The 72,089-nt window shown below is 40.1% G+C and overlaps 3 protein-coding genes across 3 annotated transcripts; all 3 read left to right on the top strand.

Annotated features, from left to right (window-relative positions):
• Window positions 1-48,549: 48,549 nt before the first annotated feature.
• Window positions 48,550-49,488, top strand: LOC131219045 (uncharacterized). The gene is made up of 2 exons (XM_058214007.1): window positions 48,550-48,867; window positions 48,952-49,488. The coding sequence occupies exons 1-2, from the start codon at window positions 48,550-48,552 to the stop codon at window positions 49,486-49,488; spliced, it is 855 nt and encodes a 284-aa protein (XP_058069990.1).
• A 598-nt stretch (window positions 49,489-50,086) lies between these two features.
• Window positions 50,087-52,702, top strand: LOC131219044 (uncharacterized). Its single transcript, XM_058214006.1, has 3 exons — window positions 50,087-50,599; window positions 50,682-51,064; window positions 52,643-52,702. The coding sequence occupies exons 1-3, from the start codon at window positions 50,470-50,472 to the stop codon at window positions 52,700-52,702; spliced, it is 573 nt and encodes a 190-aa protein (XP_058069989.1). The 5' UTR covers window positions 50,087-50,469.
• Window positions 52,687-54,782, top strand: LOC131218515 (polyol transporter 5-like). The gene is made up of 2 exons (XM_058213083.1): window positions 52,687-52,912; window positions 53,158-54,782. Exons 1-2 carry the CDS (start codon window positions 52,762-52,764, stop codon window positions 54,588-54,590), a joined length of 1,584 nt encoding a protein of 527 aa, XP_058069066.1. The 5' UTR covers window positions 52,687-52,761; the 3' UTR covers window positions 54,591-54,782.
• Window positions 54,783-72,089: the final 17,307 nt, after the last annotated feature.

The raw sequence follows: 72,089 nt of genomic DNA, 5'->3' as shown, positions 1-72,089 counted from the left end.
TTGGTTCATCTATACTCGGCTTATCGACGTATTCGACAGGGACGGACCTGGGTATTTCATCTTCATCGGCTGAGGCGAGCTTTGCTAACAAATCGGCTTTGCTATTTTCCGTACGAGGGATCCGAGTGACACGACAGAGTTGAAATCCGTTGATAAGTTCTTTCGCTTTCTGCATGTATGCCCTTAACTGGTCTTTCCGTGTCTGGTATACACCGGTAACTTGATTAACAACTAACTGAGAGTCGCTGAAAACACTGAGGTGCGTGACCTCCAAGCTAGCGGCGAGACGGAGGCCGAGTAACAACGCTTCATATTCCGCCGTATTGTTCGACGCTTGGAATCCAAGTCGTAAGGCGTACTGTATATAGGTATGATCGGGGGTTTCCAGCACAACCCCAGCCCCACTTGCCTTCGAGTTGGAAGAACCGTCGACAAATAGTTTCCAGGGAATAGGGCAGGTATGGGTCGGGGGAGCGGTTGTTGTTGGAACTGCAACATCCTTTGGCATATCGTTGACCGGGAGCTCGAATGGTGGAGTTCCTTCGGTGATAAAATCAGCTACTGCTTGCCCTTTGATTGCTGCCTTCGGTCTATATTGAATGTCAAATTCACTCAATTCGATGGCCCATTTCGTGAGTCGGCCGGAAGCTTCTGGTTTCTGCAATACCTGGCGAAGCGGAAGATCGGTCATTACGATGATGGTATGGGCATGGAAGTACGGCCTGAGTCGGCGAGAGGAAGTGATTAAAGCCAAGGCCATTTTTTCCAGGCTTGGGTATCTTGTTTCTGCCGGCAATAATGCTTTGCTGACGTAGTAAACCGGCAGTTGCTTTCCTTCGGATTCTCGTATCAAGGCCGAGCTAACCGCTGCCTCGGACACCGCTAGGTAAAGGAGCAAAGACTCCCCCGATTCGGGCTTTGATAAGAGAGGCGCAGAACCGAGACATGATTTTAATAGTTGGAATGCCGCTTCACATTCTTCCGTCCAGTCCATTGTTTGTCTTCCTTTCAACTGTCTGAAGAAAGGGAGACATTTATCCGTGGCTCTGGACAGGAACCGATTAAGTGCTGCGACTCGTCCAGTCAACCTTTGTATGTCCTTTATGGTTTTAGGGGATTCCATATCAATCAGAGCCTTTATCTTCTCAGGGTTTGCCTCTATTCCTCGCTGACTAACCAAGAAACCGAGGAACTTTCCAGAGCGCACCCCAAAAGTGCATTTATTCGGATTCAGCTTCATCCGAAACTTTCGTAGGGTGAGAAACATTTCTTCCAAATCATTCACATGATCTGCCGCGTGTATACTTTTGACGAGCATGTCATCAATATATACTTCCATGGTTCGGCCTATAAGCCGAGCAAAGATTTTATTAACTAATCTTTGATAGGTTGCGCCGGCATTCAGACAAAATGGCATCACTCGGTAACAATAAAGGCCTTTGTCGGTGACAAAGGTAGTTTTTGATTTATCTGTCTTATGCATTGCAATTTGATTATATCCTGAATAAGCGTCCATGAAGCTAAGGAGCTCATGTCCGGCGGTACTATCTACTAGTTAGTCTATCCTTGGAAGCGGAAAGCTATCCTTTGGGCAGGCTTTATTTAAGTCAGTATAGTCAATACAGACCCGCCACTTCCCGTTGGATTTCTTTACGAGCACGACATTCGCGACCCACTCTGGATAGTATACTTCTTCTATGAAATTAGCCTGGAGGAGTTTGTCGACTTCTTCCTCAATGATAGCGTATCGTTCAGGGCCGAGCGGTCGCCGCTTCTGTCGGATCGGTCGATACGACGGATCGATGTTGAGTCGGTGAGTTACCACAGAGGGGTCGATCCCGGGCATATCTTCATGACTCCAGGCAAAGACGTCGGCGTACCTACGGAGCAGGGCTGTCAGCTTTTCTTTCAAAGGGGACTGCAGAGACGAGCCAATTCGTACCGTCTTGGATCCATCTGTCTCGACCAAGCGGACCGAGACAAGATCCTCGACCGGCTGTCCTCGTTCATAATTCTCGCTCCGAGGGTCCAATGATTCGATCGATAATATGTTGGTCGGACTTTTGTTGGCGGCTCCTTTTACGGCTATCATGTAACATCGCCTCGCATCCTGCTGGTCTCCTTTGACAATTCCGACTCCCGACTCGGTCGGGAATTTCATTGAAAGATGGTATGTGGATACCACGGCCTGGAGGAGACTCAATGAAGGTCGGCCGAGTATTGCGTTGTATACTGAGGGTTGATCGACGACCAAGAAGTCAACCATCATCGTCGTCTGACATGGGGCACTACCAGCAGTGAGCGGCAACGAGACAATCCCTTCAGGCAGTACCTGTCCTCCGGAAAAACCGATCAACGGGGTCTGAACTGGGCGTAGTGTGGACCGTTCGATCCCCATTTTGTCGAACGCCTGGGTAAATAACACGTCTGCAGATGACCCCGTATCGACGAGTATCCGAAACACCTTTCGGTTAGCGATAGCCAGGGTGACAATCAATGCGTCATCGTAGGGGTGATAGATGCCTCGGGCATCTTCCTCTGTGAAAGAGATGCAATATCTTTCTCTTTTCTTCTCCTTTGGTGGCCGATCTATGATCATGAGCTCGGACTGAGGCTGAGTAAGTTTTCTTGCATGATTCCTTCGTGCATTGTTTGAGTCGCCCCCACCTAGTGGACCGCCGATAATCGTCCGAATTTCTTCCATAGGCTGGCTCTCGGTCGGCGTGCCTCAGCTTTAACCATATGTTCTCTGAGTCGGCCGTCTTTTATGAGTCGTTCGATCTCTTTTTTTAGGTGACGGCAATCACTTGTGTTATGTCCGTGATCACGGTGATAATGGCAGTATTTATCTTTGTCCCGCCGATTAGGATTACTCCTGAGCTTACTGGGCCAGTTAACAAAGCCTTCGTTTTTTATTTCCATCAATACTTTTTCCCGAGTCTTGTTTAGGGGAGTATATGTGGAAAATTTTCGATCCGGCCGTTTGCCTGACCTTCGCTCATCACGCGCCTGATCATCCTTGCGCTTCCTTCCTCCGGCCGAGTCGGCTTCCTTTTTGGCCGACTCTTTTGCCAAAGTCTTAGTTTCACGCAGGATTCGCGCTTCCTCGGCATTCGCATACTTATCCGACCGTGCCATAAATTCTGCCAGAGTGTCGGGCGGAGTTTTGTCTAGAGAGGCCAGGAATGGCTTATCTCTAACTCCTTGCATGAGTGCATTGAGAGCCGTTTCTTCTGAATGTTTTCGAACCTGAAGGGATTCGAAATTAAAACGCTTGATATAATCTTTCAGTAGCTCTCCCTGCTTTTGAACTACGTTGTTCAGATGTGCAGGGGGCTTCAATTTCTTCTTTCCGCCGATGAAGTTGGTGAGGAAGGCGTCGCTCAGCTCAGCGAATGAACTGACGGACTTTGGTTTCAACTGTTTGAACCACAGTCGAGCTACATCGGTCAATGTAAGAGAAAAGGCCCGGCACATTACCGTATCCGAGGCATCGTGGAGCTCCATATAGGTTCTGAAGCATTCAATATGCTCGGTCGGGTCGGTCTTGCCGGTGAAAGGAGTGATTTGAGGTAATCGAAACCTCTCGGGCAACCGGGCCTTCAGTACCGAGTCCACAAAGGGGGATGCCTTCGCTTCGGACCCGGTCGGATATACGTTCCGGCGGTGCTTTATGTCCGCCATCTCTTTCGCCATTTCTTCCCGCACTTCTCTTTTAAATTTTTGAATATCGGCTTTCCAAGGTTCACTGCTCTCTGCCGTGCCTTCCATGGATGGGCGATTGCGCCTTCTTCGCTCTATCTCGTGCCGAAGATCAGTCGGGGGGAGGGAAGCGTTGGCTGACTGCGCTGGAGATGGTTCTGATCCGCCTTGGGGTTGGCTCGGCCGGAAAGACTGCGGCGCGGAAGGTTGAGGATCAACCGCCGCTGTCGGCACGTACGCTGTCTCCCCTTGAGGATGCGGGAGTGGCTGCATTTGCTGCTGATACATTCGTTCCAGCATCTGCTTCATCATATTCATATCGGAGCGGATTTCTTGAACCTCCTTGTCCAACCGCCCATCGTCGCGACCCCGCTGATTGTTGCTTGTTCCGGTCGCCCCTCGTCGGCGGTTGTTAGGTGGGTTCTGGGCTGCGGGAACCGCGATTGGACCCGCTGGCCCTGTAATCGCATTCTCATTCAAATCTTCTTCTGGGACCGTTGGATCGTATAAAAAAAAAACCATCACGGTGGCCTTTAAAAAGGTTTCAACGGTGAGTGTTGATGCAAATGTCCGGTTCCTCCTCTTGGACCTTCGTGTACCTGCACAAAAAGGGGACAAAGGAGACCCTGGCTTGAGCAGGGGACCCTCCGATGCCAAAGTCAGGCCTGGATTCTGGGTCTAAGAGTATTGAGGAGTGTTTTAGAGAGAATTTCTTTCGTACCTTTCAGGGTGATCGGGGTCCCTCTTTTATAGCTGCTGGGGCATTTAATCGCACGAGGATTCTCTTCCTGATATTGTGCGCGGGATCTTCTCCTAGTATCACGGAGATTGGGTCGTGCCCATCTGGAGCCTTCATCCGATCCCGTGAGCTTCGGGGTTGGAGATCTTATCCCAAGATATCCGGGATGAGGCTTGATCTTGCGATGGCCGATCCGGTAAGGTGGTCCGCCCGACGCATGCCCGGAGTGCTGATGAGTCGTTCGAACCAACTCAATCTTTGTCGTCGGAACCGACTCAACCTTTGTCGTCCGAACCGACTCAACCTTTGTCTCGGTTTTGCGAATCATGCCTCGGGTTTGGCACATTCTTTGGTGACCCGAGGCATTAAGTCCGAATCTGCGGACTTATATTTTTTGTTCCCAACAATCTTAATGGCCTATTTATGTGTATTTATAAAGGAAATCGAAAATCAAACATCCCATAAATCTATAATTGGGCATTGCATTTGTCGGAAAAGTTGATTCCTCTCATTTTGCTTGATAATTGGAGTGATTGTATGCCTCTTGCACACGTGTCAATGTGTTACAAGTGTACTTGTGTTCAAAAATCAAAGTGCTCACTCCACTCGCTGTCATGGGAAAGTGCTGGTAGTGGGATTTCAAGCCTGTTTACCATAATCTTTACTTGAATATTAACCCAATGTTCATTTTCCACTGCATCTAATATATGAGTGAAGTCGAGTTAAAAGTTGTTTTGAGTGGTGACTTTTGACAGGATACGACACCACTAGCCACAAGTCCTCGGATTGCATCCTTATCTTGATATGACTTTTCATATTTTTTTTACAATCTGACGCAGGGAAGGACGTGAGGTCGAGCACCGTCTTCCTCAAGAGGATAACTATTCCGAATCCACAGATCTCTGAACTCCTCACAGAGACTTCTCGAATCCATGAGAAAAGAAAGCAGAAAATATAAATAAATTCTAATAAATTCAAAATTGATTAATGAATGAATAAAAACGACTTCACAACCCTTTAAATAGGGGTACCAAGCAATGGAAAAGAAATCAGAATCAAACTACAACTAAAACTTCTAGAATCCGTGACTTACTATAAATAGTAAACTTACTATTTATAGACGGTCGTGATGTCTACTAGTGCGCAAGGTTTTTGGCCAAAAATAGTAAGTGTCCTAATTGGTTTTACCAAGCTGTTCTCCTAATTTTTCTAAGCTCTTTTCACATTAGACGCAACTCCTAAAGCCCAACGGATGAAGAGTTATAATTAAACTAAAACTTACTATTTATAGTAAAAATGAAATTAAAATAGGGAATCGATCGTCGATCTGGCAGTATTTCGCAAATCCAGCTTGGGTAACCTGGCATAACGGGGTTGGCTGGCTAAAGTAGCTCGTTCTACCCGAAAATCATATATTTTACGTCAGATAACTCGTTCCGGATTGTGAGATACACCCGATTTAAGGTCTGATGGTTTGGATCACTTCTATCGTCGACCGGGCCTTTTTTGATCCATCTTAGCCATGTAATTGTCCGCGACCTGCTCTACATTAGTCTTCTCTACCTCAAAAGAACTCGTCCTCGAGTTCTCATCTTACTCTGGTTCATGATACTCGGTCAGGTCTGCGACATTAAAAGTCCGTGAGATCGTCATGTCATCTGAAAAATCAACAACATAAGCGTTGTCATTGATCTTTCGGATGATTGGTACCGGTCTAATCTTTTTATTTTTCAACTTGTTGTATGTTCTGGTCGAAAATCTTTCTTTGCGCAGATGGACCATTACTTGGTCGCCCACCTCGAACACTTTATATCGCCGATGTTTGTTCGTTTGTTCCTTGTACTTTTCGTTCGAGGCATGTAGCTTGGTCTGTACCTCCACATGAATACCCATGATCCCGCCTACCATATGTTCTGTTGCAATGCTCATGTCTGGGAGCTTGGGCAGAGGGACCAAGTCTAGTGTGTGGCGAGATACTTGTCTGTAAATAACCTGGAACGGGGATTTTTCTATTGAGTGGTTTACTATGTTGTTGAATGCAAACTCCGCTTGAGATAAGGCTAAATCCCACTGCTTCGGTTTTTCTTTTGAAATATATCAAATGAGGTTTTCCAACATGCGATTCACAACCTCGGTTTGCCCGTCAGTCTGTGGGTGGTAGGCGCTGCTGAACTGAAGTCGTGTATCGAATCGAATCCACAAAGTACCCCAAAAGTGGCTTATGAACTTCGTGTCACGGTCAGAAGTAATAGTCTTGGGAACCTCGTGTGGCCGCACAATTTCTCTGAAAAATATATTCACCACGTGTGTTGTATGGAGAGTCTTCTTGCATGAAATAAAGTGCGTCATCTTGGAGAAACGATCTACTACTATGAACACCGAATCCATGCCGCATTGTGTTCGTGGGAGATCAAGAATGAAGTCCATAGATAAATCCTCTCAAGGATTGTCAGGCACGGGTAACGAGGTATAGAGGCTCGTATTATAAGATTACCCTTTGGAGGTCTGACAAATATAATAATGTTGGACTGTCTTTTCCACATCACGTACTAATTGCGGCCAGTAATACCGTTCTTCCACAAGAGCCCGCGTCTTGTCTCGCCCAAGGTGTCTACTAAGGCCACCTCCATGTAGCTCTTGGATTATCTGTTCCCTTAGCGAACTGTTAGGGATGCACAGTCGATTTCTCTTAAAAAGGAACCCTTTTTGCATATGTAAGTCGCCCGGATGACCTTCTTAGCATCTAACCCATGCGTCCTTAAAATCATCATCGTCGGCATATATGTCTTTGAGGCACTCGAACCCGACAACCTTATTGCTCATAGTGACTAACAAAGTTGCACAGCAACTCAATGCATCGACTACTTTGTTCTATTGTCCTGACTTATGTTTTAGCACGAACGTGAATTCCTATAAAAATAAGATCTATCTAGTATGCACACGGTTAATGTTAGCCTGACTATTAATGAATTCGAGAGCTTGATGGTCTGTGTAAAGTATGAATTCCCTTTGAATCAAATAATCTCACCAGTGTCATAGTGCCTAGACCACCGCGTACAACTCGATCTCATATGTAGACCACTTCTTGCGTGCATCGCTAAGTTTTTCACTGTAGAAGGCTACTGGCCTACCTTCTTGAGACAAAACTCCCCCAACCCCGACATATAAGGCATCACATTCGACTTCAAACAGTTTGTCGAAGTTGGGAAGTACAAGAACCGAGGTCGTGGATAATTTGCACTTGATTTCGATAAAGCTCTTGTCGATTTCATCAATCCACTGAAACTGCCATTTTTTCTTGCAATCTTTAATTGGTGACACAATGGTATTGAAATTTTTCATGAACCAATGATAGAATTTCGCCAGTCCATGAAAACTTCACACTTTGTGAATATTTCTGGGAATCGGCCATTCTCTAATTGCCTTCACCTTTTCCTCATCCACCCAAATGCACATAGATGTTATGACAAAACCCAGAAACAATAGGCTATCAGTCAGGAAGATGCACTTTTTAAAATTGAGATACAGTTTATTTTCAGTGAGCACTTGAAGGACCTTCTTAAGGTGTTCTATATGGGTGGTTTCGTCTTAACTGTATATCAAAATATCATCAAAATAAACCACAATGAACCGCCTAATGAAAGGTTTCAGAACTTGGTTCATCAATCTCATGAATGTGCTAGGCGTATTTGAAAGACCGAAGGGCATGACCATCCATTTGTACAATCCTTCCTTGGTCTAAAAGGCCGTTTTCCACTCATCACCAGGCCGTATTCGAATCTGATGGTAGCCGCTCCTTAGGTCTAATTTAGAGAATATTTTTGCACCCTCTAACATGTCCAGTATATCGTCCAACCGTGGTATAGGAAACTTGTATTTTATGGTGATTTTGTTGATGACCCGGCTGTTGACACACATGCGCTAACTCCCATCTTTCTTTGGAGTTAATAGAGCTAGTATGGCACATGGGCTCATGCTTTCTCGAATAAGACCCTTAAGGATCAACTCATTCACTTGCCCCTGTAGAATCTCACACTCATTCGGATTCATTCGATAATGATGACGATTGGGTAAACTGGACCCGGGGACAAAGTCGATATGGTGTTGGATATCTCACATGGGAGGTAACCCATCGGGAAGGTCATCGGACCAGATTTCTTTAAATTCATGTAACAAGGGCCTTAGTCTTTCAGGGATGATGGTAGGCTAGAGTTCTTCCTGAAATTACGGTAATGACTGCTTAAGTTGAAGTGGGAATATGCCAATATGTCCTAGAGGGGGGTGAATGAATCAGGATTTTTTCAAAGTAACTCTAATGGCTCCCAAGCCAAATAGAGGATCTAGTCATAAAACTATTTGAAAGATAAACAAGATGCAAATCATAGTTAATGATGAATGAGACTGTGTGTGAGGTGTGATCTCAGAGAACCAAAATATGAAATCATTTAGAAGAGACACACAAACAATTGAAGACAATAGCAATCTCAAACACAGTTGTTTTTATAGTGGTTCGACTACTTATTTACTCTACTTCTGGCGGATGCACTCAACCCTTGAGTGTACCGGATCTCACTAATGGAGGTTTCACAACAGGTTCACCTCAAACCGGAGGTTTTAAATCAGGTTCACGTCTAAACAGTATAACCTACACTTAGGCTGACACAATGTGCCTACACGACACAAGTTTATGCTCCCATGAACAAGGGTCAACACACGGTACCCGACTTTTAGGCCACATAGGCCAAGGATCCACATAAGGAACCTCACCAGTTTATACTCCCATGAGCAAGGGTCACCTGACTTTTAGACCACATAAGTCAAGGACCTACAAAAGGACCTAAGAGTTTATGCTCTCCACAGAGCAACGGTCAACACGAAGCACCCACCACGTACACTCCCGTCGAAGGCCTCCTATGAGGACTTGAAAGGGGCGAGAAACACCTTAGACCCAATCCTACAGAAGGAATGATCACAAGGGTTCTCTGGACTCTAATGACTTACAGATAAGTAGATGAGCCCCATTCAGCATGTTGATGAAAATATCCTCCTTTTGATGATGAAGAATCTCCAGCTTCCTTGAACCGCAACTCAAATGATTTACCAATGTAAGGCAACGGGTTGGGTCAAGGTTATGATGGAAGCCTACTCTATTAAATGTTTTCCTATAAAGGGAAAAAGAGATTCCAATCATTTATGCATTCAAGGCATCCCAGCTTAATGATATGCCATTAAGATGGTAGTTGCAGGATCCTTAAATGCAAAAGTTCATTCCTCAATCCACTCTATTGAATATCAATGATGAGGGTGGAATGGAGGATGAACTCTATGAGAGAAAAGGCTTCGGGTATATGATCTAGAGTTAAACACAAAAAAGCACTCTCTATTTTCTCTACCCAACAACCAAGGACAAACTCTTATTAAATAGGCAAAAGGTTCCAACGGATATAAAACCGCCACATTTTTTACAGAGTTCCATATCATCGAGCAGGGTTGATATCATTGAGCATATACTCTCGATAGCATAGACTGGCAGCTCGATCCTACGAACTCAACTGTCAAATGCTTTTGAGACTTTTTGCCAACTGGTCGAGGAAATCGAACATACGTCGATGTCATCAGATTTCGAACTCCGATGTCATCGACACAAGGCTCGATTCCTCGACATTTGAAATTGTGAGAGCACTTGCCTTTGAAACATTTCAGGTATAAGATATAATTGAGCATTACTCGATATCATCGAAATTTGAATGTCGATGATATCGATGACAGTGTCGATTCATCGATAATTCCAAGGAATTTTCCTCTAAGCTTGTTGGACAGTCTATGTCCACATTCGATGACATTGACCTTGCCTCGATATCATCGATAATTGAATATCGATTTTATCAAGTGACCCTCGATCCAAGAAAAATGACCTGAAAACATGCTGGATAGATTTGTGTCTCTATCCAATATCATCGAAGGTCTACCGATATCATTGACATTTGAATTCCAAGGATATTGAGGAGCCCTTTGATATATCGAGGATTACATGATTTACCTTAACAGTACTTTGGACACAACAAACTATATGTCGATTTTATCGAGTCGTCTCAATAGACTCGAGATTTGAATTTCGATGATGTAAGACCCGTATCTTAGTCCATACTATTCCATCGACTCCCGCGATTCTTCCTGTCGAATTTCGGTAACCTGCAATGTATAATCGACGTTTGCGCGTGACCGTAAGTCGAATCTCGTAGATTTGAGTCAGCTTAATCCAAGACTTCTACCAGTGCGACCACACCGTTGTCGCGGTTCCAACACCGTAACTCATGCACCGATGCAATATCCTGGCCGAAAGATGCGGGTCGGCGTTTATTTCGAAGAAACACCGTGCTTTTGCAATCCCAAGGGAATCTTTATAACATGTCTCATCAATCAATCACTCCATTAATCAATCACATCACATCATGTTAAGTACAAGAGCAACCCATGCTTCCTTTCTCCACAAGTCAAGCAAACCCCAAAGTCAACCAATCTCTCACCTCACCCATCACTCACCTCACATCCATCACTCACATCTCTCTTACAACCACCAAACCTCTCTCTCTCTCTCTTTCTCAACAAAAATTCCAAGCAACAATTCTAAGAGAGAAGAGAGGTGGACGTCCATGCATTTCTAAGGAGAGAAGTGATTTTTATGGCCCACCTTTCTCATCCCAAAAATCTTCATCTTAGCCCTTCAACTCTCATCACCCTCCATCAAAGTGAAGCACAAGGTGATCGGCGTTCCAACGGACCGAGAAGATCGAACGGTGGGTGCTTCTATAGGCTAGTTTTCATGTTTTTATGATGGGCCAAGTGAGGCCTACCGATCGATGGTGTGGATCTCACGTTGGATCCTGAGATGTGGCCGGTGGCCCACCTTGATTATCATGATCATTCAATGATGGGGCCATTCTCCATGGACCCCATCATGGTGTTTAATTTCTAAGCTTGATAGAGGTCATCTAGACCTTTCATTTTGGTGGAGGAATCTCCACCGTTGATCTTGATTTGATGGGCCCACATGTATTGGGACCCACTTGATGTATGATTGAATGCAAGGGAGGGCTCATAGTGGTGGAGCCCTCCATCACACGTGTGCCTCTCTCTTTTTATCTCTCTTTCCCTCTCTTTTCATATTTTTTTATGAGTAATAATGTGGCCGTGTGGCCCACTTGGATGGACCCCACCATGAAGCATGTATGTGGTCCAAGCCATTTGTAGGTGGGGCCCATTTTATATTTATGTTGTATCCACATCATCCATGCATTTGGTAGCCCACCTGAGCAGGGCCCACCTTAAATGCATGTGCTGTGGCCAAGCCGTCCAGCGTCCAGAGACGCTGGACGTGAAATGGAAACCAAAATATTGGCTTGGTTCAAGCCTTAGAGTGGGTCGCTCATGTAGACCCCACCTTGTTGTATAAGTTTAATCCATGCTATCCATTCCATTCCTAAGCCTGTATTAGGCGTTGAGTCAAAAAATGAAACTGATCCGACTAACTGGTGGGTCGTACCTTAGCAAACAGTGATTTTCACCGTTTAAATTCACTCAAAATTTTCTATACGTCGAAAGATGTCCAATATTGGACTTGTTAGATTTGTTATGGTCTGTAGAGACCAATGGCGAGGTCGGATTTCCCTTGTCACGCCCCAAACTCGAAAACTGGGCTCACAAAATTCTCGATCGCCGAATCCGGTGCCGACAGCCTCCGTAGAACCCCATTCTCGGCTCCTAGCGCCCATTCGCCAGATTCCAATCCTGGGATGCTACGAGGAGGATTTTCAACACCAGTTTGATTCATAATAAGCATAACTAAAGGCATAACCCACAAACAACAACCAAAAACTCCATCACATTTCCACTATGATCAAAAACTTTACAAGTACAATGAGCATAAAGGAAAATACAATGATGATGAACAAAACTCCAAAATAATCTACCACGTGCTCAAGCCTCAGCGCTGCTACGATCCAATGTCACCTGTACGCAACGGTCGTGCATAAGCTTATAGAAAGCTTAGAGGGTGGTGAAAGTGTGTGCTCAAGGTAGTAATACAGTTATGCAGTATCAGAGTAATGCGGAACATGTTGATGAAAGTCAAGAATGTCATTAGCCGTACCAAGGTCATGCGGTGCAAAGCATGAATGATGTCGGCCATACTAAGACCATATAATACGAAATGCAACTCAAGCATACAAATCCTCATCTAAGTCCACATATCAATACAACTCAAATCTAGAATATCACCGGGGTCTAGTACACTCCAAGTCAGATTGCTGTCCCATCGCGTGCAATAAGGTGAGTGGAAAAGACCTCACTATCCGCCTGCCAATATCGAGCTCGGCTCGTCAATAGCGGACCCATTCCTCGAGCTAGTCTGACTCAGCCTAGCTTTGTCATTTCCTCTCGGGCAGGTAAGGCCGCACCTCCTTCCAACCGACCACTACATAATGGAAAGCGCAACCGTCTGGTAATCGGCACTCGACGCTCATGCACCCACTCGGTCTAGACGTTGGAGTAACCTCTTGGTACCATAAGGGTTTAGGGACTTTCACCCAGGGATATCTATAACACCCTATGTAGAACAATATTTCCAGTATCCAATCCTGCCAACCACGATACGTCTGTGGAGGCTACGGCCCTAATGTCGCTAGGGCGTACAATAACCATATCACACAATGCGAATGTATGAATCACACTATCCAGTCATACAACAATCCTGTGCGTATCGTGCGCTCATATAGGGCAACACCTCCTATTCGGGAGCTCCTAAACAATCTGTCCGAAGGCATATACTATGATCAGTCATTTCTCATATCAAGCATATGTATGATGCATATGATCATGAATCATGTAACTAAACATGTTATATGGGATGGATGATATTCATAACGAAGATAGGCCTAGACGGCCTACACATTACACGTACGAGCCTAACAATGGGCCCTAGGGAAAGTCATAATGCGGACATTTAACCAACACTATACTTGCAATGTGGACGTCAAACCACCATTGCTCCCAAGGCATAGCTCGTTGTAAACATCATTACATAAACCATGTTGGGATCGCACATTGCAATGGGCCTTAGGTACATCCCATTAGGCCTTCAATACATCAAATGGGCCGTATCACATGAGCCTTACATTCGCCAAATGGGCCTCACCAACGGGCCTTATGTACATTGCAATGGGTCATAGCCCATGGGCCTTAGAATGCATCAAATGGGCCTAATCTCATGGGTCTTACGTGTATCAAATGGGCCACACCAATTGGGCCCCATATGTACATCAAATGGGCCTCAACTCATAGGCTCCAATACATCTTAATGGGCCTTAACCCATGGGCCCCTAATACCTCAAATGGGCCTCAACCCATGGGCCTTACATATATATCAAAGTGGGCCTCAACCATGGGCCACAAATACATCTAATGGCCTCACAACATGCCAAGGTGGGGTCCACTTAGACTATGGATCTGGCTCATTCTTTAGCTCATACCATGAAATGAGCTTTCAAAATAGCTGAACGGTTTGGATGCAACACATGTACCATGGTGGGTCCCACTGTCATTGGACAGTGTGAATAAAACACTGCATCACCGTGGGCTCCACCGTCCGCTGGACGGTGTGAATAAAACGTATACATCATGGTGGGTTCCACTGTCCACAACCGTGGATGGTGGGGTAACACATACAACAATGGTGGGTTCCACGTGTGTGCCCCACCATAATGTTTTCCCACCATCCAACCTATTGATAAGGTCACACAGACTTGAGTGAAAGGAAAAACACAAATTTCATCTTGATCCAAAACTTCTGTGGCCCACAAAACAGTTTCAATGGCAGAAATTTAATATTACTGTTTCCTGCAGTGTGGGCCACCTTAGTTGTGGATGGAGCTGAAATTTGGAGGGGGCCCACTGCTGGGAGTGGCCCACCTCATGAATGGGTTGGATAACAAATAAACATCAAGGTGGTGCCCACATGAAGAGTCGTGGGCGGTGCCCGTCCGCCCATCAGCCTGGGCGTGTGCAGGCGTTGCCTGCTGCCTTCTGATAACAGCAGCAACTGCTGCTTATGAATTTTTATTTATTTATTTATTTATTGGAATTTCTGGGGTTTTTCCGTAGTGGGGCCCGTATCAGATGAATCCGACCCAACCGTCGGGTCTCATGGCTTAATACAAACTAAACGAGCCCAATATTGAATATACTGTGGTGAATAGAAACAATATGCGATTTTTCAATGGTAACCACCACGGTTTCCTATGCTATGGCCCACCAGATGCTCAGATCAACTTCATTTTTCGACTCAATGCCGAAAATGATCTAGGGAATGAGATGGACGACATGGATCGGATCAATGGATTAGTGGTGGGGCCTGTGTGAACGGTCCACTTCAAGTTCTAAATCAAAGTGATATATGTTTTTTTTATTACAGCGTCCAGCGTCAAGGACGCTGGACGGTCTAAGCACACACATATCTAAGGTGGGCCCTGCTCAGGTGGGCCACCCCATGCTTAAGTGGTGTGGGTACAATACATATAAGGTGGGCTCCACTTGAAGATGGTTTGGATAAAATACATATTTGAGGGTGGGGTCTATCCAAGTGGGCCATACAACCATGTTATGATCACATAGAAAAAAATGAAATAGAGAGGGAGAGAGAGATAGAGAGTGGGACACGCATGATGGAGGGACCCTGGCACTATGGACCCTCCCTTCAATGATCTACAACATAAATCAAGTGGTCCCATTACATGTGGGCCCATTAAATCGAAATCCAACGGTGGAGATCCCTTCTCCACTAAAATAGATGGTCTAGATGACCCTAAGTATGTAAGGAAAATAAACATCATGATGGAGTCCATGGAGAATGACCTCATCATGGAATGATCATGATGATCCAAGTGGGCCATCGGCCACATCTTAGGGTCCAAAGTGAGATCCAAACCATTGATCGGTTGGCCTCACTTGGCCCATCATAAACACATGAAAATCTAGCCTATGACACACCCACCACTTGATCTTCTTGCTCCCTTAGCTCCCTTAGCTCCTTAGCTTTGATTCCAACGGAGGAGATGAGGTTTGGATGGTTGAGATGGGAGATGAGAGGGTGGGAAATGAGCCACACTTGAAGCTTGGGAGGAATGGGAGAGGCTTGGACGGATGGTGCTCTTGGGTTGCTTGGGAGGTGAGTTTGAAAATGAAAGAGAGACTTGTAAAGGGAGAGAGAGTGATGGGTGATGGAGTGATGGATGTGGTGAGTAATGGGTGTGTAAGAGATTTTTTGACTTTTAGAGTTTTTGGTGTAAGAAAGGTATGGGCTTGTAAGAACTTTTTGACTTTTGGGACTTGCTTGGGAAAGGGTGAAAGGTGATGTGTACTTGACATGTACTTGATATGATGGGATTGATTGATGTAACAAGTCGTAGAGATTCTCTCAGGTTTTGTAGCGCGGGGCGTTTTTCTCGCGCTGAACGCTGGCCCACATCTCCCGACCAGGGTATCGCCTCGACGCGCGAGTTGCGGCATCGAAACCGCGGCGACAGCGCGGTCGCTATGGTAAAGGTCTTGGGTTAAGTTGACTTGGGTTGACGGCATGTGAATCAGGGTCGTGCGCAAATACCGGTTAAGAGTCAAAGGTTGCAAAAATTCGACCGGGAAGACCGCGGAAGTCTACGGAATGGTACAGTATAGGATACGGGGCTTACATCCCTGATGCGGGCCCCACCTGTGAAAAACCATCAAAAAATATATTTTTACAAAAAAAATAATAATAAAATAGGCAGCAGCCACCTGTCGTTGCTGACGTCCAGAGCAGCAGCAGGCGCTGCTGCGCTATGGACGGACTGGCGAGGGACGTGGTCCCAGTTGTGGGCCCCACGTGATGTGTGTTGAACATCAACACCATGCATTTGATAGCCCCTTAGGACAGTGGGCCCCACCCCAAAAAATCAGCCGTTTTAGGAACCCAGGTGGCCCACGTCGTAGGAAACAGTGAGATTGAATGGCTGCCATTGAAACCTTCTTTCTGTGGTTACAGAAGTCTTGGATCATATGAAATTTGTTTTTCCTATTCATCAGGGTCCGTGCGACCTTACCAACAGATTGGATGGCATATAAACGTTACAGTGGGCCCCACGTGGGACCCACCAATGATGTATGTGTTTTATTCACACCACCGTCCAGTGGTGTGGACGATGGGACCCTCGATGATGTATGAGTTTTATTTACACCACCATCCAGTGGTGTGGACGGTGGGTACCCACCATGTGATATGTGTTTTATCATATCCCAGCCACGAGATGTGGGACCACCATGATATATGGGTTTCAAGTCTGCGCCGTCTGTCCATTTTGATGGACGGTCTAGACGGTGGGACCCACATCTGATGTGTTGTTATACAAGCCGTCCATCTATTTTTACATACCATCTATGCCGTCCATAGCTGATGTGGGCCCTGATCACGAGGTATGTGCTATACCTAAACCATCCATATCTGTGGGACCCACCCCATGTATGTATTGTACATCCAATCCGTTCATCCCTGAATGGTACTGTTTGGGGCCCACTTTAATCACGTCTGCACCATCCATGGGACGCACAGTGTTGTACGTGTTTCATCCTTGCCATTCAGCCTACATGCATGGGTCCCACCATAATGTAAGTGTTGTATCTCCCTCGCCCACCTTGCACGTGAGCTACATCTAGTGCGTGGGGCCATGATTTGTGTTAGCCATGCATCTGCAACGGTGCAGATCAACGCCAACCATGAAGTATGTGTTATATACATATTGTTCATCCGTTTAGAGTCTTGGGTTGTCCATGAGGCCCACCATGATATCAATGTTTTATCCTTGCCATCCATCAGTTTTCGAGCCCATGCAATGTGGCCCAATGCGACGTATATGAGGCCTGTTGTTAAGGCCCACCTTGATATGCATGAGGGCCCGTTATTGAGGCCCACCTTGATGTGTATGAGGGCTCATTATTGAGGCCCACCTTGATGTGTATGAGGGCCCATTATTGAGGCCCACCTTGATGTGCATGAGGGCTCGTTATTGAGGCCCACCGTCATGTGTATGAGGCCCGTTGTTGAGACCACCTTGACATATATGAGGACCATGTGATTAGGCCCATTTTGATGTATTCTAGGGCCCATGAGTTGAGGCCCATTATGATGTATTAGGGCCCATGGGTTGAGACCCATTGTGATGTATAAAGGCCCGTGGGTTGAGACCCATTGTGATGTGTATAAGGCCCAATGGGTTGAGGCCCATTGTGATGTATTTGGAGCCATGGGTTGAGGCCCATTGTGATGTATTTGGAGCCATGGGTTGAGGCCCATTGTGATGTATTTGGAGCCCATGGGTTGGGGCCCATTGTAATGTGATTCCACGTGGGTTATGTAATGATATCTATGGCGGGCCATTCCTTGGGAGCAATGTTGGTTTGATGTCCACATTGTAAGAATAATGTTAATTAAATGTCCGCATTATAACTCTCCCTAGGGCCCATCGATAGGCCTATACTTGTTGTGTGTAGGCCATCAAGACCCATCTTCGTTGTGAGGATAGTTCATCACCATATAAAATGCTTAGTATAACTCCATGATTCATGCCCATATGCATCATATGTATGCCTGATATGAGGAATGTTTAATTATAGCATATGCCATTGGGCAGACTATTTACGGGACTCCTTATGAGACGGAGTGCCCACATTATCGCGCCGTATACCTAGAATTGCTACATGACTGGATAGTGGGACTCATGCATCTCGCATATATGTGACTTGATCATTGTATGCCCTAGCGACATCAGGGTCGTGGCCTCCACAGACACATCGTGGATGGCCAGATGGGACACCAAAAATGCTTGGTTCTAGCACCGTGGGCACGTAGGATGTCCTTGGGTGAAAATTCTAGAACCTCCTTGGTACCAGGAGATGCTTCAACGTCTAGACCGAGTGGAATATGAGCGTTGGTGCCTATACCATGGAGTCGTGTTTTCCACTATGTCGTTGTCGGTTGGAAGGGGGTGTGGCCTTATCCGCCCGAGTAAGGGGGCTATAAGCTAGGCTGAGTATGACCAGCTAGTAAATGGGTCCGCTATCGACGAGCCGGGCCCGATATTAGTAGGTGGATAGTGAGGTCTCTTCCACTCACTGGGCTATGCAGCTAGGGAAGAGGTAGTTGGTGTGGAGTGTATAGACCCCGGTGATTTTTCTAGAGAGAAATCGTACTGATATGTAGACTTATTGAGTATGAATTGCATATCCATTCATTCACTCATTTACTATCCACTCGGGTTGGTGGTGTGTAATTATTTGTCACGTATACCTTCGATGGCTAGGATTTCGGTTAGGCGCGCAACTAACTTGAGATCAGGAGTTTACCACATTGAGTCGGACTATCCAAATTTAGGTATGAGAATGGTTTGGATAGAAGTCCCTTGTGGTGGACCCCTTAGCCTGCAATACTACGTACTATCATCCCGACTTCACATTCCAGCATGGCCATTCATTCGCACCGCATATTACATTGCATCCGCAGTACTTAGCATTTTGGGTTACTATGTTTTTGCATGAGGTTGAAGGTGTTCGTGGCTCGTCAAGATTTGTATATTGCATTACATCCTCAGTATCTGTTATTGTCTTATTATGTTTGCATCGCATAGCCTTGGTACGACTGATAGCACTCATGGACTCACCAGTATATTTCCGCTTACTCTGATATCGTATGATTCATGTCTTATCAGTATTTTCGCTTATTCCGATGATGTATGATTTATGGACTTTATGGTATACTTGACACTTATCTTGTGCACACACTTTCACAACCCTCTAAGCTTTTGTAAGCTTATGCACGATAAATGCATGCAGGTGGCGTTAGGTTGCAGCAGCGTTGAACTTAGAGCGTGCAATTGTCCTCTGGAGCTTTGATTTTGATATATATAGATGTATTTTCCTTTCTGCATTGTATCTAAATGATTATATTAGTGGATATGTGATGATGATGTTACCTTTATGATTTGAGTATACTTGTGGTTATGCTTTTCATGAGACAAATGTACGTTGAAAAATCCTCCTTGTAGGATCCCAGGATCGGAACCTGGCGTATGTACGCTGGGGGCCGAGAATGGGGTACTACAGAGGCTGTCGGCACCGGGTTCAGCGATCGGGATTCCTGTGAATCCGATTTCCTGGTTTGGGGCGTGACAGATGATATTGATGAGTCCATCGATTCATCAATAATTCAGTTCAGATATCTTTGTGGTTGTTGGACATCATTGGTCCTCATTTCGATAAGATCGATTGAGCTTCGAGGACATCGACAACCGAGTTTGATTTTATCGAACCACTTGTCGATGAATCAACAAAGGTAGAAAACTTAAAGATTTTTCTGATTTTGAAAAAAAGTTTTCTAGCCAAAAACCATAAGGTGTTCTATTCAATTTTAAGGGTTTTATATACCTGGTGTTTTGGGACATGGGATGCGAGGCTAAGATTTACTTGTGACGAGTTCGGGCACACATCCAGTTGAGGCAGATGCTTGATCAATCTTCCTATGAGGCTTCTCTGTCTTGTTGACTCAATGCTCACACTAATCGACAAACCAGGGCACTTTCACTTCCCCTTTTACAATTAATGTATAAGTTTGTCCTATTTCTTTGGATTCTTCCATGAAGTCCGGTATGGTTAAGAGAAAACGACCCTCTACTTTAGAAGTTTTAGGTGGTCCATCTGGATCCATAGGGGCCAATATGGTCTTCCGGCCGTCCTTGACGAATATATATATGTTATCTCGCCCTTTATGAGTGACGTCACAGTCAGATTGTCAGGGTCAACTAAGTAGTATGTGACATGCTTCCATGTCAACCACATCGCATACTACTTCATCCTTATAATTTTTACCAATTGAAAAGGATATTTGCACCGTTCAGTTACCTTTGTTTCACTGACCTTCTTGATCTAACCGATTGTATATGGGGAGGGATGACACTCTGTTTCAATTACAAATTTTCCACCATGACCTTAGAGACGATATTCTCGTTTCTTCCATTATCAATGATTACGTCACAAACCTTTCGATTTACAGTACACCTCGTGCGGAAGATGTTATGTCGCTGTAGATGCACTTCTTTTCTTGACGCATATAATAGCCGCCTCACGACGAGTGACTCGCCGCAATCTTGCTGAACCCTACTTGAATCATCTGCCTTGTCCTCGGTGGTATGCTCCTGTTCTTTAATATTTGGATCTTCATAGGCGTTATCAACACTACCATCATTAATGGCGAGGTTCACCACTTTTCGCTGGGGACAAGTATTTGACAAGTGGCCCGGTTGGCCACAACGATAGCAGTTATCGAGCCTTGGTCGATCATAGGGGTTCGGGATTTTACTTGAACAAACAGCAGTTGATACGCCCCTTTAAGGTTTAGCTTATCTGCTTCCCTAATTTCAGCTCTCAGACATAGGAGGTTAAGTGCGTGTTCCTACGGGCTCCTTCCCCTTGGGCTGTGGAGCTCCCTGGGACAGACCTGCCGCAGCGATCCTTGCGGTAGGATAGGTCCGTGTGTTAGGACGTTCAAGTTGCACTTTTGCCCAAGTAGCCAACTTGATCGTATCATTCATCCTTCAGATGGATTGCAATTGAATCCGATCCTGGATCGCTATATGCAATCCATCGTTGAATCAGACGACTTACTGCGATTCAGTCTCGACCAAATCATTACGCCTTGCCAGGTGGTAAAATTCCTTTGCGTATTCTCTCACTAACCGACTACCCTGTCGACAATTTTGGTATTGTTAGAATAATACCTGATCGTAATTGCTGAGGAATCGGGCACGTATAGCTACTTCATCTGCTGTCATGTGCGGATTGGTGCTTTCATCTGCCTGGTTCGTACGAGTTGCAGTTGTTTCTACCAAGCTGAAGCTCCTCCTTTTAACTTGTAGGTCACAAGCTTGACCTTCTTTACTTCAGAGATATCTATATAGTCGAAAAATCGCTCAACTTTAGAAAGTCAATCGAGGAAATCCTTAATGTGTAGTTGGTCATTGAAGTTAGGAATCTCAACCCGCATCTTGAATTCTCGATCTGTTCGATCCACTCGATTGTCGCCTTGTTTGAGGTGTTGGAAGATTATGTCATCGATTTCCTCTTCACTGGACCCCTTTCCTCAGGAATGACCCTTGGATGCACTGCCGTTACGATCCTGCGATCAGGGTGATTACAAGTTTTAACAATTGGCGGTGGAGGATGACTACCAGGAACATAAAGTTGCCCTAGGGTTTTCGCCAAGAGATCTGATATACGGTCGATGGAAGCCTGTAACCCTTGCATGGCTTGCCGATTCTCTTGTTGCGCTGCTTCGAAAGCTGCCGCCATTAAAGGTAAATTTCCTGTAGCACCGCCCATGAGATTGTTACCCAACCTGTCATTAGAAGCCATCTATTTAAGGAAAAATCTCGCTTTGATACTAAATTGATGCAAGGAAGGACGTGAGGTCGAGCACCATCTTCCTCAAGAGGATAACTATTCCAAATCCACGGAACTTCTCTGGACTCCTCATAGAGACTTCTCGAATCTATGAGGAAAGAAAGCAGAAAATATAAATAAATTCTAATAAATTCGAAATTGATTAATGAATGAATAAAAATGAGTTCATAACTGTTCACTCCCCAAGTATAGGGTTGTGATGTAGTAATAAACTCGGTAAGACCGAGGTCGAATCCACAGGGACTGAAACTTGTACGTTGTCTGAAACCAAGTAGAATTAGAACTAGACTAAGATGTGATCTAAACCAAATAGAATTTAAGGAATAATTTGTGGAATAATTATCTAATAACTTAAGGGATTCAAAGGAAGGAAACTAGGGATTCAGAGGATCCACTTGTAGGGATCAGGGAGATCTTATGCCTGCATCAAGATTTATTGAATTTAAACTGAACTGACTTGATCTGGTTTTCAAGAGATGAAAGGTATAAGAATTAGAATGGATTCCATCATCTAACCATGCCCAGGAGACAAAGCAAACAACAGAATTTAACTAATTATCAACCAATCAACAATGCATGAAAGTTAGGAAGGATACCATCATCCAACCATGCCCAGGAGATGATGGTGAACAACAGGGCTTCCTGACGTCATAAACATCAAAAAAGGGAAAAAGAAATATTCAAAGCCATTGCAAACCCATTGTAATTTCAGTCACAACAGACCATTAAAGACTAAGAAAAAACATTCCTTTAATAATAATACAAATCAAATTCAGTTCATGAATTTAAATGGAAAGCATGAAAGAGTATCTCCCATCTCGCTACAGGCTTCACCTCTTAGCCCTAGCTAAGAGGTTTAGCCAACCATGATTAGGCTAATGACCTTAAGATTCATAAAAGAAAGAAAGAAAGAAAACAGCAAAGAAGATCCGAAAACAAACTCCAGCTCTGCTCCTCACGTCCCGTCCCTGCCTCCTTCAATGCTTTTCTTTTCTTTTCTTCTGTTTTTCTCCTTTCTCCCACGGCTTTCAGTAGCCAACCTCGGTTCCAGCCAAGCCAAGCTCTACATCTCCTCCCCCTTTTCCAATGCTTCATGTCTGCCTTATATCCTCTTCTCTTGTCCCACTGTCCTGAAGACTTCATGCCGAAGTCTAAGTTTCTGCGTAAGGGGAGGAAGGACAGCCGTTTACGCAACAGCGTTTGCGTGCGTAGCAAAAGCGTAAACCATCTTGTGTTTGGCTTGAGATTTTCGACGACTGATCGTCCAAAATCAGAATTAGACTTCTTGGTGGTGGTCACGGCTCCCTGTTGATGAGAATGAACGGTTTGGATTGCTGATCCGATCACCATCTTGATCAAGGAACGGCCTGGAAGTCCCAGTTGCGTGTAACAGAGCTTGCGCAGGCCGAACGCTGTACTAATGGTGGGGCCCACTTCACTGCTTGTTCGATGAATCCACGTTGTCCATTAGAATCACAAGAAAAAATCAATCAGAGATGGATGATTTTGGATCGAGTTAGGCGTGGTCCATTGAATTTTAACTCAGCCGTCCATCCTGTATTTAAACCGAGACCTACGTATATATGCGTGCATGGGTTTGGAGAAACTCCTTTTGTACGGTTGGTTCGATCTTCTGGAATGACTGGACGGTCCGGATTGACCGTGTGATCGAAGGTAGTGGCCCACTAGATGTCAGCCGCAACTCTCTGTTCACGTTCGTAGCGGCAGAAAAACTGGAATTTGGATTCCTATGAGAAGAGGTCGGTCAAGAGTCGGTTTGACCGACTCTCTGTTGTTATGTGCGGCTGGTACAATTGTGTACTATGTACACTCTGTTTAAGTGGGGTCCACTATGATGATTATGAGAAATCCACACCATCCATCTTGTTCCCTACTTCATTTGAACCGTGGGGACCGAAGTTGAAAAGTATCCGGACAGCAGGTGGGTCCCAAATCAGGGTTTTATGGACTGATCTAGCAGTTTAGCCACTTCCATGAGGATCCAGTGGCTAAAATTTGACGTGTACGGTTAGTTTTTGGTCCTCTGGCCATGTATAGAGTTTTGAGCCGAACAGATGATGGAAACCCGGTGATCTTGCATGCTGGCTGACTTTCAGGCCGCTTGAGCTTTAGTTTCTCGATTTTCGTGGATCATTGGCGTGTAATTCCGTCGATCTTGGTCCCCTGGAGTCCATCCCTTGCCTTTAGTGTCATCAGAGCATTAAATCCATGCTTTAAGCTCTCTTTTCAGTCCAGGTTCGTAAACACGCCCTGCAACACAAATACGATTTAAATCGGGCCATTAAGCAATATCATGTTTGAAAATCCAGGCAATAATAGGGTCTGATATGCAATATTTGACCCTCAACAGTAACCCTTTAAATAGGGGTACCAAGCAATGGGAAAGAAATCAGAATCAAACTACAACTAAAACTCCTAAAATCCGCGACTTACTATAAATAGTAAACTTACTATTTATAGACGGTTGTGATGTCTACTAGTGCACAAGGTTTTTGGCCAAAATTAGTAAGTGTCCTAATTGGTTTTATCAAGCTGTTCTCCTAATTTTTCTAAGCTCTTTTCACGTTGGACGCAACTCCTAAAGCCCAATGGATGAAGAGTTATAATCAAACTAAAACTTATTATTTATAGTAAAAACAAAATTAAAATGGGGAAACGACTAAGCTGTTCTCCTAATTTTTCTAAGCTCTTTTCACGTTGGATGGAACTCCTAAAGCCCAACGGATGAAGAGTTATAATCAAACTAAAACTTACTATTTATAGTAAAAACCAAATTAAAATAGGGAAACGATTGTCGTTCTGGAGGTATTTCGCAAATCTGGCTTGGGTAACTCGGCATAGTGGGGTTGGTTGGCTAAAGTAGCTCGTTCTACCCTAAAATCATATATTTTACGTCAGATAACTCGTTCTGAATTGCGAGATACGCTCGATTTAAGGTTCGATGGTCTGGATCACTTCTGTCATCGACCGGGCCTTTTCTGATCCATCTTGGCCATGTTACTGTCCGCGACCTGCTCTACATCACAATCATATAGAGGTTATCGTCTTATAATCATGTTTGATTAATAATACTGAAGTATCACTCAGTTTCACATGAGCTGGTAGCGAGATTTCAAGTGTGTTCAAAGCCAATGCTGACTATAACCCTTACTTGAATATTAACCCAATGTTCACTTTCCATTGCAACTTACATGAAAGTCAGGTTAAAAGTTGTTTTAGGTGGCGGGTTTTGATAAGATATGATGACACTGGCCGTCGGATTACATCCTTATCTTGATATAAGCTTTCCATGTTCTTTTTACAATCATATAGAAGTTATCATCTTATAATCATGTTTGATTAATAATTTTGAAGTATGACTTAGTTTCACACGAGCTAGTAGTGATATTTCAAGTGTGTTCGAAGCCAATGTTGACTACAACCTTCACTTGAATATTAACCCAATGTTCACTTTCCATTGCAGCTGACATGAACAAAGGTTAAAAGTTGTTTTAGGTGGTGGGTTTTGATAGGATATGGTGCCACTAGCTACAATCCCTCGGATGCCACAATTCTTCAGATTAAATCCTTATTTTTATATGAACTTCGTGTTCTTTTTACAATCATATAGAAGTTATGGTCTTATAATCATGCTTGATTACTAATTCTGAAGTATGACTCAGTTTCACACGAGCTAGTACTGAGATTTCAAGTGTGTTTGAAGCCAATGTTGACTATAATCTTCACTTGAATTAATATTAACCCAATGATCACTTTCCATTGCAATTGACATGAACGAAGTCAGGTTAACAGTTATTTTAGGTGGCAGGTTTTGATAGGATATGATGCCACCGTCCACAATTCCTCGGATTACATCCTTATCTTGATATAAACTTTTCTTGTTCTTTTTACAATCATATAGAAGTTATCATCTTATAATCATGTTTGATTAATAATTCTGAAGTATGACTCAGTTTCACACAAGCTGGTAGTGAGATTTCAAGTGTGTTTGAAGCCAATGTTGACTACAACCTTCACCTGAATATTAACCTAATGTTCACTTTCCATTGCAACTGACATGAACAAAGTTAGGTTAAAAGTTGTTTTAGGTGGTGGGTTTTGATAGGGTGTGGTCCCACCCGCCACAATTCCTTGGATTACATCCTTATCTTGTATAAGCTTTTCATGTTCCTTTTACTATCATATGGAAGCGATGTGATGTAGAGTGGGTCGCAAACAATTTCATGGCCAAGATGGATCAGAAAAGGCCCGATCGACGACAAAAGTGATCTGGACCATCAGACCTTAAATCGGGCGTATCTCGCAATCCGGAATGAGTGATTGAACATAAAATATATGATTTTGGGGTAGAACGGGCTACTTTAGCCACCCAACCTTGCTATGCCAAGTTGCGCAAGCCAGATTTACGATATACCACCAGATCGATGGTCGTTTCCCTATTTTAATTATGTTTTTACCATAAATAGTAAATTTTAGTTTGATTATAACTCTTCATCTGTTGGGCTTTAGGAGTTGCGCCCAACACGAAAAGTGTTTAGAATAATTAAGAGAACAGCGTGGTGAAGCCAAATAGGAAACTTACTATTTTTAGCCAAAAACCTTGCACACTAGTAGACATCACGACCGTCTATAAATAGTAAGTTTACTATTTATAGTAAGTTGCGAATTCTAGGAGTTTTAGTTGTAGTTTGATTCTGAAATCTCTCACATTGTTTAGTATCCCTATTTAAAGGGTTGTGAACTCATTAACTTCAATCATCAATCAAATTACAAATTTTAGAGAATTTATTTTCTATTTTTCTTGTTATTTTTTTCTCGTGGATTCGAGAAGGATCCGTGAGGAGTCCAGAGAAGTTCCGTGAATTCAGAGTAGTTATCCTTGAGGAAGACGGTACCGTGATCGACCTCATCACGTTCATCCTTGTGTCATGATGATCTTACAATAATACTTGATTGATGATTCTGAAGCATGAATTGCCTTCACATGAGCTGGTAGTGAGATTTCAAGCATATTTGATGCCTATGCTGACTACAATCTTTACTTGAATATTAACCCATTATTCACTTTCCACTGCGGCTGACATGAGCGAAATGGGATTAAAAGTTCTTTTGGGTGGTGGGTTTTGATGGGATATAGTGCCACCGGCCACAATACCTCATATTACGTCCTTAGCTTGATATAAGCTTTCAATGTTCTCTTTGCTATCATATGGAAGCTATGGTCTTATAATCATATGTGCTTGTGAATTAGTTTCATACACAAGCACTCGTCTTTTAAATGTTTGTTACTATGGCCCAGTAGCATCGAATCCAAATATACATCGTCCAGATTATCATTTAAGATTCTTTTGGGGTGGAAATCAGCCCCATATATAAAGACCCTTTGGGCGGCTAGCACTGGAATGTGCAACACATTCTCGATATTTGTACATTTTCTTCTATGTTGGTGCAATGGCTCCATCTTGCTTGTAGAAGTATGTGTACATACATACAATCTCACATTAGTTAAAAGAAAAAGACAAAAAGAGGTTCGGAGACTGATCAGTTACCAATTGTGGATGATCAGTAATTCAATGAATCTGGTTATGACGCTTAATAAAGTTAGATTTGGTTGGTCCATGTGTCGTTGCTGCTGAAGACATTCAACCGTTACCTTGGGGCTCGCTGGTCCGGGCCTCACCTCCCAAGATAGTGCAACCCTTACCTTGGGGCTTGCCTTGATGTATGTATTATATATCCACGCTGTCCATCTGTTTTGATGGATGATTTTAGGGCATGAACCCAAAAATAACCAAATACAAGTCTCATCTAGGCCATTCCATTGGAAATGTGGTGATTGACCATTAAAAGCTTATTGTGGGCCATAAAAGTTTTGGATTGAGCTGATATTTGTTTGTGTCCCTTCATCCATGTTTATGTGACCTTATCAACAGGCCAGATGGCATATAAATGTTCTGAAAACATTATGGTGGGCCTTAGGAAGTTGTTAATGGTGGGGCATTCAATCACCATTGTTTCCTATGGCATGGTCCACTTGAGATTTGGATCTCCTTCATTTTTCATCTCATGCCCTAAAATGATCCAGAAAAGTAGATGGATGGCATGGATATAGAATAGATACATCTAGGTAAGCCCCATGGTAAGGGCCGCACCGTCTTGGGTGAGCCTGGGGCGCACCTAATCCACTCTTCATACGTGGTTGAGACTAATCAAATTCACCGAATCCAGTTCCATAATTAAAGTCAAAAAGTGCAAGAGATAAGCCATCTTCATTAGAAAAAGCTTGCAATTTAAAAAAGAGATGTGGACTACTGTCTCCATATCATGATAAGTATGGAGAATATATGAGTACAAATCACTGCATCTTTGATCCCCAACAAAGGTTGTAAAGAAGATCGAGAGTCACCTGGATGGGTCCTTACTCTTGCTCGGGTGGTAGACTGTCAGGAGTTTCAACTCCCGGTGAAGGGTTCAAGTACCCATAGGTGGTGAAATTCGACTAGCGTGTGCGTGCGTGTGTTAAAAAAAATAAAAATAAATAAATAAATAAAAAGAAAAAAAAAAAAAAGAAAGAAAAAAAAGGACTCACCCGGATATTGGAAACCTTTTTTTTTTTTTTTAGCTCCAATAGATGAACGAATTATAATATATGCGGCCACCATTTTTGCACAATATACACTGATTTTTTTCCCAAGTGGGAGACATGGTTAATTTGGTAATCCAAAATCATTGTCCTTTGTGTTGCAACCATAGATGTATGCCTCATAGGTGAGAAAGAATCTCATTCATAGGATAATGTATTTGTGCCCAATAAATACACGGATAAAAAGAAATTGAAGTTCATATTGATGGCTAAGATCTTTCAATTTACAAGAAGGCTTTTGGATATCCTTCATAGGAGTGTAAATGGGTTAAGCTGATTCGACTCGTTATTTTTCCTTACTAAACAATTAGTGGGTTTGGGTCCAAAATTTTAATTCATGGGTGGATTTAGGTCCACAAGTTAAACTCAAGTTACTAAAGGAGTAAAGTTTGACTCCTCTCAAAATTAACCCGACTCATGGAAAGGGTGTTAATTAAGTACGTGGATGGCTTCTCTTGGGCTTGAGTACAAGGGTCCGCCACCTTTCTCATAAAATGGAGTTACTTCACTACTTGTGACAATCTAGACTATACAAATCATGGATCCATTTTTTTTTATAACAAATATGCAAAACAATCATGTGAAGTGGACGAACCGTACTATTTGTTTTTTCTATTCAGTTTAGATTGATGGCTACTTCATCCTTTACTATCAAAGTTGGTAGCTACCTCCAAATTGAATGGTTTAGAATATTATGTAAAAACTCAATTATAATTTTGCTATCCTTTGCGAAAAATAAGATTGCTTGAGAATCTAGTTATGCGAAACTCAATTATAACTTTTGCACTTAAATAAGACAAGACGCAAGCCTGACTTATGTAAAAATTTATTTATTTATTTTTGTCATTTGCCAATAGATAGCTAAAAAGTAGTTACTCTTGATTGATTATATTGAAAAATGTTTAAGCGTTGATTTAAGATTATTGATCTTGACTATCTATCTGCATTTCATCTTTGATCGTATTTTAAACCTTTCGGTCAATTGCTAAGAACACAAATGGTTCATACTGATTATATTATAGAAGCTGAAATCATTTATCTAGACTATGTATAATGTGGGGCCACCTTGGATTGTACATTTTGCTTGAAAGTGACTTTGATTAAATGATCATAAGCAACCAATAGTGGCGATGAAAATAAACCATTCATATTGGTTATGCTACAAGTTTGATCATTGATCTACACCAACAATCATGTGTGGGAACCTTAGATTGTTCATCCCTCCCATGAAATTACTTTGATTGCATCAATCTAACAACCCGGTGCTCTAATTGTATACTATAAAAGACCCAATCATTGCATATCATGTGGTTCCTATCTTTGATTGCTCATCCTCCAAATATCAGTTTCAAATGATGATGCCAAAGGTTTGATCATAAAAATGGAAAGTCTATGCTTGTTGTATTAGAAAAGGTTTAATTATCAATCTTGGCCATCCATCATCTGGAGCCATCTTTGATTGCCCATGCCTCCTCAAAAGTCACTTTAGTAACATCATCTTAACTATCAAATTAACTATTTAAAAATGAAATCTTCGTAATACTCTACTAAAAAATGACCGAATCACCGTACATCTCAAGGAACCCACCTTTGATTGCCCTTCTCTAGCTAATTTAATTACTTCGATCTAGTGATCTGATGTTATCAAATCGATAGATGCGAAAAGAACAATATGCAATTTTTAATCATTTATTTACCTCGCCTATCATGTGGAACTCACCTTTGAGTTTTTTCCGAGAAATTTTCACTCACCTTATAGTCGTGGAAATAATTCCCAAGGAAAGAAGCTGGGAAAACATAGCTATTGGTAAATTAAAAAGTAGCTTCCTTTAATTGCCCTTCTCTAATTTACTTTGATCTAGTGATATGATGTAATCAAATCAATAGATGCGATAAGAACAATCCACAATTTTTAATCATTCATTTAACTCACCTTTAAGCTGTTTCCGAGAAATTTTCACTCACCTTTTAGTCATGGAAATAATTCCCAAGGAAAGAAGTTGGGAAAACATAGCTATTGGCAAATTAAAAAGGAGCTTTTACTGTAAAATTCTTCAAAATTTTGCATTTTGATAAAGAACTTTTTATCAAAACGAAATTTCATGGAGATGCCTTTTGCCACCCTGTACGGTTATTCCTTTGGCCATGTATCTTACAAAGAGACTCCTAGTGTCTCGTGAAATTGCATCTCTTATGGTTTGCATTGCCTACGGCTACTTTAAGAGCTTCAGAGGCTTTTGTCAAGATAATCCCATTTCCCAGCCTCTTTTACAAGGAGAAAGTATCAAAATGTCCCCTTTATTTTTTATGGCTTCTGAAAGTAGTGAAGTCGAGAATTGTGGGGCCTATGGCATGTGTATAACATCTAATCCATCCATTATATGAAGCCTGAGAGAGCGCGCATATATATATATATATATATATATATATAATGGCCAATTAAATCACTAGAGGGGGTACAAATGAATTTAGATGATTATGAGTAGTGTATGGAGGGCTACATAAGGAGGAAGTATCAAAATGGCCCGATTTAGTTTTATGGCCTCATAGGACGGTGAGGTCGATAATTGTGGGGTCTATGTCATGTGTATATATAACATCCAATCCGTCCATTATATGAAGCCCGAGATAGTGTTTATACCAACAAAAAATTTAGTCAATTAAATCACCAGATTGGCTACAAATGATTTTGGATGATTTTGAGTAGTGTGTGTGACGCAGGGGAGGACGTAAGGTTGAGCACCGTCTTCCTCAAGAGGATAACTATTCCGAATCCACAGAACTTCTCTGAACTCCTTACAGAGACATCTCGAATCCATGAGGAAAGAAAGCAGGAAATAGAAAGAAATTCTAATAAATTCGAATTTGATTAATGAATTAATAAAAACGAGTTCACAACCCTTTAAATAGGGGTACCAAGCCATGGGAAAGAAATCAGAATCAAACTACAACTAAAACTCCTAGAATTCGCGACTTACTAGAAATAGTAAACTTACTATTTATAGACGGCCGTGATGTCTACTAGTGCGCAAGGTTTTCGGCCAAAAATAGTAAGTGTCCTATTTGGCTTCACCAAACTGTCCTCCTAATTATTCTAAGCTCTTTTCACGTTGTGCGCAACTCCTAAAGCCCGACGGATGAAGAGTTATAATCAAACTAAAACTTACTATTTATAGTAAAAACGAAATTAAAACAGGGAAACAACCGTCAATCCAGGGGTTTTTTACAATTCCAGGCTGCGTAACCCGGCGTAACGGGATTGGTTGGCTAAGGTAGCTCGTTCTACCCCAAAATCATATATTTTACGTCAGGTAACTCATTCCGGATTGCGAGATACGCCCAATCTAAGGTTTGATAGTCCGGATCACTTCTGTCTTCGACCAGGCCTTTTCTGATCCATCTTGGCCCTGAAACTGTCCGCGACCCGCTCTACATCAGTCCCCTCCACTTTTAAAGAACTTGTCCTCGAGTTCTCATCCTGCGCTGGTTCATGATACTCGGTTAGGTCCGCGACGTTGAAAGTCCGTGAGATTGCCATGTCATCTGCAAGATCAACAACATAAGCGTTATCATTGATTTTTCGGATGATTGGTACCGGTCCAATCTTTTTATTCTTCAACTTGTTGTACGTTTCAGTCGAAAATCATTCTTTGCACAGATGGACCATTACTTGGTCGTCCACCTCGAACACTTTTTGTCACTGATGCTTGTCCGCTAGCTCCTTGTACTTTTCGTTCGAAGCATGTAACTTGGTTTATACCTCTGCATGAATGCCCATGATCTTATCAGCCATATATTTTGCTGCAATGCTCATGCCTGAGAGCTTGGGCAGAGGGACCAAGTCTAGTGTGTGGCGAGGTACTCGTCCGTAAATAACCTGGAATGAGAATTTTCCTATCGAGCGGTTCACCATGTTGTTGAATGCAAACTCCACTTGAGACAAAGCCAAATCCCACTTCTTCGGTTTTTCTCCTGAAATACATTGAAGAAGGTTTCCCAACGTGCGATTCACAACGTCAGTTTGACTGTCAGTCTGTGGGTGGTAGACGCTGCTGAACTGAAGTCGTGTATCAAATCGAGTCTACAAAGTTCGTCAAAAATGGCTTATGAATTTCGTGTCACGGTCAGAAGTAATAGTCTTAGGAATCTCGTGTAGCCGCACAATTTCTCTGAAGAATAGATTCGCCACGCGTGTTGCATCGAGAGTCTTCTTATATGGAATAAAGTGCGCCATCTTGGAGAAACGATCTACTACCACGAACACCGAATTCATGCCACATTATGTTCTTGGGAGACCAAGCATGAAGTCCATAAATAAATTCTCCCAAGGGCCGTCAGGTACGGGTAACAAGGTGTAGAAGCCCGTATTATTAGATTGTCCCTTCGAAGTCTGACAAATATAACAACGTTGGACTGTCTTTCCCACATCACGTACCAACTGTGGCCAGTAATACCGTTCTTCCACAAGAGCTCACGTCTTGTCTCGCCTAAGGTGTCCACTGAGGCCACCTCCATGTAGCTCTTGGATTATCTGTTCCCTTAACGAACTGTTCTGGATGCACAATCGATTTTCCTTGAAAAGGAACCCGTCTTGCATATGTAAGTCACCGGGGTGACCTTCTTGGCACCTAACCCATGCGTTCTTGAAGTCGTTGTCATCGGCATATATGTCTTTGAGGCGCTTGAACCCGACAACATCATTGCTCATAGTGACTAACAAAGTTGGACGGCGGCTCAGTGCATCAGCTACTTTGTTCTATTGCCTTGACTTGTGTTTTAGTACGAACGTGAAGTCCTGCAAAAACGAGATCCATCTAGCATGCACACGGTTAATGCTAGCTTGACTATTAATGAATTTGAGAGCTTGATAGTTCGTGTAAAGTATGAATTTCCTCTTAATCAAATAATGTTGCCAGTATCGCAGTGCCTGGAACACCGCGTATAACTCGATCTCATATGTAGACCAATTCTTGCGTGCATCGCTAAGTTTCTCACTGTAGAGGGCTACCGGCCTACCTTCTTGAGACAAAACTCCCCCAATTCCGACATATGAGGCACACATTCGACTTCAAACAGTTTGTCGAAGTTGGGAAGTACAAGAACTGGGGTCGTGGATAACCTGCGCTTGATTTCGGCAAAGCTCCTGTCGACTTCATCAGTCCACTGAAATTGCCCTTTTTTCATGCAATTTGTGATTGGTGGCACAATGGTACTGAAATTTTTCACGAACTGATGATAGAATGTCGCTAGTACATGAAAACTTCGCACTTCGTGAATATTTGTGGGAACCGGCCATTCTCTAATTGCCTTCACCTTTTTCTCATCCACTCGAATGTCCGTGGATGTTACGATAAAATCCAGGAATAATAGGCTATCAATCATGAAGCTGTACTTTTTCAAATTGATATACAGTTTAGTGTTAGTGAGCACTTGAAGGACCTTCTTGAGGTGTTCCATATGGGTGGTTTCGTTTTAACTGTATATCAAAGTATTATCGAAATAAACCACAATGAACCGCCTAATGAAAGGTTTCAAAACTTGGTTCATTAATCTTATAAATGTGCTAGGCGCATTCGAAAGACCGAAGGGCATGACCATCCATTCGTATAATCTTTCCTTGGTCTTAAAGGTCGTTTTCCACTCATTACCCGGTCGTATTCGATTCTGATAGTATCCGCTCCTTAAGTCCAATTTAGAGAATATTTTTGCACCCTCTAGCATGTCCAGCATATCGTCCAACCGTGGTATAGGAAACCTGTATTTTATGGTGATTTTATTGATGGCTCCGTTGTCGACACACATGCGCCAACTCTCATCTTTCTTTGGAGTTAATAGAGCTGGTACAACACATGGACTCATGCTTTCTCGAATAAGACCCTTACGGATCAACTCCTCTACTTATCCCTGCAGAATCTCACACTCATTCGGACTCATTCGATAATGAGGCCGATTAGGTAAACTGGACTTAGGGACAAAGTCAATATGATGTTGGATATCCCGCATGGGGGGTAACCCATCAGGAAGATCATTGGGCCAAATTTCTTTGAATTCATGTGGTAGGGGCCTTAGTCTGTCAGGGATGATGGTAGGCTCGAGTTCTTTCCCTTTTACAATTAATGCATAAGTCTGTCATGTTTCTTTGGATTCTTCCACGAAATCCCGTATGGTTAAGAGAAAATGGCCCTCCACTTTAGAAGTTTCAAGTGGTCCCTCTGGATCTATAGGGGCCAATATAGTCTTCCGGCCGTTCTTGACGAAGATATATAAGTTATCTCGCCCTTTATGAGTGGCGTCACGGTCAGATTGCCAGGGTCAACCGAGTAGTATGTGACATGCTTCCATGTCAACCACATCGCATACTACTTCATCCTTATAATGTTTGCCAATTGAAAAGGACATGGTGTACCGTTCAGTTACCTTTGTTTCGCTGACCTTCTTAATCCAACCGATTGTATATGGAGAGGGATGACGCTCCGTTTTCAATTGTAATTTTTTCACCATGACCTTGGAGACGATGTTCTTGCTACTCCCACTGTCAATGATCACGTCACAAACCTTTCGATTCACCGTACACCTAGTGCAGAAGATGTTATGCCGTTGTGGATGCACTTCTTTTCTTGGCGCATATATTAGTCACCTCACGACGAGCGACTCACCGTGATCTTGCTGAACCCAACCTGAATCATCTGCCTCGTCCTCGGTGGTATGCTCTTGTTCTTCAATATCTGGATCTTTATAAGTGTTATTAGCACTGCCATCATTGATGGCGAGGTTTGCCACTTTTCGCTGGGGACAAGTATTTGATAGGTACCCCAGTTGGCCACAACGATAGCAATTATCGGGCCTTGGTCGAGCATAGGGGTTCGGGATTCTACTTAGACCAGCAACAGTCGATACGTCCCTTTGGGGTCTAGCTTGGCCGCTTCCCTGATCTCGGTTCTCAGACGTAGGAGGTTAAGCGCATGCTCCTACGGGCTCCTTCCCCTTGGGCTGTGCAGTTTTCTGAGGCGGACTTGCCATAGAAATCCTTACAGTACGATAGGTCCGTGTGTTAAGACGTTCAAGTTACGCTTCTGCCCGAGTAGCCAACTTGATCGCGTCATTCATCGTCCAGATGGACCGCATTTGGACCCGATCCTGGATAGCCATACACAATCCACCGTTGAATCGGGCAATTTGTTGTGATTCAGTCTCGACCAAATCGTTATGCACCGCCAGGCGGTAGAATTATTCTGCGTATTCTCTCACTGATCGACTACCCTGTCGACAATTTTGGTATTGTTGGAATAATACCTGATCGTAATCGCTAAAGAGGAATCGGGCAAGTAATAGCTGCTTCATCCGCTGCCAGGTGCGGATTGGTGCTTTCATCTGCCTAGTTCGCGTGAGTTGCAGCTATTCCTACTAAGCTGAATCTCCTCCTTTCAACTTGTAGGCTACAAGCTTAACCTTCTTTGCTTCAGGAATGTCCATATAGTCAAAAAATTGCTCAACTTTAGAAAGTCAATCGAGGAAATTCTCAATGTGCAGTTGGCCATTGAAGTTAGGAATATCAACCCGCATCTTGAATTCTCAATCCGTTCAATCTACTCGATCACCGCCATGTCTGGGGTGTTGGAAAATGATGTCGTCGATTTCCTCCTCACTGGAGCCCCCTTCCTCAGGAATGACCCTTGGATGCACTGCTGATACTATCCTGCGATCAGGGCGATTACAAGTTTCAGCAATTGGCGGTAGAGGATTACCATCAGAAACACGGAGTTGCCTTATGTTTTTTGCTAAGAGATCTACTATGCGGTCGATGGAAGCCTGCAACCCTTACATGGCTTGCTGATTCTCTCATTGCGCTACTTCGAAAGCTTCCACTGTTAATGATAAACTCCCTGGACCACCGCCCATGTGATTGTTGACCGACCCGTCGTTAGAAGCCATCAATCCGAAGAGAAACCTTGCTTTGATACCAAACTGACGTAAGGGAGGACGTGAGGTCGAGCACCGTCTTCCTTAAGAGGATAACTATTCCGAATCCACAGAACTTCTCTGGACTCCTCACAGAGACTTCTCGAATCCACGAGGAAAGAAAGCAGGAAATAGAAAGAAATTCTAATAATTTCAAATTTGATTAATGAATGAATAAAAACGAGTTCACAACCCTTTAAATAGGGGTACCAAGCTATGGGAAAGAAATCAGAATCAAACTACAACTAAAACTCCATAGTAAACTTACTATTTATCAACGATCATGATGTCTACTAGTGCGCAAGTTTTTCGGCCAAAAATAGTAAGTGTCCTATTTGGCTTCACCAAACCGTTCTCCTAATTATTCTAAGCTCTTTTCATGTTGGGCACAACTCTTAAAGCCCGACGGATGAAGAGTTATAATCAAACTAAAACTTAATATTTATAGTAAAAACGAAATTAAAACAGGGAAACGACCGTCGATTCAGGAATTTTTCGCAATTCCAAGCTGTGTAACCCGGCATAGCGGGGTTAGTTGGATAAAGTAGCTCGATCTACCCCAAAATCATATATTTTACGTCAGGCAACTCATTCCGAATTGCGAGATACTCCCGATCTAAGGTCCGACGGTCCGGATCACTTCTGTCATCAACCAGGCCTTTTCTGATCCATCTTGGCCCTGAAACTATCCGCGACCCGCTCAACATCAGTGTGTATGGTTTCACTTAAAGAGAAAGTATCAAATTTCCCAAAAATCTAGCCAATTAAATTACTAGATGGGCTATAAATGAATTTGGATGATTTTGAATAGTCTATCCATGGATTCACAAGAAGAAATTATTATAATGCTCTTTGCTTTAAAAGGCAGTGAAGTCGAGAATTGTGGGACCTATGGCATATGTCTATAATATCCAATCCGTCAATTATGTGAAGCCCAAGATAATATTCAAACCGACAACAAATCTAGAGAATTAAATTACCAAATGCACCACAAATAATTTTGGTTGATTTTGAGCAGTGTGTGTTAGTTTATACGGTTTGGACAATCTTATCATTGGATGCACAAAATTTTTCGTACGTATGGTAGTTATTGTTTGGTGGACGGGTTGTATGGTAATCACCGTGGGGTGGATAGGTTGAATGTCATACAATGCCTTGTGGCCCCATGATTCTAGATGCACCACTTCTTAAAGAAAAATAAAATAAAATTTTAAAGTTCCTTGTAAAGCACTTCTTAGTGGCTTCCTTTCGTAGAGTCATTATTTAGAAAATCCGAATCTTTAAGGAATTTTGCCGCAATTTTCTCGATAATAGAATCAAGAAAATTACGTAGCTAGATATACTTTCTTGGAAGAATCTGAGAAAACTATATAGGGCCCACCGTGGATGTATATGATTATCCACGCCGTCCATCCGTTTTTCCAACTCATCTTAGGGCACTAGTCCAAAATGGAAGCATATCCAAAGCTCAAATGGACCACCCACAGAAAAAAAAAAAAAAATAGGGATAATGACGTCCACCACTGAAACCTTCTTAGGGCCCACAGTGATGTTTATTTGTCATCCAACCTGTTCATGAGGCCACAAAGACCTGGATGAAGGGAAAACACAAATATCAGCTTGATCCAAGATTTCTGTACTCCCAAAGATTTTTTCAATGGTAAGTGTTCAATTACACTATTTCATGTGGTGTGGTCCATTTGAGATTTATATATACTTCAATTTTTGGTTCTTGGCCTAAAACGATCTGGTAAAACGGATGGACGGCATAGATAAGACACTTACATTACAAGATGGGCCCCACAGAGTTTACTCCATGATTTACATTCCGTGAAAATATCACGATATTTTCAAAATCTCAGCCATATTTGGTAAATCGGTTCCATGAAAAAATGAAGCCACGTGTCAAATGATTCGTATTTGTTAGATTGGTCCCATGAAAAGGTAGAGCCACGTGTCACACGATCATGAAAGAACGGTAGCATGCACCATGTGATCTGCTTGCTTTATAACCACACAAGGAGACTTATCCCATTTCAAAAACACGTGCAACGACTCTTGACTCATAGTATATCTCTAGTCAGTATACGAAGATCTTCCCTCCTCTCCATGTTATGTCATCAGTTGAAAATCAAGGCATGTATTTAATGCGTGTATAAGATATCTTGGATTTTTTGCCTTTTATTTATTCTCTACTCTCTATATATATATATTTAGTATTTTATTAGAAGACCTTTTTCTTAAGAATTTTTTTCCTTGAATATATCTGATACCATTCGAAGCATGTGATATTGAGGCGCGTGGCACATGCATCTCCTGTTTGGTATTTGATACTCTGGTAAGGGTGGTTAATGATACACATGCACACATAAGCTGTAGACATGCTTGGCTCTAACTCAAAATAAACCGTCTAAATTTTGGGATTCACTAGTGATAGGTTGTAGCTCCAAAATGAACTTGGATGGGCGAATAATAACTTATGATTTGTGGACATTTTTTTTGCTGAATTAGCAGAAGGAGATGATAACCAAGGTTCAAGAATCCTCCGTCATGGTTAAATAAAAGAATATAATGCACCATCTACATGCGTTAGATGTAAGATTGGGTGAAAAAATATAAATTTTCCAGAGCCATTTTTCCCCATGGAACACCATGATATGATAGAAAATATATAGTATATTTCATTGGACCATAGGTTACAGAAATCTCCTTGCGTTTGATAAAGCAACAATTCCATGACGGTGGATTAGGCATGGACCTTATCGTGGGGTCCACCTGGATGTATATATTCTAAGTTCATGCTATCCATATGTTTTGTTAGACTAATTTGGGGCATAAGCTAAAAAATGAAATAAATCCAATTCTCAAGCAATCCATACCATAGGAAATAGTGGTTGTTGACCATTAATGAGCCACAAAAAAAAAAAGTAAACCATACCATAGGAACTAGTGGCTGTTGACCATTAATGAGCCACAAAAAAAGTAGACCATACCATGGGAAATAATGGTGATTATTGATCATTAATGAGCCATCAAAGTTTTCGAGCAAGTTGGTATTATTTTTATTTTTTCTCTCTTCATTCAAGTTTATTACGCAAGGAAGGACGTGATGATTTTGATCACCTTCTTCCTCATTAATAACTACTTTGAAATCATGGATCCCTTTGGATTCCTAGTAGAGTTTTCTCAAATCTACTATAGATAAAATAGAAATAATTTCTAATAAATTTAAAACTAAGTTAGTTGTAATAAAAATAAAATAAAATTATAATCTTTTAAATGATGAGCTTAAACTTAGGACCGCGCTTTAGACTCAAACTCTCTAAAAATGTAATTTGCCATAAATAGTAAATTTACTATTTATATATGGTCATCATTCCTACTTAGACTTCATGGTTTTGGCCAAAATTAATAGCTTTCCAATTTAGCCTAACCACGTTATCGTCCTAATTTTTCCAAGTCATTTTCATGTTGGGCAAGTACTGCAATTTAAAGAATCAAAAGTTAAGATTGAATTAAAGCTTACTATTTATAATAAAATAAAAATAAAACGCACTTTTAATCATCGATTTGATGGAATCTCACAAATCTAAGGTGGGCGACACGGTGTAGCGAGGTTGGTTGGCTAAAGTAGCTTTTCCTACCCAAAATCATATTCATAAGTTGAACAAGTCATTCCACAAGATAGGACGGTTTTAAGGTTCCGATTGTTCATATTATTTTCACCTTTGATCAGTCTTCTCTAGTTAATCTTTGCCATGAAAGTGTCCGCGATCTGCTCTATATTAGTTTATGTGACATTATTAATGGGTAGGATAGCAAATAAAGGTCAAGATAACATTATGGTGTTCCACCTTTGATGAGAGTAGAGATACCATCTTTTATTGGACCATAGGTTACAAAAAGGAGAAATTGACCATTGTAGATCCTACCTTTGACCCAGTATCATTTTTGAATCATCTCAAACTTACATTCCCAGTCGAAACCTCTCACGTACAGATAGATTAATTGAGGAGGGGTATTTTCTAAGGCTGTACATGAACCAAGCTAACTCAAAAAGCTCGTTCGGCTCAACTCGATCTAGCTCGACTTAACTCGACTCGAACAACGAATCGAGGCGAGCCAAGCTTAAAATGACCCAACTCGTTTTGAGAACAAGCCGAGTTCGATCACAATAGATCTTGACTCGACTCGCGACTCGAACTCGGCTCGGCCCGAAGCTCGTCAACTCGAATATATATTATATTATATATAATATATTGTATTTAAAAATAAAAAATTAAATATTATATATATATATATATTATTAATTGAATATATATATATATATATATATATATATATATATATATATATATATATATATTATTAATTGAATATTTGATTTGGGAGTTGTGTCAGTGTGGGTTTGGTCAATTGGGTAAGGTGGCTAGGTTGAGTCGGGTGGCGATTGAGTCGGGTTGCTGGGTTGAGTCGGGTTGAGATCAGGCTTGACTCGACTCGAGGTAAGCTCGCCTCGACTTGATCCACTAGCTCGCCTTAAGCTCGACTCGAAATTTTTGAAAACAAGCTAAGCTCCATTGGTAAGCTCGAGGTCGAACTCAAACTCGAGGAGAGAATAGATGAGTCAAGCCAAGCTTGACCCACCTCGACTTAACTCGGCTCTATGTACAGCCTTAGTATTTGTCCTCAATTAGTCTGTCTATACATGAAAGGTCTAGACTAGGAAAGTAAGTTTCGGAAGTTCAATAAAGATGTTGGGTAAAAGGTGGAGCCGAATGTGGTCAATTTCTCTTACAAAAAATCACCCCAAGGCTATTTAAGCATTTTTTTTGTTTTTTTATTTTTTATTTTTGTGTTAGCTTTTTTTTTTTTTTTTTGTTAGCATTGTTAGTACAAGCTCATGTCAGTACACACACTCCATGTTAGCCACCCCCGCTAGGGATCGATACCAAAACCTCAAGTGTTGAAACGAGGTATCTCCACTCAATCTGCCAGTTGAGCTATGGATCTGGTTGTGTTAAATTGTTAGTACACCTCACCGTCAGTTTACACTTCACTTCACTGGTAGCCACCCCACCAGGGCCAGGGAATGGATATTAAGACCTAGTGTTGAAACGAGGTATCTTTCACTCGGGCTACCACATCACACCCAACGTGTCAATCCATCAATTAGGCCCGCTATGGAATGAGGGCAGATGAATTGAGTTTTAAAAACAAATATCATATGACAATCCAGTCTATTACTTTCTTTATATTTTTTTCCACTACATGTTTGACCGTTAACTTTTTATTTTTAGTTTTCCACCGTCGCTTTGATGTCTATATATCGGATCTTTAGGACTGTCGGATATGATTGATTTTTGTGATAGATCCACGCTAGTGCCCTTCATATGTGTGGACATGATTTGCGCGTCACCCCACCACGTGTACTGCATAGAGATGGATCTACCATATTCCGGTTCTTCCCGGTCTACCGTATCTACCCCGTCAACGGTTGGAATTTTGTCTTCCCATCTATCTAATCAGGGGTCAAATTTTGGACGGTTTGATTTGAGTTTTTTTATTGACCACGTGTACAAAAACAGGCTGGTAGATCATCTACATTTTTTCCCCTTCGACTCATAATAATATTAATATATGATGCATGCTTCATTTGACTTGTACAGTGCAGGGTATCTTCCGCCACGTGGCAGATATTTGTGTGCTGATAGAAATTGTATTTCTGGTGTGGCATCGGTGGATGGGCTGTGGCCGCAAACATCACCGTTGATGGACGATCCTTAATTTCGGATTATCATGATTTCTTCCAATTGACTGTTTGTGGTTACCTGATTTTCGTATGGCCTACAACCCCAAGCACAGTGGGGCCCACCTTGTTGTTTGTGTAATATCCACTCCATCCATCCGTTCCTTCGCATCATTTTAGAATTTGAGACCAAACATGAGGGATATCCAAAACTCACTTGGGCCACACCATAGGAAAAAGTGGAATGAAATATCCCACCGTTGAAACCTTTCTAGGGCCCAGCATGATGTTTATATGCTATTCAACGTGTTCATGAGGTGACTCTCACCTGTATTACGCGAAAACACAAGTATAATCCTGATGCAAAAAGTTAATGGCCCCCAGGAAAGTTTCAATGGTAGGTGATCAATTCCCACTGTTTCCGTAGTGCGGCCCACTTAAATTTTGTATCTCCCTGCTGTTTATGATCATGTCCTAAAATGAACCGGATAAACGGATGGACGGAGTGGATATAACAAGAACATTATAGTGGGCCCCACAGTGCTTGGGGTTGCAGGAAGAGCCTACAACCCTCGGATAGACCATCCGTGTCGTATGTATTGGTGTGTGCCTAAAGTGACTACACCTTGGGATCCTTATGTGGCAATGAAGCATACGTGCAAAAGATCCAAGCCATCGACCAGAAGGACTTCGCATTCCTCCTTAACATGATAGCTGATCAGTCAATTATACGGTGGAGATGCTTTGGTTGGAACTCTATGAAGTGGGGACGATTCTTCTACTTTATATGTACTATATGTTCTACTGAATAAACCAAATGAATTAACGTACACGCATTTCCTTCCTTCTAATACAGTGGACCTTCCCATACAGTCCCATCTTTCTGCCTTATCCTACATCTCTAGGGCAATCTGAGCCATCAAAAAGATGGATCATTCCATTAAGATTAATTACTGTGAAGATCAGTCTAATTAACTCATTAGATATGGCCCGCTAGATGAGTGGTCCAGACTCATTTCCACCCTATATGATCTTCTTCGTGTGGCACATCTTTTGCACGGATAGGATTTCACTTTCATGATATCAAATTACAAGTTCCAATGCTTTTGTACATGTGGATGGTGCTGATAAAAAATTGACCGTTAAAAAATGGCCCTATTTTCATCAGATCCTGTCTCATCGTGACACGTTTTCAGAGAAAACAAATACCTAAGCTTTTCAATTTCAAATTCTCTTGGATGGAAAATCCCAAAAGGCAGGGATTGCGTTACATTCCAAACAAGTCCACATTGGTTTTCTGTTAATGGTCTTGTAAGGTGGTCCACATCTAGGTTGTCGTGCTAATTCAGGACTGGTACCTGATAGTGGCAATTTGGGATTGGAATCCTCACCGTCCATCTATTTTGTCCTCTTCATACACGACTTTCGGCTGAAAATTACATTGAATGATTGATCGTAGCCATCCGATTCTACTATTCACTCCATTTTCATCTAAACGTTCATTTTAATGTCGGTGTTTCGTTTCTAATTTTTACTACGGGACACCCACTGAAGTGCCTACTAAATGGAATATCTAATTAGCCTGTATCACCTGACACGTGTCAGTCATTGGGCCACGAATGTTCGGACCTGATCAGTGCGTCCAAGGCATAGACATTCTGCACCCTGATCCATAGCTCAAGTGGTAGACTGAGTGAAAGATATCTCGATTCAACACTAAGGTATTGGTATCGACTCCCTAATGGGGGTGGCTAGCAGTGAAATATGTACTGACAGTGGGTGTACTAACAAGCTAATGGTGAAAAAAAAATAATAATAATAAAAAGGCACAAACATTATAGTCATATGATGTGTAGGGCATACGAAATGGCATTGCATTTCTAAAGTGGGGTTATTTGATACGCGGTCAGCTATATAGTGTATCGCTTGATATACAGGCACCCAGAAATTGTAGACGTGGCATATTTCAAATCAATTTAAGCCGACTAAGTTGTGGAGCCGACGATTGCTGTCGCAGTCCCAAAACCAATCGTGGGCTGTCAAAGCCCCGAAAACCAGATTGGTTGAATAATTCCAACGTACCACTTGGATATTTGTTCAATTCTAACCATTAAGCCTATGGTTAGATAATCAAATTATTAATTTTTTTCATTACCGTAATCTAAATTGAGACTCATAAGTATAACCATTTAATTTAAATTAATTAAATTTTAATTATGAAGTTTCAAAGTAATTTTAATTAAAATTATGTAGATTATCCACTACAGTGCGTGCAGAAGTTAGGCAGAGATAAAGTTTTGCTCCCGCTGGAGGCTCCTACGGATATTAACACATATGTACCTGTGTTCGATTATTGCGATCTTAATCCAAGGCTCTATGTACACTCCTATCGAAGGATCTCCATGGAGACTAACATGTACACACCCGTATCGGGTGAATTTAACCCTACACAAAAAACTAAGATATATATAAGAATATATTTAAGTTTGAGTCAAACTCTTACACTCAATCTTACACAAGGAGAAAGTGTATTGATTCTAAAATTGATAACCTTACTTGTCGAATTGAGCCTATTTGTAACGTCTTGCTTGGGTTGCTCGACCGACGCTCTCCCATGCTTCAATCACTCTTCTTGTGTTTTCTCGATTGTTGACGCTGATATTTCAACTCTTATGATCGTTCACCTTACATTTGATACTTCGATGATGTGACCAAGGCAAGAAATGATTGTCGAATCTCCTACAACTAATGAAAATTTAATTTTTTGTGGGATTCACCTATATAAGTGTTTTAAAGGATTTAGATAATGATTTGATTGTAAGTTTTGATTTAATCTCTAGAACAAAGTGGATATTGAGTTCATCTTTAACATGGAGGTTGGATTCCTTATTAGAGTGGTAAAGCCCAAAAAGATGAATCAAATCTCGTAAGTTCAGACACTTAAAATGAGAAAAATGTGTGAAAATTTTTTGAGACTTTTATTGTACAAAAAACTCATCAAAATGCTTAAGAACTAAATGATCGTTTTATATAAAAAGGTTTCCAGCAACTAGTTAACAACTCTGTGTATATGATCGAAAAATCATTATATAGGATCGAAGGTCCTTCGATAGGATCGAGGTGACTTTCGATCCCATCGAGAAACTCCATTTTTATGTCTAGTTGTTAGACCATTTCTTCGATCGCATCAAGTGGTCCTTCAATGCCATCAAGACCCATCGATAGCATATTAATGAGATCGATGAGCACATCATAAACTATTGCTTTTTAATGTGTATTTTACAGAATCCTTGCAACACTTTTAGCCTATCTTATCGTATTCCAATTACGATTTAAGGGATAATTAATTAAGAGTTTACTGATTAAGTTTAAAATCATTTAGAGACTAAGTTGTTTTGTGTCTAAAGTTAAGATTACTAAGGCCGTGTTTGTTAACGCTGAATTTTTGCACTTAACGCGGAATGGAGAAAATTTTCCGTGTTTAGTGGTGTTTGTTAATGCGTTGTTAACGCGAAAGACGGAAAGCGCTAAGTGGTTTTTCACTGAATTCTTTCAGTGATAGGAGTCTGGCTTAATGGTGAATGGGGAATGCGCTCCGTGATTTTTCATTAAGCAAAAATTTTTTACTTCCAAAAGTACCCCTTTTCAAGTTATTACGGAAAGTTTTTCTTTTCAATTGCTTGCGCAATACAAAATCAACCTTTAACCTGCAGATCTTCTTTATGCCCCACCATGAGTTATGTGTTTGATCCACATCGTCCATCAACCTTTTTAAATAATTTAAGGTGTGATCCAATAAAAGAAGCAAGTCCAATAATTAATTGGACTATAAGGTGGGGATTGAACGTCCACCGTTAAAAACTTCTTGAGAGCTTGAGAAGTTTCAGATCAACCTGATCTTTGTGTTTTCACTTCATCCATGTCTACATGACCTAATGAATAGGTTGGATGGTAAAAAAAATCACAGTGGCCCATGTCACTTTGATCTCTTTGAACCGTTCGTACAACGGACGCAGATTGCGTACTACCCCCCGCCCGTCCCTAGCTCTGAACGGGCTGTTCTGTGGGCAGGCCCACCGTTATGTATCTTTAAATCCAAATCCTCTATCCCTTTTCTCGTATTATTTTAAGGCATCAAGGAAAAAATGAGTTAGATCCAACAATCAAATGGACCACATCATAAATGACTCTTGCATTTAATGCAACTGGTGCATTTTAATGCAACCAAAATTATTATTTGGTGTGGTCCACTTGAGCGTTGAATCTGCCTCATTTATGCATCCAAGCCTTAAAATAATATGAAAAAGGGGACTGACGGTTTGGATGTAAATATACATCACGGTGGGCCCGTCCACAGAACTGCCCGTTCGGAGCCAGGGACGGGCGGGCGTAGTACGCAATTCGCGTCCTGCTTGAAAACGGGGACGGATCGGCTACTCCCCCTGACGCCAGCCAATGGCTGATGGTCGGTGCTCCGTGGGACCCACCATGATGTATATGCTCCATCCATGCCGTCCATCTATTTTAAAAGATCAATTTACGATCTGAGAACAAAAATGAGTTATATCCCAATCTTAAGTGGACCACATTACAGGAAACAGTGTTGAATGAGCGTCCACCTTTAAAAAACAATTTGGGCCATAGAAGTTTTGGATCAAGCTGATATTTGTTTTTTCCCTTCATCTGGGGATTTATGACCTAATCAACCAATTGGATGTCAAGTAAACAGTACAGTGGGCCTTAGGAGGATTTTAATGATGGATGTCCAATCAATATTGTTTTCATGTGGTGTGGTCCACCTGAGGTTTATATACCTCTCATTTTTTCTATTAAGCCATAAAATGATCTGAAAAAATGGATGAACGGAAAGGATGAAACAAATACATCATGGTGGGGCCCACAGAGCACCGACCACCGGCCACGGGGCTGGTGTCAGGGGGAGTAGCCAATCCGTTCCCGTTTTCAACGGACGCAGATTTCCTGCAAAAGCTTTACGCAGGAAGTTACTGCGCAGGGAATCTGGGTGGGCCCCACTGAGATGTTTGTGTGAAAGCCACACCGTCCATCCTATTTTACAGATCATTTTATGTCATGCAGCCCAAAATTAGGTATGTTCAAAACTTTAATCGACCACACGAGAGGAAACAGTGGAGATTTAGTGACCACCGTTGAAACATTTATATGCCCACGAAGGGGTTTAATTTTTGGTATTTTCACTTCATCCCAGTGAAAATGACCTTTTAAACGGCTTGGATGTAATATAAACATCAAGGTGGCCCCCACCATGCATCCCAACGCGGGAACTTCCTGGGAAAGCAATCCACGTCCAGCTCCAACACGTGAACGGACTGGCTGCTCCACTGCCACCGGCCAGCAGCTGATGGTCGGTGCTCTGTGGGCCCTACCATGATGTATGTGTTGCATCCATGCCATTCATCTATTTTTTCAGATCATTCTGTGGAATGGGACAAAAAATTAGGTATATCAAAATCTCAAGTGGGCCACATTACAGGAAAAGTGTTGAATAGCGTCGACCATGAAAAAACTTTTGGAGACCATAAAAGCTTTGGATCAAGCTGATCTTTGTTTTTTCCCTTCATCTAGGCCTGTATGACCTAATTAAAAGATTGGATGTCAAATAAATAGTACAGTGGGCCTTAGGAGGATTTTAATGATGCTTATCCAATTATTATTATTTTCCTATGGTGTGGTCCACCTGAGATTTATATCCCTCTAATTTTTGGGGTGATGCACTAGAATGATTTGTAAAAATGGATGAACGGAATGGATGAAACACATACATCATGGAGGGGCTAACAGAGCACGAAGTTCCTACGAAAGGCTTTAGCAGGAAATCCGCGTATGCTCCTCTTTGCACGAAGTTCCTGCATTGGAAGCCTATATGGGGCTCATTGAACTCAAGTTGTACGAACAGTTTTAAGGAGATCAAAGTTGGCGGGAAATAATCTGGTGTAGTACCAATTCACGTTTATTTTTTTCTAAAATACAACAGGCTTCTCATTTACTTCTCCACTGCATCATTAATTATTTTTTCAGCATCTTTATAAAAGATTATAAATATTTCTCTTCGACAGGTATTACAGTCTCTTTATCTTTCAAAATTGACTTGATTTATTAAAAGATTTTTACTCAATTGTTCTTCGTTAAACAATTCTCAGTTTATAGTAGACTATTGTAGCAATGACTTCAAGGGATAGTGGCAGGGCAAGATGGAGTGATTTGGAAAAAAAAATATTTATTGATTGTTGTCTTGAAGAAGCACATAAGGGTGGTAGGTCAGGTTCAAGCTTGACCAAACAAGCATGGAACAAATTAATAATTGAGTTGAAAAAGCGTACAGGAAAAGAATTTAATCAAAAGCAATTGAAGAATTTATGGGATTATCTGAAAGTACAATATACTGCGTGGATAAAATTGGTAAGCATTACGGGACATGGGTACAATGCATTGACGGGCCAATTCGATTGGCCTGAAGAAAGATGGGATGAGTACATAAAGGTAATTATGAAATTTTGTTATATAGTTAAATAAGAATTTGCCTTTCATCAAATTAAGACATGATTTTATGATTTTTTTTTGTAGGCAAATAAGAATGCAGCTCAATTTCGAAATAGACCACTAGCATTTGAGAACGAATTGAGGGCCTTATTTGAAGGTTTTGTTGCAACTGGTGCTGAAGCCTACACAACACATAGCGATAATCTTCCCGAGGAGTATTTTGGGTCGTCATCTCAAATACCTTCAAATACACCTATGAGTGAAAATGAAATCAATTTAGGCAGTCTCGATGTTAATATAAATTCAACTACTAAAGAATGCCAACAGGCACCGCTTGTCGATTTAGAAGCTCATCAACGCAAACGGCACAAACCAAATAGGAAGAAGGATATCCAAAGCAGCGTAGATGCACTCATACATCAGTTGGAAAAGACAGATGCAGAAGGACCCACTATCAAAGAATGTTTAATGAAATTAAACAGCATGTTATCAATAAGAAGACCAGATCCATTATACTTTAAAGCTCTAAAATCGTTTACCCAGAAGAAGGAGAATAGAGAAGTGTGGATCCTTCTAGAAGAAGAAGAGGATATGAAGCTTTGGATAGAGACTTTAGATTAATGTGTGGTTTATTTTTTTACATTTTTTACATTAGTTTTATTTCTTTTTCTTTAATGTTTTGACATTAGCTTTGCTTATAGACTTTATATTAGTGCTGTTCGGTTTGAATAATTTTAATATTAGTTTAATAGTTTTATTTCTTTCACATGTCTTTAATTCCACTGTAACTCTTGATTTATCGATATGCTGAAGATTATTATATAGAGCATATCGATTTTTATCGATATAAGATATTTAAGAGATTTGTTAATCTTAACTAGTTAATTGTTTAAACATCTAATTGAAGTCTTTACTTTCGATGTTGACAGAATTATGGCATTAACAAATGAACAGAAGAAATTATTGAAGATTATTGTATTAAAGTTGCTATTTAATTATTTAGAGACGTTTACCAACAGAATACAAGCAAGTTCTCCTGCATTACCTGGATCATATTTTGTGAAAGAATTGTTAGATGGTCCATCTTCAGTTTGCTACGAATTGTTTAGAATGCAGAAAGATACATTCAATAGTTTGTGTAACTTGTTTCGCATTCGAAGGTGGTTATTTGATAGTAGATATGTATCACTCGAGGAAAAGATTGCCATGTTTATAATGACAATTAGTCATAACTTTCGGAATAGATTGGTAAGAAATCGATTTGTACATTCAACACAAACGGTGCATAAGTACTTTCATGAGGTATTATTTGCTATGCTAAAATTTGCCAAAGAAATGATTGTCACTCCATCATTTGATCAAAATGTCCAAGAAATCAGAACACACCGACATCTTCGGCAAATATTTAAGGTAAAACTTCATATAAAAAATATAAATATATTTACTTATAATTGAATCATCCTACTTAAGGGTTAACAATTTACCTTTAATGTTTAGGGTGCCGTTGGTGTGTTAGATGGAACCCTCATTCCTGCATGTATCCCGATAGATAAACAAATACCTTACAGAGGAAGAGGAAGGGGTGAATGTGCCCAGAACGTTATGGCCATTTGTGACTTTAATATGATTTTTACATATGTCATAGCTGGATGGGAAGGGGTGGCACATGATTCAAGGGTACTTATGGATGCTGTACTTGATCCAACAAAGAAATTTCCGTTGCCCCCTCCTGGTAATATTTAATATACTTTTTCATATAACTTGGTAAAATTATAACTTGAAATTTTGCTAAACTGTCATTTGTTTTTATGTAGATAAATATTATCTTGTTGATGCTGCTTACACTCACACAAGAGGATTTATGGCACCATACCGTAATGTTCGGTATTGGTTGGGTGACTTTCGTAGTGGTGGGCGGCCTACTAGTAAAGAAGAAGTTTTTAATCATATGCATGCAAAGTTACGGAATGTAATCGAAAGGTCTTTTGGCGTGTTGAAGGCGCGTTTTGCAATTTTGAAGCGGATGGCACCATATTCCTTCTCGACGCAAAGAGACATAGTTATTGCATGCATAACACTACACAACTACATCAGAAAAGAATCCATCTCCGATCCACTCTTCCAACAGTACAATAATGAAAATGTTCTTTCAGAGATGAATATCGAATCAGAGAATGATATGCCTGAAGTAGAAGGAGTATTTGGAAACTTTGAACAAACTATTATGTCCAATATGCGAGAAGAAATTGCCGTCACACTTATACATGCAAATCATTAATTTTTTATCTGTTTTTATGAATATTGATATTTTAATTTTCTATTAAGTACTTTATAGTTTATTTGAATTCAATAGAATAATTTTATTTTCATTTAATAAAAAATAATTTCTTTATAATATAAAGCATTTCAAAACAGGAGATAGATAGGGGTAAATGTGTCAAATTAACATATTTCAGACATTTCAGATGTTTGTTAACAAATAGATTGTTTCAAATTCAGTAATTAATTTTCAGACTTCAGCCATAGTTACCAAACAAGTTTTTTGACTTCAGATTTCAGATTCAGGCTCCAGATTTCAGATTCAGGCTTTAGACTTCAGATTTAACAAACGGGGCCTTAGGCAGGTCAGACAAGTGAATATATAAGGTGTAGGCATGACCGTGCATTGCTCCCTGTGGTGTGCCCCCAAAGGAAGTCTTTTGATGTGATTTATTCTTAGAATGTACTATGATGTTGAGTATTCTCACCCGATGAACGGTTTGGATTTTAGATACAAGTCACAGGTGGACCCTACACATCTCGAATGTACAGTAATCACCGTCCATGAACGCATGTGATAATAGCCTCTTTTTGGATAACTTCCATTCCAAAGGGAGCCGATTAGGTGCGGCCGCGGCGGCATACCATACGGTGCGTACCTAACTGCGGGCCCCACCTTGATGTATTTATTCTATATCCACACCGTCCATCCTTCTTTTCCAGATCATTTTAGGCTATGATTCTAAAAAATGAAGAAGATCCAAATATCAGGTGGACCATACTCATGAATTAAACGCACGTCCACTTTCGCAGATGGGGTGACCACTCAATAAAAAACGCACGTATAACGACAGGAACTGCACATGGACTGCAGGTATCAGTCCAAGTCAAAGTACCTTCTCGGCGAAAAGAGACTCTAGGCGCATTTTAGTAATTTGGCTATAACCTAGCCGGCACTAAATTGGGGACTGTTACCGTTAGAACTAGGATGATCCAAACCATTTACATGATGGGCCACACATGGATGGTCGTTACCCAAAAATTCCATGGCGAAATATTCTATGAATGGTACACGTGTAACGGTTAATGGAACTGGAGATTTGAAATATTCTAACCTGAGAGTTATTTTTTGGGTGCCCCCATCGAATATAATCCCACCACATGAACGGTTTGGATCATTTCAAAATGACCCCAAATCCAACGACTACAGTCACTTTGCAGCAAGGTGAAAACGTACTTTCGCGTATACGCAACCACTCGTACACGCACACTAACTCAGTACACGTGTGAAGGATCCGACCGTAGGTAAAGTAGCATCGACCCTGAAAACAAGTACTTGTGGGTCCACGCATCAAGTGGCCCACCATCTCATGAGGACAATGGAGGAATCAGAAAACTGCCGACATGGGAAGGTCGGATGTTATAAACAAGTGGTAGATAGGCACGTGCGATTCATGTAGAATGCGTGTGGGATAGAAAAACTCTCCAATTATGTAAGCTTTTCTGTCTATATAAGCTCTACAACCCTCTCCCAAACACTGGCCATAGTTACTTGAATTCCCTTTGTAAGCTGTGAAAAAAGATTTCTTCCTTAATTTCTTATCTCTGTTTCTCTTTAGAGCTTTTTAGAGAGAAATGGCAGATAAAAAGATCGAAAAGAGTGTGGAATCCGACGCTTCTTGGATCTCTGATCCTACAATGGTGAAGCCGGAGAAGAAGAAGAGGAACAAATACGCTTTCGCTTGCGCCATGATCGCTTCCATGACTTCAATTCTCTTGGGTTATGGTAAGAATTTCTTTCTTTAGAAGATGTTTGGTTATAGAAGAGAATTGGGTTTTTGTCTTTTAAGAGTTTAAAGGCTTTAGATCTCTCTCGCGAACTGGGGCTCTTTTGATTTTGATTTGCATTTCCTGATTTTTTGGGGATTCTACTTAGAGTTGAAATTCTAAAAAACCGAATTGTTTTTTTTTTTTTTCTCATGACTACAGCTAAACGGGATTCTGATTATCTTGTTTTTGTTTTCTATATAGATATTGGAGTGATGAGTGGAGCAGTTATCTTTATAAAAAAAGATCTAAAAATCAGCGACGTGCAGGTCGAAGTACTCGTCGGTATTCTCAATCTCTACTGTCTATTTGGGTCGGCGCTCGCAGGAAGAACATCCGATTGGATAGGCCGCCGTTACACAATCATCCTCGCCGGGGCAATCTTCTTCGCCGGCGCTCTACTGATGGGCTTCTCAACGAATTACGCTTTTCTAATGGTGGGTAGATTCGTGGCTGGGATTGGAGTAGGCTACGCACTCATGATAGCTCCCGTCTACACCGCCGAAGTCTCTCCCGCCTCCTCTCGGGGCTTCCTCACTTCCTTCCCTGAAGTCTTCATCAACGCCGGTATCATGTTCGGATACGTATCCAACTACGCCTTCTCCAAGCTCTCCTTACATCTAGGCTGGCGACTGATGCTTGGTGTCGGTGCAATACCGTCCGTCTTCCTAGCCGTCGGAGTCTTAGCCATGCCCGAATCTCCACGCTGGCTGGTGATGCAAGGCCGTCTTGGAGAAGCAAAACGAGTACTCTACAAGACCTCAGATTCTAAAGAAGAGGCCGAAAGCCGAATCGCTGATATCAAAGAAGCGGTGGGAATACCACAGAATTGCAATGATGATTTTGTTCAGGTACAAAAAAATAGCCATGGAGAAGGTGTGTGGAAAGAACTACTAATTCACCCAACCCCAGCTGTCCGTCGTGTCTTCATCGCTGCAATTGGAATCCATTTCTTCCAACAAGCATCCGGCATCGATGCAGTAGTTCTCTACAGCCCACGCATTTTCCAGAAAGCTGGAATTAACGGCACTGACCCACTTCTGGGTGTAACCGTAGCCGTTGGATTTGTTAAAACGGTGACTATCTTGATTGCAACATTTCTCGTGGACAGGATCGGTAGACGGCCTCTCTTACTCTTCAGCAGTGGAGGCATTGTCTTATCTCTCCTTACCCTCGCTACGGGATTGACAATCATCGATCATTATCCAGATAAAAAAATCACAGGAGCCATCGTCGTTTGTATCGTCATGGTCCTTGCTTTCGTTTCTTTCTTCTCGATTGGGCTAGGACCCATCACATGGGTCTACAGCTCTGAGATCTTCCCTTTAAGGCTACGAGCCCAGGGTGCTAGTATTGGGGTTGCTTTGAACCGTACAACGAGCGGTGTTCTTACCATGACTTTCATTTCTCTCTACAAAGCGATTACAATCGGTGGGGCTTTCTTCCTCTACGCAGGAATCGCTGCCGCTGGTTGGATCTTCTTCTACACGTTCTTGCCGGAGACTCGAGGGCAGTCGCTGGAAGATATGTCTGTTCTGTTTGAAGAATCGAGATGGGCGAAGAAAGGGAAGGGAGAAAACCAAGGCCAGTTGCAGTTAGCTAGCAATGGTCAGGGCCACGGTCCAGCTCAGCCGTGATTGCTGAGACCGTATTTTAGTCATTTTCTTGTGAAGTTTGGACACTTACGTGCCCTTTGCATGTTTTACTTGGTTTTATTATGAGATAGTTTCGGTTTTACTAAAGTTATGGTCCACCAAGTGGATAAATTTCATCCGTTGATGTATGTATGAGATCTAACACGTACAATGGATTGCTACGAACGCTTGCATTTTTTTTTTTAATGGTATGGCGCATCTGATAAGTGGAAAGAACTGAATTTTGTAATGGATGATCCTGATGGTGGTTCCAACCTATTAGACGGATTGGATTTTATATTCACTAACCGTTGGATGTACTGTACCTTATGGTCCAGCTAGTTGAACTTTAGACCTTTTCGTTTATTATTAGCTACTCAATGATAGAGAGTAGCGAAATGGGAAAATGAGCTATTGCACCCTTTGTCCATGTTCGCTTTCACCTACGTTGACATGGGGCACGAGAGATAAATCTAAACCGTTCATCATGTTTTTTTTTTTACTAAAATCTTGTATACACAAATAAATGTAAGTAATGTTATTTAATATTTAAACTTGGACGATTATCTTGAGTTTTTTAATCTCCTTGAATAAATTTATATTTTCCTTTACATAATTTCCGGTGAAATCAAGGATTGAAATAGACAGCTAAATAAATAATGGCTAAGAAGCGGACCATCAGATGCACCGCATTTACGGCCTTATATCACACGTATATGATAATATGAACGGTAGGTCACGAAGGGATGAACGTGATGAGGTCGATCACGTTCTCCCTCGCAATAACTACATCATCAAACTCTAACTCAGGCACTGATCTATAGCTAAGGTGGTGGACTGACTTAAAGATACCACGTTTCAACACCGAGGTCTTGCATGATTCCCTAGTGCAAGTAAATTTTAGATTAACTAGGTTAATCTCTAAGAGTCCTGTTTGGTTTAACTAGGTTAATCTCTTTAACGTTTTTTGAAACAGGTTATTCTCTTTTAACTTTTTTCAAATCGGATTGCGTACTAAGTTACTCAGTAAACTCAGTTGGGCCTACCATGAATGTGTGTGGGTTATCCATGCTGTCCATCTGTTTTTCCAGCGCAGTTTAGTGGTTGAGCCGATAATTGAAGAATGCCCAAAGCTCAAGTGTGACACACTATACGAAACAGCGGGAATAATGACTTTCACCGGAAAAACATAAATTATAGATTGATCCAAAGCGGAGAAATTTTCTGACAGCCGAATTTCAAATGACACTGTCCATGCGATGAGGTCCACTTGAGATTTGGATATACTTTTTTGGGATAAAGCCCTTGTTTTGGATATACTTCGTTTTTGAGATATACTCGAATTACCACGCAACCAGTGTCCAAGTTTTTGTAAGCACTTTCTACATTGGACACAATTCTCACTGTTTAATAGAAAAAGACTTGTAACCATACAAAAATTAATTATAAATAGATTTTTATAATTCAAAATTTTTTTTTATTATAAATAGTTTCTTATTACTCAAAATTAGAATATCATAATCATCTTTGGTTGGTATAAATAAAATATAATTATAGTTTAAATAAATCCATAATCATACCTACATAAGTGTATCTCCTTTATTAAAAAGAGAAATTATATAAAGCTTTTATTCCTTTTTATTTCGTTTGTAAGATAATTGCCCAAGGCAGGGCTTTTACGTGCCTGCAAAGGGGCTCACAGATAAACCCGTGACAAATCCACATCATGATCAGCTCTAGCAAGTTTTCAACGGTGGAAGTTTTAGTTTGCATTATTTCGTGTGGTGTGGCCCACCTGAGTTTTTAATCTAACTGATTTTTGAATTCCCATTTCATTGAGATCTTGATCTTGAGAAACTGATGGACGGAATGGATTTTTTCACAAGCATCTCCATGTGTCTCGCATAGCTTTTGATCATAGGATCTTTGCCGCAGGCAATTCCTATCCGAGAATGTGGCTCACATGAATGAGATCCAAACCGTCCATTCGTATCTCTTAGGGTAAGCGGACCATTGTCTAAAACAAAGCAGTTGGTCGAGAATAGCTATTTTATTAGTAGTAGATCCGTGAACAAAGGGGCCGTTTGGGGAGATATATCCAAATCCCTACATATAGTAAAAAGGAGAAAAGTTGCTTAAAAGCAATATAACGTATATCCATTAGAAATAAATGCTGTTAAATTGCCATAAATACTGCCAAATCATGGATTTGATACTTTCTATCCAAAACAGTAGGATTCCCCACCCAAAGATAAGGCTTGATTCAAAAACCATGTGGACCATTCCCAAAATTACCGGATAACTTTAAATTCATGCAGTATGGGCCACGTGAGTTCTGAAATTCTTTGATTTTTCTTTAATCCTTTCATCTTAATGAGGAAAATCAGATGAATGGATATTGATGGCATGTAAACACTACAGTGGGCCATACAAAAAACAAATGGTAACCGTCCGATTACAAATCTTTCTACGATGTGGCCTACCTGAACTTTGGATGGTCATGATTTTTGGTTCTAATATGAAGATGAGGCGGTGTACCCATTGGACGGGATGGATCTCTTGAAAGTTCCACGCACGTGGTTCTTCACCTAGCCAGAGGTATGCTAGCGCCGCTTGAAGAAGACTACGTAATACTCTCTCTGGTAGGGGAGCCGTCCAGGCAGGGTCTCTGTGGGGCCCACAGTAATGTATGGGTTTTAGGAGGTGGATTGGGGTACTGCCCAACCCGTTTTGGCAGGGGCTCTATGGGGCCCACCGTGATGTATGTGTTTTATCCATGCCGTCCATTCAGTTTTTGACAGATAATTTTAGAGCATGAGCCCTAACTTAGGCAGATTAGATGCTCAAGTGGACCACACCACAGGAAGCAGTGTGGATTGAATGCCTACTGTTGAAAACTTCTCGAGGGTAATAGAAGTTTTTGGATCAAGCTAATATTTATGCTTTCCCTTCATCCAGGTCTTTCTGACCTTACGAACAGGTTGGATGGCAAAAAAATGTCACGGTGGACCCTTGGACAGTCGTAACGGTGGGCATCATTGTTACCACTGCTTCCTGTGGGGTGGTCCACTTGAGCCTCAGGTCTAGTTCCTTTTTTAGCTCATGCCTAAAATGATCTGCAAAAATAGATGGACAGCCTGGATGAAACATATACAGCACGTTGGGCCCCACTGAGACCCTGCAGGACCGTTGTCTCTAGCTAGGTCCTGGTGGGGTAGTACCCAATCTACGTCACAGGTCTTATCTACACCGTTCATTTATTTTTATAGATTTTTTTAGTGCGTGAGCTCAAAAATGAGGCAGTTCCAAGGCTCAAGTGGACCACACCAGATGAAGAATGGATGACCAGCGTGGATAAAATCCATACATCATGGTGGACACCACAGAGCCCCTGCCTGAACCGATTTCTGTCCATGCAGGTGCAGGACGCAGTCCGCTTCCCTCTGGCGGAGCATCCAATATGCATGTCCCATGTGAAAGATATCACACCATTCATGTGATTCAAATTGCCCATTAAATGGGACTCCAATCAATGGTTTAATACAAACTCATTGGACCATCAGATGGTTAGGAATACCCAATCAGCATGCTTTTCCACTGTGGTCTCATCCACAGTAGGACCCACGATCTCAACCGGCTGGGAAATATTGTGGAAGTTACCGGTCTTTGTCTAATTCATGAAAGGTTCCAAAATACTAGACAGCTCAAACAGAGAAAGGCTAGTATTTTAAGAGAAATATTCTGATACTCTGACACACTAGAATGGATAATACGCGGGCAGATAGAAATTACTGAGAAGCTGCATGTATGGAATATAAATAATCCAAGATTAACCATCTAAATTATAGTTACCAACATTTTATTTTATTTTTCGGTTAGCTTGTTAGTACACACACTCCATGTTAGCCACCCCTGCTAGGGATCGATGCCAAGACCTCAAGTGTTGAAATGAGGTATCTCCAGTCAGTCTGCCAATTGAGCTATGGATTTGGGTGTATTATAGTTACCAACATGAATACGAACGAACAGAAAATTAATTTTCTATTGAGTTATATAACTATCAGATTATTTAAGATTTATTGGACAGTCCAATAATGAAAATACATCCAAGGGTTCAATTTCAACAAACAAACTTCCACTAAGCAGAGGTTAGGAATGTTCAACCAATAGGGTTCATGATTAGTTGGTTTCTATGAGTTAATATATATCACATGTACCATTAAGAAATGCATGTGTACAATGCGTCCTACATGGTAGAGTATCAAATAACTCCCTTTATTTTAAGAAGGGTTTTAGGTCTAGATGGCCATATCATGAGCTTATATGGATCAAACTTAAGATTTTGTAGTCTTGAAATCATTTTTTCATTCTTTAAAGAACTAAGATATCACTCTACCACAACTACCACTCGTACGATAAGCTCTTGCTTAGAAAAGAAAATTATCATTTTAAAAATGGATGTGACCTCACTAAAAATTAAAATTTGGCACACTCATCGATTAATTTGATCAGTTTATTCTAATTGGATAGTCGTGAACCCACAAATTTTTTTTTACAACAACTATAGTAGCATTACGTGTTAATTCTAATTTTTTTTCCTTCAGTGTGGTCCATATGTGATGAATTTTGTCTCCAAATTTGAGCATATGACAATAAATTAAAACACCTTACATGTGGACGAGTTAAATTTACTTCACAATAACCCATTAGGCTCCACAGAAGATGTGAATGTGATCAAAACGTGGCACACCCCACTAAATTATATATCTAATTTACTCGTTAGAAAGGTAATTTGATGAATTTTAGAATGGTTATAGAGTCATCTCATTTGAATACTATTTATTTTTTCAAAAGTGGGCCCAAAGTTTATCATTCACTGTGAATCGCTGATATTCATTATGGGTCAACATTTAACGAAAATAGTCATAACTCCTTCATTATATATTTAATTTGGATGATCTTGACTCATTGAAAATGTAATTTGATGAAATTTCAAATTGATTTAAAATGATCACATTTGACTGCCCAAAAGTGAGTGCAAAATTTATCATTCACTATGGATCATGGATGAACTTTAGGCCTATTTTTGAAAAGTCAAATGGTGTTCAAATGAGATTATTTTAAATACATTTGAAAGATCATCAAATTATTTTTTCAACAAGTATAAGATCACCCAAATAGAACATGTTGCGAGGAGTTATGACTATTTTTGTTAAATCGATGGCTTATAATGAATATCGATCTACAGTAAATAATGAACTTTGGGTCCAAATTTGGATAATAAAATAGTATTCAAATGAAATATTTTCAAATTCATTTGAAAGTTAATCAAATTATTTTTCCAACGAACATAAGATCGGACATGTAACGAGAGAGTCATGACTATTTTCATGGGATTAACAATCGACAAAGAATATTTGCAATTAATCCACAGTGCAAATATCAGCGGTCTACTCTTAATATTAGTGGTCCATAGTAAATATTGACAAACTACACTGAATATCAACTATACACAATGAAAATATGGGCGATCAAAAGTAAATATCGATGATTCACCATATAACATTTATCAATTACAACATACTTCCATCTCAATATTCTTCCATTACAATGATTATCCATTCCAACATCCATCACATTAATCGATTACAACATTCTTCTATTATATACACACACACACACACACACACACACACACACACACACACACACACACATTTATTACAGTATTTTTTTACAACCTTTTTCATTTCACAAACTCTCACCATTCATACCAAATAATAATAATAATAATAAACTTAAAAAACAACTATAAAGAAAATCAAGGAATGAAGAAAAAAAAAGTAAAAAGGTAAGAATGATGAATGAGGAAGAAAGAAGAAGGAATAGAATAAAAAAATATCATCCATCCCTGTTATAAAAAAAAATCAAGGAAGGAAGGAAGAAACATTCAAATGACCCCACTTTTTAACCATCTACATCTTACGTGGGGCCCACTAATCTGTTGTGAAGTAAAGCCAACTCGTTCAAATGTAAGGAGTTTTAATTTGATTTCATTTATTTATGTTTGATGAGAAAACTCATTATAAATGGACCACATTGAAATAAACAATTTAAAATTAACACAATGTTAGCGTAGTTGTGGATCATAGAAAACTTCAAATAAAAAAGAATATATATATTTCTTACTGTTGGTTCATAATTGTTCATAGGAAATAGTTATGATTCGATCATTAAAAACTTCTTATCTTGATATTTGATTTTTTTTTTTTTTTCCCTTGGTTCCGATTTTTATAACCTCATGATTGGACATAAACATCAACGTGGGCCCTAGGAAATTTTTAGTGGTGAGCATCAATCCCTACTACTTTGGTATAGTCCATCCGTAATTTGGAGATGATTCATTTGTGAGCTCATGCCCTAAAATGAGCTGAAAATTCACATGGACATGCGAATATACTATATATATACATAAAGGTGGGCCCCATGGTTATAGCGACACTGTGGTCAAAAACAGATTGCATGCCACGCTCGCTGATCTCTAGCCATGAACAGACAGTTTGTGGGCGGGCCCACCTATGTATCTTTTTATCATGACTTCTATTCATTTTCTCATATCATTTTAAAGTATGATAATAAAAAAAAATAAAATTTAAGGCCAATCTAACGCTCAAGTGGACCACACTACATAAGACTCTTGCATCTAATGCTCGATCTGCCTCTTTTTTTCTTTTTTTTTTTTGCACATACATTATAATAATAATAATATGAGAAAAAAGGATGGAGTGGGCCCGTCCACAGAACTGCCCCTTCGTGGCTAGAGATGGGCCACTACGTGAAAAATGAAAAAAAAGGACGGATTTAGAGACGGTTCTGGACCGTCTCTAAAATTGCTTGGTTTAAAGACACTTTAGAGACGGCTGTAAACCGTCTCTAAAATTTTAGACGGCCCCTGACCGTCCTTAATATTGTCTAAAAAATTTGAACGTCCACAAATCATTTAAGACGGTCGTTGACCGTCTTGTATGGGTCATTTGAGACAGTCATTGGCCGTCCACATTAGAGACGGTCCTTGACCGTCTTATATGCGGTCATCTGAGACGGCCATTGGCCGTCTCTATTAGAGACGGTCATTGGCCGTCTTTTACTTGTAATCTGAGACGGTCAAAGACCGTCTCCATTAGAGACGGTCCTTAGCCGTCTTATAGTCCTGGCAAAGACCGTCTATATTAGAGACGGTCCTAAACCGTCTCTATTGGAGACTGTCAAAGACAGTCTTTATTAGAGACGGTCCTAGACCGTCTTATAGCCCTGTCAAAGGCTATCCTAATGCTCAAGTCAAAATTTAAGAAGCCCAAAAAAATTATAAATTTCAAAAAAAAAATTAGTTGAAAAGCTTAGAAAAATAATTAACAATGTTTAAGAAAAGTTTAAATTTTGAAAAAAAAATTGTAATTTTATAAAAATCTAGATTTCGAAAAAAAAAAAATTAAGAACTTTGAATAATGTTGATAATTTTGAAAAAAATAAAATTCGATAAAAAAAATAGTATTTTGAAAAAGAAAATTAAAAAATTAAACAAAATTGTGAAAAAATTAACAAATTGCAAAAAAAAATATATTTTAAAAAAAAGAAAACTAGATTTTGTATTTTGACAAGAAAAATTAAAAAGTTATATAACAAAAGTGAGATTTAAAAAATGATATTTTGAAAGAAATTTTAAAAAATTAAACAAAATTGTGAAAAAATTGACAAATTGTAAAAAAATATATATTTTAAAAAGGAAAACTAGATTTTGTATTTTGACAAGAAAAATTAAAAAGTTATATAACAAAAGTGAGATTTTAAAAATGATATTTTGAAAAAAAAAATTTAAAAATTAAACAAAATTGTGAAGAAATTGACAAATTGTAAAAAAATATATTTTTTTAAAAAGAAAACTAAATTTTGTATTTTGACAAGAAAATTGAAAAGTTAGATAACAAAGGTGAGATTAAAAAAATGATATTTTGAAAAAAAAAATTAAAAAAATTAAACAAAATTGTGAAAAAAATTGACAAATTGTTAAAAAAAATATTTTTAAAAAGAAAACTAAATTTTGTAAAAAAAAATGTTAAATTTATTTATAATGAAAATGATATTTAGTTAAAAGAGTAAAAAACATATACATTTTTTTTAAAAAATGTTAAATTTATTTGTGAAAAATAAAATTACTAAATTATTAGGCACATCCACTAATTGAACCTTTAATCATTTTTGGACAATCTAATCAGTTCAAATTAAAGAGTAAATAACTTCAGATGTTTAAATCAAATTTCACTGAAATTGTTGATCAATCTTGTATGCCCAATATCTTTCTCATATGTAGCATGATTGAGGCGAGTAACTAGTCAAATTGAGAGTATTGATCAGTAAAATAGAGTGAATGGACTAGACATGTAAAATGGTCCAAATATTCTTGTTAAAATTGTGACCCAACTTACTGACCTCATGAGCACCTAAGAATTGATGTTAATAAGTTTTGTGGGCCCCATCAAGATGTGTGTCGAACATCAACACCGTGGATTTGATGTGTCCCTTTAGGTTATAAGATATCTCAAAAATCATCGGTAAACGAAACTCAAGTGGGCCATACCATTTAAAACTATGTGAAGGCATCCTAAAAAATATAAAAGTACTTGGTGGGGCCCACATGAGTTTTGAATGCGGTTGAAACTTGGTCTGACCCCTCATCCAAGTGGGACACACATAATGAGTGGGTTGGATATGTGAATCACAATTAGGCAGCCCAATATATGATTATGAATGTTTTAAGGAAACCTTTCTCCACTACATTTGAGTTACTTGTTTCCTTTACCAGAGTAAACTCTATGGGGTTCACCGTTATTTATTTATTTTATCCACTCCGTTCATCCATGTTAACAAATAACTTGAGGTCTGAAGAATCAAAAGAAAGCATATCCAAAGCTCAAGTGTACCACACCATAAGAAATAGTGTGATTGAACCTCTACCATTGAAAATTTCTTGGAGGCCATAGAAGTTTTGGGTCGAGTAAATATTTGTGTTTTTTCTTCATTCACATCTTTTTGATATTATGAACAGGTTGGAGGGCAAATAAACATTACTGTGGGCCTAAGGAAGGTATCAACCTAGAAATCATTATTCCACATTGTTTGGTGTGGCATGGTCCACTTGAGCTTTGGATTTACTGAAAATTTAGGATCAACCCACACCGTTCATCCATTTTTCGAGATAATTTTAGAGAATTATCTAAAAAATGAATCATATCCAAAGATTAAGTGGACCACACTACAAATAAGGGGAACGGATTGACTACTCCCCCTAATACCATCCAATGGCTGGTGGTTGGTGCTCTATGAGCCCTACCATGATGTATGCGTTTAATCCATGTCGTCTATCTATTTTTAAAGATCATCTTACAGTATGAGACCAAAAATGACATATATCCTAATCTTTAATGGACCACATTCCAGGAAACAGTGTTGAATGAGCGTCAACCATTAAAAAACATTTTGGGGCCATAAAAGTTTTGGATCAAGCTGATTTTTATTTTTCCCCTTCATCTGGCCATGTATGACCTAACCAACATATTGGATGTCAAATAAACAGTACAATAGGCCTTAGGAGGATTTTAATGATGGATATCCAATCACTATTGTTTTCATATGGTGTGGTGCACCTAAGATATCGATTTATATACTTTTCATTTTTGGGATCAAGTCATAAAATGATCTTTATATACCTCTCAATTTTAGACCCCACCATGATGTATGTTTTGTATCCACACCTTCCATCCATTTGGAGATATCATTTTAGGGCAATGTCCAAAGAACGAGTTAAATCCAAAGCTCTAGTGGACCCCAGCACAGAAAACAATGGGACAGTAATGCCCACCATTAAAAACTTCTAAAGGCCACAAAAGTTTTTGATAAAGTTGATATTTGTGTATTTCCTTATTTCATGTTTTAAAAAAAAAAAAAAAAAAAAAACTTTTGAACCAGTTGGATTTCAAATAAACATTCCAATGGACCTTAGGATAGTTTCAACAGTGGGAATCACCCTCGTTGTTTTCTGTGGCGGGGTCCACTACAAATTTTTATCTGTCTCATTCTTTGGCTAATGACTTAAAGTAATATCTCAGAATGGATGGACGGTGTGGATATAACAAATGCATAATGGGTTTTTATATTTTTTTAAAATATTATATATATATATATATATATATATATATATATATATATATCGTAATAATATATATGGAGAAAGGTTCTTTACGTAGAGCTCATGGGAACTCCCCATGAGGTCGAGCTGTGTGGGCCTCACTATGATGTGTGTCAAACATCAACACCATGCATTTGATGGGTCCCCTTTAAATTATGAGATATCCCAAAAATCAGCCGTATACGGAACTCCGATGGGCCATATCATTTAAAATCATGTGAAGACATGCCTAAAATATATAAAAGCACTTTGTGGGCCCCATCTGAAATTTGGATGCGTCTGAAACTTGGTATGACCCCTCATCCAAGTGGCACACACATAATGGATGGGCTGGATTTGTGAACCACATCTCGGTGGACCCAAAAAATAATTATGAATATTTTAATGGAGGGTAACCCCTCTCAACTTTTGTTTGTGGTGTGGCCCACACAAGTTACAGATTGACTTGAGTTTTAATCCTTGGCCCCACCATGGAATGGTGCATCTGACTGATGGGGTAGATGTTTGACACACAGAAAATGGTGATGTCAATTAACGGTGGACGTCCAATCATTACTGTTTTTCCTGTGGTGTGGTTCATGTGAGATTTATTTCGAGCTAAATTTTCTTTTATCAACATTAAAATTTTTTTTACAACTAGATGTATGGTGTGGATTAAACACAAACATCACGGTGAGTCCCATAGAGCCCTACCAGATCCAAAGCTTAAGATAGCGTTGTTATTTGCACGGTGAACAGTTGTGAGTTTTGTATTTTAAGTAAAATAGTGGTGACTTGTTCATGGAAGAAGTGGGTTTGAGATATGGATATCCAGACCATCCAAATAATGGGTCTTGCTGTAGATTGTTTATATTTATAATTTTCTTATGTAATAGTATCTTAACCATCAAGTAACTTGAACCTTAATTGTACGGTTGTGAAGACCGTTTATTTTATAAATTATGGAAAACTCACATTTTCCGGATTTGAATCTTTTATCCCATTTCAGAAGAGGAATTTCCAAATCCCTCTTTCGACCGCCATTTTCTTCCTCTCCGTTTCCTCTTTCGAGCACCCTCTTCATCGCCGGTCGAGATTGGGCTGTGAGTCTTTCGAGCGCCCTCTTCCTCACCAGTCACCGTGCAGAACCATCTCAAATAGGTGAGCATTCGCATGACTGCACTCTACATTTCTGTTTCTTCCATCATTAGTTTTGTTGCATAGAAGATGGTGCACGTTTCATTTTAAGGCAACGTTTCATCAACGCCTGGCCCATCTAATGAGGTCCCTAGTTTCTTCGATCTCATCAGTTTTGTTGCATAGAAGATGGTGCACGCCATTTTTTTAATGTCTGGCCTCAATGAGATTTGTGTTTAATCCCTATGAATGATATTATCAAAATTTTATTTTTTGGAGAGATATTTTTTGAAATGCTTCCTTCAGATCTAAAAATGGTGTAGGATTCAAGTTCTTCTTTCAAATGAGCTCTTGAAATGATTAGATCCGAAAGTGGAGTTTTTTTTCCTGCAAAGTTTGAGAGATTTCATATGTACGTTGCAAAGTTCCTTTGAATCACTTTCTAGAACTGAAAATGGCGTACAATCCCTTGAATTGATCTTGGAGGTTCTGTTTTGCAGGAATCTGAGAGAATTGCATCTTTTATGTTGGAAATGTCTTTGAAGTGATTATTCCTGAGTGGAAAATGGTGCAGAATTCAACATCTTCCATCAAGAGAGCTCCTGAATTGATTAGCTCTAGAGAAGGGTAGATTTTTCCTTTTTGTTCTTACCGGCAATCTAAGAGATTCTCATGTCCCTGACAAATATTGCCGAGTTTTTTTAAAATCTTGCAATTTTTGTGAAATATTAATTAAAAAAATTGTTATCATGTCATTATCACGAGATACCAAAATCTCGGCAGTTTTTAATTATCTGTTATTTTATACCGAATTTATTATGATATTAAATGGAATTATTTGAATTATTTTTTTTTCAAATAATCATTACATACATGCATATAAATAAAATGATATGTTAATTTATCATAAATATTTTAAAATTTTATGTTTTAAGTGAGATTTTCCCAATAAATACACTGAGAAAAACTTCAAAAATCTGAAAATCCCTTGAGAAATTCCTAACCGAAAAATAGGTGAGAATGAGATTTGTCACTGTGATTTACATATGTGATGTTAAAAATTCTTTTGAATTGTTCCTAATGGTTTAAATGGTGAAGAATTTGTGTTCTTTTAAAAGAGTGCTTGAATGATTAGCTTTCAGGATGGAATCTAAGAGATTTTTGGTGATGCTATAAATTTCTTGAAGTAGCTTCGTTTGGAGCTGAAAATGATGTAGAGTTTGACTCCCCTTTCAAGTGCTCTAAGATCGATACATCCAAACTACGACATCTTTGCCTCACTGAATTCGAAGAACTTTCATTGTAAAATTAGATTATTATTTTTTTTAATCGCTTTTTCGGGAAGTGAAAATGGTTTATAATTCAACATTTGCTTCCCTCTAGAGTCTCGCATATATCTGAAAATCAGATAATGAAGTTCAAGATCAGCAAGGCCTGCGATCTGAGCTCCATTTCTGTCCTTCCACCACATTCCAGGTCCAGATTTATCAAGAAAACCCGATCCGGTCACATTTATAGTCTTCTTTTGTGGTGATTTTCTTACTCTGTTCATGCAGGAGAGGAAATCCAATCCCACCAGGAGCAGATACTTCAGTTTTTGGTAAAAGCCAAGGTTCTTCGTAGTTCCGGTCGCATTCGCAATAGTCATTTTCACAGGGCATGTCAATGTCTCAGCTCTCACGGAATTCTCAAGAGGAAATTGTGACAAATGAACATGTAGGGAACTTAGATATTGCCTTAATTTTCCAGATATTTTACATGAATTTATGATACATTTTATTTTCATTTCCTGCTAATATGACATTATGATGAAATTTAAAAAAATTAAATAAAAATCGCATTTTCTATGGTTTTTCCTTTTTTGGAAGAAATTGTGGTGAATTACTGCAAGAAACTCGATTTTAAGCTCATGATTATAAGCTAAAAATAATAATTTAGTTAGTTCCATTTTCTTGTTTTATGGTAGGCATCATTGCAAGTTATATAAGAAACTCTTTTTTTTTTTCTTTTTTTTTTTAAATCCTTTTTTTTTGGAGGAACGAAATGTGTGTGTGTGTGTGTGTGTGTGAGAGAGAGAGAGAGAGAGAGAGAGAGACTTTAATTTCCTTTGATTTCCTGATTCTAGAAAGCTCACAGGGAAATTAGATTAGTCGCATGAGTTTACACTAGATTTCCCAAGGAAGTTGTAGTAATCTTTTACATGAATTAGGGTGGTGATTTTGCATGAAGTCATCTCTATTTTTATCTTCCTGTTATTTGAGATTGTGATGATGACCTTGAAAAAGAAAATTGAACTTGCTTTGGTTTTTCCCATATTGAATCAGATCATGGCAAATAAACACAAGAAACTCGATTTTGCCATCAGTTTTCAAGTTTTAGAGGAATAAGTAGCACTCATACATGTCTTTGGTAAGCTTTTGATTTCCTCTTAATTAAGTTGTGAGGATACAGTTGAAAGGAGTTAATGCTTTAATTGATGCTAAATTTTTTCTTCTCATCTTTGAAAGCGATCAAGAATATTTTAGGAAGCCCAATTTTGCCTGAAATTCCAGGGTTTGGAGGAATTAGGTGTGACTTTTAGATGAATTCATCTTTAAGTCACTTTCTTTTCCTATACTATGAGAAATTTTTGATAAATTTGCTAGCATAGAAAAATAATAATATTTCTTTTTCTATAAAAATTCACAAAAAACCAATTCAAATTTTGTTCAAGACAAGTTGCACTCAGGTATTTCGCTTTTGAAGTTTGGTATTATGGAGAGTTTCCACTATGCATGAACTATTATAATTAATTTTTGTAAATAAATTGTGCAGGATGATAATGATGTCTGGTATAAAAAATAAATGAAAAGAAATGTCATCCTGCATTAATTAGATCCAATTTTTTCATGTGTATGTGTGCATGTTTGGGTCTTGCAAGACTGGAATTCATAGCAGTCCACTGACTTTTAAATTTATCTAGAATTTTTGCCAAATTTAAGAAAATATTAGATGCATATATTTGGATTGATGAGTATAATCTTTGCTACCATCTCTGTTGCTGCTGCCAAAATTTCCAGATCCTTCTTGAGTTACTATTTCTTCACATCTTTAGCAACACTTCTTTTTCTTCTTGACCAATCATGTGCACATTGTAAATTTAGAGATTTGGTTCTCAAGACTAGTCATTGAAGAGGATTTCTTGCTTGGCGCCTATTACTTACACGCGAGAAGATACTCATTGAAGAGGATTTCCGTGTGGACCGATTCTATCAGAACAAAGATTGTTCTCTTTTCTTGAACAATCCTCTGTTTAAGAGTGTAATGTTGGATACAATGGATTGTATTGTCAATTATTTCAGTGCAAATTGGAAAATTCTTTAGCTACATTATCATAGAAACTAAAATTGATTTGATTTAACTCCGCCTTTCATGGGTTTTGTTCTATTATACTAAACAGGCTTGTGCTAGGAATCCTAATCATGCATTCATGGGGCTTGTCAGCAAGGGTCTTGAGCTATGGATATATTAGGTATGAAAACTGCACTCTCTAAAAACTGATTCTTTTCTGATTTTCTGGCAAAATATTGCAAAAACTGGTGCAGAACTCAAGGTACCTGTCATCCTTGATCCCTACTCTGATTGATTGTCTGTTTGCTGAGTTTGGAGTTCCCAAAGCACCAATTCACACAGGAAACAATGTAGTAAACAGTTCCACTGAAATTCTTGTTCCATGCATATTCTGTTTTTAGGCTGTTTGCACAGAGGGGAGTGTCACCCATATGCTAGCAATAGTCCACTATGTCAGAAGATCCAAAACCTTCAACTGGAGTATGGCAAACATATTTTCCAGTTCAGGACTGAAAATTAGGCAATGTGTTTCTTGAACAGAGGATCTGCCACGTGTGAAGCTCAGGTACATAGCTTACTATGAGCAGTCCTAATAACAGGGTAGCATAGTAAGCATAGCATCCAATGTTTGTATGTGATCGTTCCTCATTAATTAGAGAGAATTTTCTTATGATTAAAAGCAGGAATCGGGTCCTGGGTTGGGCTATTACGTCACCATCATCAACATATGGCTGATTTAATAGCCATGTAGCCACATTTCCAACATGGGATATTTATTGGAAAGTTAAAAAGTGAAAAATCCAATGTTCCTGTTTTAACAAAAAAGATGCCCACTAATTCATATGTTAGGACTGTTCAAACAATATGATGTTTGGAATGTGTCTTAGAAGTGTAGCAGTGTTGCCTATTTTCATCCATCGTTTTCGTATGGGCCCACCATCTTGTATGCAAGCATTTTGTAACATATCTACTATCACATTATAGTAGCCAGTTTGAATGGTTGCATGGCAACTGTATCCAACCTGAAAAATCCTGTGAACAAATGGTGTTATGGTGTTGTTCTTATTACGGTGGGATATCCATTCCTTTTTAAAATTAGAATCTAAACTGTCATTAGTTATGATTGCTGCAGCCAAATTTTATTCATTGTTTCCTGTTCTGAACTTGGCAGCACAATAAACTTCATGTGATATTGAAATCAGTTTCTTCTTGCACTAGAAAAAGACTCGAGCAGGGTCTTTTTGGTTTTTCGTGTTATCATCAACATATGGCTGATTGAATTAAAAGTAGGAATTTCTATTTTGTCTAAAAGAAACTACTGATGTCCATCTTCTCGGCACTATGTCCATCTTCCAAAGCTGCCAGTCTTCCTTCTTCACATAGGTATTTACACTACCTTTTTTGTCAGGCACAATTCCAGCTGAGACAACGACCACCTTCCCTGGGAAATCAGCCAGCTCTACCACCTCTCCATGCATGTCAATTGCATCAGAGGATCTGTAGAAAACACTGCAAAAATGGCATCCATCAAGCTAGAGACTGCATGCTAGTTGGCAAGGAAAATGTCCAAGTTGTAATTAGTATAATATGTACCAAGGAACTGTTTCATTTGTTCCTTTTTCTTTTTTTTTTCATTTTATGTTTGTCCATCTTTGTAATATGAGTTAAAGTAGAAGAAGTTATTTTATTGTCTAGGCTTGAGAGGAGGTCCATAATGTTTCGCTAGGGAGTTCACATGGGTGCATGATCAAAGCTTTCTACCAGGTGCAAGCCACAATCTAGCTTCTATTGCACATAAAATTCAGGTAAGTGAGTCTAACTCACCTTGTCTAATAGGTACGTAGCCCATTGATGAAGTTATTACTATTATTTTTTATATATCTATCTAGATTTGGGGGCATAATTTGGACAGTTCAATCTAAGTTACATGTGTACCACGGTGGCATTTTTAATGCCTATGCATCAACCATTCCACTCAAGCAGAGTATCAAATTTTTTTGTATACAAATAATGGCCTTAGTGCACTTGTGCAACGGTATCCAAAGCATGAATGGACCCTCATGGTTGCCAACAACATTCTAGAAGTTTTCTAGACAAATACCTTCATGCTGATCAACAACATAATGGCCTTAGTGCACTTGTGCATGCATGCTTGCGTGAGTATAGCTCACCTCCTGTTAAAGAGGCATTTGTAGGATGACCTATCTAGGAATGCTTTTTATTCTTTAGGTTGTCATGGTAATGATTATCAATTGTGTTGTCGGCATATTTTATTAGTTTTATATTTTATATCTCATCCAACTTGATTAAATACTGACAATCATTTTTGTCCATGGTTCTAGGTTTGCAGGACTCCACTTAATGGAGTCATGAGTTCATACTCAGATATGTAACAGGTTTCTAATAGGGACATGAAAACTTGTATGAAAACGAAGTCATCTTAGGCATTTGGTTTTTTTCTTGAAGTAAAAGTATTGCATTTGGTATGCTTTTCTGCTTCTTTGATTGGTTACAAGTGCCTTTAGTAGTCCTCTCTGTATTTGAGTTTCCAATATAATTAATATGATGATCATGATGTTAAGTAGTTATGCTAACTTAGCAAGACTAATGCACATCATATTGTTTGTTTTTCACTACTTCGTTCTTCTGATGATGTGTAATCCTCATAATAACTCTTGTTCTTTACTTCAAAAGAAATAGAAATATAGTGGTATCTAGTTCCTTGCAAGAATATAAAGGATGCTGGTTCTGTTTCTAACTCCCACTAGAGTTGGATGTGTATTGTAATTTACAAGACAATATCTTCAGACATC

The sequence above is a fragment of the Magnolia sinica genome, chromosome 11, assembly GCF_029962835.1.
Source record: "Magnolia sinica isolate HGM2019 chromosome 11, MsV1, whole genome shotgun sequence".
NCBI lineage: Eukaryota > Viridiplantae > Streptophyta > Magnoliopsida > Magnoliales > Magnoliaceae > Magnolia > Magnolia sinica.
This window is presented reverse-complemented; position numbering and strand designations above follow the sequence as displayed.

Coding starts and splice junctions, on each gene's coding strand:
- LOC131219045 (XM_058214007.1), top strand. CDS start 48,550: ATGACTTCAAGGGATAGTGGCAGGGCAAGATGGAGTGATTTGGAAAAA. Junction 48,868..48,951: donor GATGGGATGAGTACATAAAG/GTAATTATGAAA, acceptor TTTTTTTTGTAG/GCAAATAAGAATGCAGCTCA.
- LOC131219044 (XM_058214006.1), top strand. CDS start 50,470: ATGGCCATTTGTGACTTTAATATGATTTTTACATATGTCATAGCTGGA. Junction 50,600..50,681: donor ATTTCCGTTGCCCCCTCCTG/GTAATATTTAAT, acceptor GTTTTTATGTAG/ATAAATATTATCTTGTTGAT. Junction 51,065..52,642: donor ATATGCCTGAAGTAGAAGGA/GTATTTGGAAAC, acceptor TGTCTATATAAG/CTCTACAACCCTCTCCCAAA.
- LOC131218515 (XM_058213083.1), top strand. CDS start 52,762: ATGGCAGATAAAAAGATCGAAAAGAGTGTGGAATCCGACGCTTCTTGG. Junction 52,913..53,157: donor TTCAATTCTCTTGGGTTATG/GTAAGAATTTCT, acceptor TTTTCTATATAG/ATATTGGAGTGATGAGTGGA.